At 46.2% G+C, this 72,089-nt stretch overlaps 1 protein-coding gene and 1 long non-coding RNA gene across 2 annotated transcripts in view; both read left to right on the top strand.

Annotated features, from left to right (window-relative positions):
- The window catches only part of tshz3b (teashirt zinc finger homeobox 3b), a 48,891-nt gene extending 42,153 nt beyond the window's left edge, over positions 1–6,738 (top strand). The window contains exon 3 of the mRNA XM_086190455.1: positions 1,042–6,738. Within this exon, the coding sequence (XP_086046581.1) occupies positions 1,042–4,661 (3,620 nt within the window). The 3' untranslated portion in view covers positions 4,662–6,738. The remainder of the gene's footprint in view (positions 1–1,041) is intronic.
- Positions 6,739–25,633: 18,895 nt separating this feature from the next.
- Positions 25,634–33,439, top strand: LOC147269758 (uncharacterized). Its single transcript, XR_015111587.1, has 4 exons — positions 25,634–25,701; positions 26,677–26,792; positions 27,474–27,645; positions 31,434–33,439. It is a non-coding gene; the product is annotated as an uncharacterized LOC147269758 (long non-coding RNA).
- Positions 33,440–72,089: the final 38,650 nt, after the last annotated feature.

Raw genomic sequence — 72,089 nt, 5'->3', positions numbered from 1 at the left:
CACATCCCCGAAGCTAAACTGTAAATAATAACTCTAAACTTTTTCTAATCTTTGGTAATTGAAGCAAATGGGTTTTGCGGGGAGAGATTTGTCGCAGGCAAACGTACATACATTCATTTTTATTTACGAGGAGGCGAGGGCTGAGCAGTGTAATGAGTGAAAATGCATACTTAATTTAAATGGTGAGTGTGTCTGTTTGGGAATGCATTAGAGTCTGCAGAAGAAGCGTGAGACATATTAATTGACAGACAGGAACTGCTGTCTCCGAGGTTGATACAAGTAATTTATTACTTCAGAAACGAATGCCACCGCCAGAATGTGCTTCATTAATTTCAAATTTAGTTTTAATTTCAAGCTGTTGCCCCTTGAGAAGAATAAGGTGGCAAGTTCTGTTTGAAGAGTCATTTTTCCGCTGTCCCTCCCTCCATCTATCTCTTTCCATCCTCCATCTCTCTCTCTCTCTCTCTCTCTCTGACTGTCTCTAATTTTATGCAGTATAGAACAAAGACTGGGGGTGGAGTGGGGGGGTCGGTTGGGGGAGACTTCAATTTGAAGACAATCTCAGTGTAAAAGAAAAAAAGGAAGTTAGCGACAGAATTACTGCAAGAGTTTATAGGAAAGACTGGCTGTGAATGACACTGGGAATTTAGATTCTTCCCACTCAGAAATGGAGGTACAAGACAAGAACACGTCCAGATTTATTTACCTGGATAACGGCACAGCTGAGAACCTCCAGGTGATCCTGGACAACCAACTGTTGTGTGCAGCTCGTATTGCAGCAGCTGTCCACTCTTATTGGTTCTCAATCTACAACATCTGCAAAATTCAACTATGGTTCACGAAGGAAGCACATTCGGCTCTGGTCCAAGTGTAATGTCCCTCTGACATACAGTATTACAGTATTACTGTAGTACAGTAATACTGTAGGACAGTATTGGTCTTCAGGGAGCCAGAAGTAAACTTTTTGTCGTTGCCCGTTTGCCTGTGGGACAGATTGTGTTCTAACAAACTTTCTCCTTTTGTGTTTTCTTTTCTGGTCAGCGTACGTCCCTGAAGATGAGAAGGAGGCAGCCCTGTTGGATGAAGACCTGGATGGAGATGACTCCGCCCAGGAAGGAGAGGAGCCTGCTGCCAAGTTCCTGTGTCAGGACAAGGAGAGACCAGGATCCACCGACTTTCATGACTCCCCCAATGCAGCAGACTTTTCTGGTCAGGAGATGGACAGTGAGTCTCACTTGAGTGAATCCAGTGACCGGATGTCTGATTTTGAGAGCTCCTCACTTAAAACCGAGGAGGACATTCTCCTCTTTAAAGACCCTGCAAATGCCCTTTCACTGTCTTCCTCCTCCGCCATGATGGCTGCCGTCAATGCCAGCACCCCAGTAAGTGGAGATGAGGCGATGTTAGCCACTACAGGGTCTGTGGCTGACAGCCTGGAGAAGATGAAGGCCATCTACACCTCCTTCCTGACCAACTCTTATTGGTCCACACTGAATCTGAACCTGAGCCAGCCCCCAGCAGAAAAACCTCCTCGTAGTCACAGCAGTAGCAGTAGCAGCAGCAGTAGCAGTAGCTGTGGAAGTGGAGGCTATGATTGGCATCAGACAGCTATCGCTAAAACCCTCCAGCAGGCCTCTCAGAACCACCACAACCGATTAGGCATGATTCATCATCCCACAGTAGCCGTATCCACAGCATCCACAGAACCCAACCTCTTTAGCACTGTCCAGCTGTACCGCCAGAGCTCCAAGTTGTACGGCTCCATATTCACTGGCGCCAGCAAGTTCCGCTGCAAGGACTGCAGTGCCGCTTATGATACACTAGTGGAGCTGACGGTGCACATGAACGAGACCGGCCACTACCGTGATGATAACCATGAGACAGACAGTGAGGGTGCTAAACGGTGGTCAAAACCAAGAAAGCGTTCCCTGCTAGAAATGGAAGGGAAGGAGGATGCACAGAAAGTTCTGAAGTGTATGTACTGTGGGCATTCCTTCGAATCCCTCCAGGACCTTAGCGTCCACATGATCAAGACAAAACACTACCAGAAAGTGCCTCTGAAAGAGCCCGTTACACCAGTGGCAGCTAAGATTATCTCCTCTGCTCGAAAAAGAGCCCCTATTGACCTAGACATCCCCAGCTCACCGGACTCTAACGGAGGAACCACCCCTAAACCCATGTCCCTCAATGACACTAACGACATACTCCAGAAGGCCGCCAACCCTTACATCACGCCCAACAACCGCTATGGACACCAGAATGGTGCCAGCTATGCCTGGCAGTTCGAATCCAGGAAGTCACAAATTCTCAAATGCATGGAGTGTGGCAGCTCCCATGATACACTGCAAGAGCTGACTGCTCACATGATGGTGACAGGACATTTTATTAAAGTCACCAACTCTGCTATTAAGAAAGGCAAACCCATCATAGAGTCATCGACGCCAGCTCCCACGTCTAATTCCACAGGTGAAGAAAAGGTCCAGTCGGTTCCTCTGGCTGCGACAACCTTTTCACCTCCACCTGCTCCGGTACCTCCTCCAACCAGCATCTCCCCCACTGCCATGGTTGTGGAGATAAAAAAGGAGGAGAAGGAGGAGGAATGTACAAAAGAGTCCATCATCAACAATGGCAACAAGGACAGGAGGGCAGGGGTTGAGGAGGAGGCCGAAGAGAAGTTTGATATTTCCTCCAAATACACATATCTGACTGAGGAGGATCTGGATGAGAGTCCTAAAGGAGGCTTAGACATCCTCAAGTCCCTGGAGAACACAGTGACCTCAGCCATCAATAAAGCCCAAAATGGAGCCCCAAGCTGGGGTGGCTATCCCAGCATCCATGCTGCCTACCAGCTCCCAAACATAATGAAGCTCTCACTAGGAAACTCTGGCAAAAGCTCCCCCCTTAAATACATGTTCCCTGGAGGAGAGATACTCTCTCCCACTGGCAAGAGCCAACCTCTGATCTCGCCTCCAAGCCGCCAGACCTCTCCTCTCTCCAAGAACAACTTCCATGCTATGGAGGAACTGGTAAAGAAAGTGACTGAAAAAGTGGCCAAGGTCGAGGAAAAAATGAGAGACCCCGGTGGCATCGTGAGAGCATCTCCTCTGAGATGTACCACACCGTCGCCTTGCAACAGTGAAGCCGGGGACTCGGCCAGAGGAGAATCCCCCAAAGACACTAGAGGCTGTAAAACCCCTGACAATATGGCCGGACTGGAGAAAGCAGTTGGGGATGGAACAAATCACAGAGGTTCAAATGGTGATATCACCATAAAGGAGTCTGTGGAGAATGGCGTGGAGAGCAACACTGTGACCTCCCCCCTACCAGGGTCCCTGTGTGGCAGCACAGCCATTATCACAGACCATCCCCCCCCAGAGCAGCCGTTCGTCAACCCGCTCAGTGCGCTGCAGTCGGTAATGAACGTCCACTTGGGGAAGGCCGCTAAGCCCGCCCTGCCATCCCTTGACCCCATGAGCATGTTGTTCAAAATGAGCAACAGCCTGGCAGAGAAGGCAGCAGTGGCTGCCTCCACCCCTCCAGCACAGACCAAAAAGCCCAACCACGACCACTTAGACCGCTACTTCTACCAGCAACATCTAAACAATGACCAACCTATAGATCTCACCAAAGGCAAGCATGCTGACAAAAATGGCAGTGGTGGTTCTTTGGGTTCTGCGGCACTCTCTTCCACTACATCCACCCCTTCCTCGATTTCTCCCTCCTGCACCGTCACTATGACCAAAGCCTCAGCTGCTGTAGCCTCCTTTATGTCCACTTCACCTCTGAGAGAAAACGCTCTTTCAGACATCTCCGACATGTTGAGGAACCTGACAGAGAGCCAAGCTGTCTCAAAGTCGTCCACGCCCACCAGCTTGTCAGAGCGGTCTGACATCGAAGGCGCGACGCAGGAGGAGACGGAAGACATTTCACCTGCTCAGAAGCGCAAGGGCCGACAGTCCAACTGGAATCCTCAGCACCTCCTCATTCTCCAAGCCCAGTTTGCTTCCAGTCTGAGACAAACAAGCGACGGCAAGTACATGATGTCAGACCTGAGCCCACAGGAGAGAATGCACATCTCTCGCTTCACAGGCCTCTCCATGACCACAATATCCCACTGGTTGGCTAACGTCAAGTACCAGCTGAGGAGAACCGGTGGCACCAAGTTCTTGAAGAACTTGGATTCGGGCCACCCGGTGTTCTTCTGTGGTGACTGCGCTTCGCAGATCCGCTCACCATCTACCTATGTTAGCCACCTGGAGTCCCACTTGGGCTTCCGTCTGCGAGACCTGGCCAAGCTGTCCGGGGAGCAGCTGCTCAGTCAGATAACACAGCACCATCAACACCGCCACACCAAAGGACTGTCTGAAAAACTGCTCTCAAATCTCCACCCGTCCAGCCACCCACTTCCCTCCTCCCTACCCACGTCCCTCGCCTCCTCCTTACCCATCTCCTTGCCCTCGTCCTTAACAACCCCAATGCCCTCCGTCGACTCCCCATCCCCCTCCCCGGACGACGACGACAACAGCGGGGCTGTGTACCAGTGCAAGCTTTGCAACCGGACTTTTGCAAGCAAGCACGCGGTCAAGCTCCATCTGAGCAAGACTCACGGGAAGTCCCCCGAGGACCACCTCATGTACGTGTGTGAGCTGGAGAAACAGTAGCACTGGCTGGAGGCGACGCTGCACTCTTTCGTAATATCTCACTCTCTTTACGGACATTTCTTCCATAGAAAAGAAAGGACCGTTATGGTGATGGAACTGCACAAAGATGCCATACAACTACTGCTTTGAGTTTTGGCACATGGTTTTACTTTTTGTCTGTAGCAGTTGATTTGTTTTTTCTTTTGTTGCTGTGTAAGGTTGACTCACTCCAGCCTGAGACACTTGATTTTTTTTTTTTTTTTTTAAATTCCTTTGACAATAACGGAGGGACTTCCTCAGAATGTGCAGATGGGAGCTGTTGTCATTGAGAAGATACAATATATGAAGGTTTAAAAAAAAAAAAAAGATATTCTAAAATGAAGTGGTGTGTATTTTGAAACTTGTGTAAATGAAATTAAGTTCCTTTCTATTTTGACATCACTGGGGTGTGAAAAGCTGCATGCATAAACAAAACCGTTAAGTTGAACATTTTATAATGACATCTGGTGGACTTTCCATGATTTGTATTTTTCTGTTTTTTTACCCCCTTGCTTGCTGTCTCTTTCTTTTCCCCTCTTAACATCACTCGCGCTGGAGACAGCATTTAAAATTTAACCCTCTGAGTACGTCAAAGCACTTCTACACCTAAGATCCAACACTGATGCACAGAGCCCCGCGGCGGCCGCAGAGAGAATGTTTTTGTGGGCATTGAGAGAAATTAAATATTTTGAGGCCGCAAGATATCATTTTGTTTCCGTGCTTCAGTTCGTTTGAAGCCACGTGGTGTCAAGTTATTTCCTCACCGGAGTTTGAGCAAAAAAATAACTTATTCATTCAAATCAATAAATCCGTGACCACAAGATAGAAATTCTTCTCCCAGTTCAGTTATTTTATGTAGTTTTTGAACGAGTTACATCTTGTAGCCACAAATTCAATTTGATCAAGGGAACACATGGAACAAACTTTAAGGGAAAGCGTCTCACTTTGTGAATCTAAAGTGTCGGGAAAAGTTGCGTCTTTCAGCCTCAAAATAACGAACTAACGAGTGAGATTGCATCGTATCTCCTTTTTTATTTCTCTCTCTCCTGGTAGAGAAAAAAAAAAATCTCTCTGTGACCTCTCCGGGGCTTTGTGTTATTGACACTATTTCAGATTGAAAGCTTTTCTAAAAAAGGATATTCAGAGTAAGGTTTTCATCCTAGGCTTGAAAAAAAAAAAAAGGACTAAAAAGAAATATTTTATTTGTTTGATCAGGGACCTTTATTAATTCAGGTCTGTGTAAAATATGTATATAAAAACATATCAACTACTTCCTGTCTAAATTATGCATCATTTCTATATTTTTAATTTAAAAGAATTATGACTGCTGGTGCACAGTATATGAAGACATTAATAAAATTGTTTTTTTGCACAATAGTTTTATAAATGTGTTATTTAATCAAACGATACAAAAAAAGGGAGACAGACAAAAGGAAGACGACAGGTGAATCTTTTTATTCCCAACTCGTGCTCAAAGGGTTAAAGATTCTTTTTACCAGACTCTACACGTGCCGCTGTATGAACACTAAAGATATTCAAGGTTGTACAAAAAAAAAGGTGTTACTTTATGAAGAGATTTCACATGTAATCTGTTATTTATAAGCACTCTTGGTTGTTTCATATTGTTGAATGCCTTTTTGATCGGTCCTGTTTTTTTTGTTTGTTTTTTTTTTAATTTAGTTTTATTTCCTCTGTCTAATTAATCTGCCATGATTCCACACTGCAGCTTTATCTTTTTAGGGGATATGAAAGGTAACCATGGTTACGCTATTCTCTCGAGTGACAAGTTCTTCTACATTTTTGGCAGTCAATTTGCTGAACTAACTGACAGCTGCCAGTGTAGAGAAGTAAAAAAAAAAAAAAAAAGAAAGAAAAAAAAAAAAGAAGATCCTTATGTGTAAAATATCAGCATGTAAACAGCACAGATACTGTTATGAATTCTGTGCCGTTCGTCTTTTCATTTCGTTCTTTTTGTTTTCTGTTGTTGTTGTTCTTGACAATGAACCCCCATTATATGACTTCATATAACCTTGTTTTCTACTGCAGCATTAAAAAAAGGAACCTGTTTTTTGCAATAACGCCTGCATCGTGTGTGCGTGTGTGTGTGTGTGTGTGTGTGAGTGAGTGTGTGTGTGTCGTGGCTATCAATTACATGTGTGTGTGTGCTGTGCAGTCCCTAATGAGCACATTAGACCAGGAGTGTGTCAGTGTCTGTCTGTGACGAGCTGCAGGCTGGTTTACAATGAGTGGCAGCAGCAGCAGGGCCGTGAGGGAGACAGACAGACACACACACACACACACACATCATTGCTAGGCTTTCCCTGTTGCCTTTTCTTTTGTCCTCATGGCTCAGACGAAAGCAAATATGACTTGAATTTGCAGCATAAGAAATAACCTTTCAAAAAGTTTAACGTTGGTCTCCACGAAAGCATAAAGCCTGACATTTATACACAAAAAAAAAAAAAACTCTCAACGGGTAAAAGTACACACATTCTTCATGTACAAATAGGACACTTGAGTGTTGAAGTTACTGGTAAAATTTGGGGTGGAGCTTAACTGATGACTGGATCCATCAAGTCGAACAGTTGAGAAGCTCTGACGCCTCGTGCAGGACCTCACATCTATGACATCATCTCACTTTTAACCACACCAGCCAGTGTCGCCGAGGCCTGATTCCCTCAGGTGAGGCTGTTCTCCAAGGTGGACCATCGAGGACGTCCGGCCGGCGGGCAGCAGGACGAGTTATAGCATGCTAGCTTCTGTCTGCAGCACCCACGGCCCCCAGCTGACAACACACACCAAGTCACAGTCCGACCAGCGCACTGAGCAGACTGACAAGTCGACTCGGGAGATCCTGAGTCACGTTCTACTGCCCTAGTAAAAGAAGAGGTTCTGGTTCTTGACTCGAGTGACTCTGACATGAATTCAATACGTAAAAGCAGCTCATTGAAAGAGTGACCGTCGAGTGACCGTCGCTGGTCTTCCTCGTGTCAGTTGTAACCAGTACGTCTAGATCCACAGTCCCGTCCCTCTGTTCTCAGTAACCAAATAACCAGAAAGCAGCCAAACGGTAGTTTCCTCACTTAAGACGTGAGGTCAAAAGATACACGCACCCACGTGGCTCTGGCACTGCTGCCACCTCTGACATATTTGGCATTCTGGCCTCTTGTCACACGACAGCGACGCTGGCGAGACGAGCAGGTTCCTCCAAGTGTATTTATTCACATTCTTCCTGTCTGGAACCCCGACGAGGACTTGGGACCTGGGTACCGATAAGAGAGGAGAGAGTCAGTGTCGTGACTGCTAGCGAGCGAAAGAACCGAGTCCATCAGATAGCAGCTTCCTCAACTGCCTCGAGGTTTCCCTGCTACCTTAAATACATACACATTCAAGTACAAGTACACCACACAACTCCTCACTGGCCAGTATCCAGACCTGTTTCTTTTACACGTGATGATTCACTAACACACACACACACACACACACACACACACTCCAGCCAGGTAGAGGGACTTCATTCGCAAGTTGCTACAGTGTGTGAAAATGTCAGCCTGATGTTCTCATTAGCCTCAAAGAAAATATGCGTGAAATGTAAGTGTAGGAACCCCCCCCCCACACACACACACACACACACACACACACACCCTTTCCATCCAGGGCGAACGACTTAAGTAATTCACGGTGTCTCAAACTTGTTCCTCCGTTTCAGTTATTTTATATTTTAATCACATTCTATCTTGTGGGTAAGAACAAAAGTTAAATCTCGTGACCTCAAAATAACGAACGTGCCCAAATCAATTAAATCTCATTGCCTCATTTTTAAAAGGAGGAGAAATACAACCCCCCTCCAGCACTCTGTAATTTCCTTGAGGGCCCAATACAACGTCAGCACACACGTCAGTGAGCGCAGCCTTGACTCAGACCTGTACGAGCATTCAAGAGCTGGTCAACGAACATTTATGGACAGTTCTGCTGTTGTTAGCTGTCAGTCGCCATTAGCTTCAAGCTAAATATATGTGCTTGGCTCTTCCTGCATTCTGGAGTCACAGGGAAGTGAAACAGGAGGGAAAAACATCTTCGTGAGCTCATAACAGCTACTGGTGAGTTCTGGAATGGTAAAATACACTTTGTGGGGGGGGGGGGGGGGGGGTGCCGTAACAGCTAAAGCTGGGATGCTTGCTGCAGAATTTTGTCCCGCTCTTCATTCTTAGTGTTTCTGGCTTGTTTTAAGAGATTTTTGAAAAAAAAAAATTCATCAGTTTCCAGGAGATTTATTAGTACATGAACTGACTCATCAAAAAAAAACCATTCCCAAGTTGAATGGCCAGATTAGTCCTCGGATTAACTGACCAACAATCCTAGAAATAATCACTTGCGCCACCCTCAGTTGGACGTTAGTTGCCTGCTAGGCTCTATGTAAGGTTTGAAATGGGAAGTCTCCATCATAAAGGACTGTAGCGCCTGAAGCCAGCGATGCCAGTGAAGATTAACATCTTAATAGTCGTTTTGGAGATGGTGCTATGTGCCAACGTTCCACACCCCCATTGTGGCCGGCACAATGCAACGCTCAGAAAGCCCCGAGAACATGGAGAGAGCCGCCACAGTAAACTGCTCTCATGCATTTGAGGAAGGTGTGCTCCAGATACAGATAGCTTTATCGGAGGCGGGCGGGCGGGCGGGGGCTGATGGGAGGGTGGGAATACAAGCTCAGTGGATCTACTCTGCACAATGGAATCACACGGCATAACACAAATAAAGCCAGGGAACAAGCGAGCACGCTCCTTACATAAAGACACAAAGAGAAAGCACCCTGTCCATCTCGCTTCCTCCTGATTTCTTTTTCTGTTCCCATTTCTTCTTCCTTTCACTGGCACACACACACACACACACACACACACACACACACACACGGTGCTACCTATAGATGAACATGCAGCTGCTTTTCAGAGTTGGAAATAAAATAGTTCTTTACAGTACAAGCCTGCAAGAATAGAAGCCAGTCGATACATGTTAGGGAGGCGTCTCATGTTTCTGGTTCGGTTGGAGCTCGTGTGCTGATGCACTCCAGAATAACCCCTCAGGTGTGAACCACACTCCACTGATAAGGATAGAACTGATTGAACGGCTGTGGTGAATTTGTCCAAAATCCAAAGGTCCACTGCTGCACGTTCCGTTTTTAGATGTGGATCCGGACGGGAGCTGGTTGAGATCAAGCAAGTAAACCCAGGTATAGGAAACCCAGTGGGACCCTTCTGGTGCTCCTGGTGGTCCCCGGTGGTCCATCCTCCTTGTGGCTATACGTTGCCTATTTGGGCTTTCAGAACTCTGGTTTATTAAAGTGATACTCCCCCCCCCCCCCCCCCCAAAAAAAAATTGGCTTTTTCCTCTCAAATACCCAGAAATAAGTTTCTTGACCTCACAACGATGTGTTCCCCTCCTGAATCACTTGCTAGTGTCTCCAAAATGCAGAGGGAATCAGCCACATAAATGTAGCTTCAAGCTAATGGCAAATGATGGCCAACAAAAACATCTGTTTACATCTCTCCAGTATAATCCAGTTGCTCGTTAGTCCACAAACACTTTGAGTTGAGCTAGGAAACTGACGAGAACACATTTCACAGGCTTTTGTCAGTTGAGCTAATTTTTGGTGTCTGTGCTGCCTTGTTGCTAACATCTCTTGAGACTAGGATGGTTCAATTTAGAGCTTTGGTGCTGTTTCTGATGCCAAACTGAGAGACGCTAGTGGCTAACCTGGTTAGCTTCGGGAAGAGAAGTTGAAACCAGCACACCCCAGAGTTTGTAGTTGGAAACAGGTGATCCAGTCTCGTTCACAGCGCCTCACTTCACGACCGCTGACCCAAACCACCATATTTCTGAACTGAACTCTCACCCTTTTTCCATTGCAGACGGATGAGGAGTTGGTTTTGTTTCTGGTACATTTGATGTCATGAAGAGAGTCACCGAAGTGTAACAGAAGTGACGTTACAAGCAGCGCCAGGGTGCAGCACAAGGGCCTGTGCGCACTCTTCCAGCTCCAGGCCTCATTCTTTACCTTCTGTCTTTGCCTTCTCTGTGTTCCATTAGTTTTGATAGCGGAGCCCCAAACGCTGCCGGTCAGAGACACGTCGGTAAGAACCCCTACCTGCTGCAGGACCGTTTGGCCGGCAGATGGAAGCTGTTCCCACGTGTTAGCAGGTGCTTTTCGCCAGTGGGTTTTAATTATTCAGCTATCGTTGCAGAAGCCTAACCACAACCATACTGCCGCGTCATAAAACCTTATTTCCGCAAGTACATTTAACTTCAGGTGGACCCGTGAGCAGCTCCAGCTCTTGCTTTGGTTAATGGCAGGTTGAGTTGAGGTGTGAGTAATAATCCAGAGAACTGTGAAAGAGGGAGACGAAGAAGCGTCACCGGCGGCTCAGAACAAGAGTATTTATGACCTTTAGTTTCGCCGGCCTACGATACTTCCACGGTGAAAATGCAACATAGTGACAGCCCCTCTTACTTTATCAGCTCTTATTCTGTATGTCAGTAAACAAAATGCAAAGCTTCAACTGCCTTGTTTACTCAGTGGGTATTGATTGACTGGGGTTTCAACTCAAAAAGGGCCTCCGAACAAATATCTGCCAAGAGCCTCTAAAAGGGTGCACAGCTTTGCTTCATCATTGTCAGATACAAGCAGTCGACTTGCTGACCTGAAACATTTCAGATTGATTTTCAGACAGATCTTACAGCAACGCTTTCGCCTTGTTATTTTAAGGCATTATTCCTGCGCTGGTGTGGATGGACTCCTGCTACTGTCCAAACACGCTCAAGCTAATTCTCCGACTGAATCACCAAGACTTTTCTGTGGATTCCCTGACAGCACAAACTAATTATATGGAGATATCCACTTGGTCAATACACGCTGCAGATATTCCACTGTTGCTGACAGACGAATTTAAGACCATAACTGACTGCTTGGTGTTGATGTGCCCTCGGCGCATCAAGGGGGCTGAATGTGGCCGCCGTGAGTTTCAACCCGGCTAAAAATGACCACACGATATATTCAAGGACATAAACAGAGCATGCTCACCTTTCCCAGATACCAGAGGAAATATGAAGCAGTACAGTTCGAGTGGAACTGTCCGTGTATGTGTACAGGTACTCTAACTGTTGTAGTGTAAAGAGTGGATCTTGTGTGGGATCAATAAGGTTTTGGTAATCACTATTGTTATTATTATTTGATCAGCGTGACACGCAGCAGGACGCCAGCGTGGCGCGAGTCAGGTGAACATATACGTCATCACGCGGACAAACGTTTACGTCACAACGCTACACTGTGTGCTTGCTTCGGCTCGCCGACCTCCGTTCATCCTGAGGTCTGGACATCTGAGGGAGTCAGCTCGGGCATCCCTGTTGCAGCCGGTGGTTCAAAAATTTCAGCTAATCTGGCGCTCCTCAACCGGAGGTCGCGGTATCATAACCCTCCAAGTCGTGCTTGTATGAAGTAAACTCAGAGGAACAAACCGTATTGATCCCATGAGAAACATCAAAGAATCCTTCCACGAAACCTGAAGATTGCTCTCTGATTCCCAGCCGTTAATTCACCAGAGCAGCTCCTCTCGCTTACATTACCGGAGCCTTGATTCACTAATGTCTTGCTTCGGGAGAGACGTATTCATTTTTGCAGATCATAGCGATGGCATATGTTAATTCCGTCTGAGCAGGTTCTTGGGCTAGATTCTCTCAGAAGAATGTGGAGCCTGCCAAGAGACGGGCAAGTTGCACATCAAAGTCAAACATCAGAAGCTGCTGGAAGGTAGAATCCTGACATTTACTTGCTTTTCTAATAAATGGCTTCAAGAATTCTTACATGGGTTAACTTTAGGGTTCCCATAATGCTCTCAAATGTCTTTTGGGTACGTACAGATGAGAGCAAAGCACTTTTATGTTTTAAAGTTGCTGTGAAATGAAAAGTAAACGTTCCCGGTTTTAATCGTGTGTCCCTGAGTTAATTGTTCATAGACGTCAAATGTATGTCAGAAAATCATTATCAGAGGGTTTTTTTGTGTTTTTTTTTTAACACCACATTCCCCCGTCGATCGCCTTCCTGTAAAATAATTAAAACCTTCGAGGACTCATCTGCACTCGGGATCCTGCACTACTTTTGCATGCCGTGAAAACGATTTCTCCAAAATCTTCTCAGTTCTTCCTTGAATCCCAGGAGGCGTTTTGTGTCAGATTTGAAAGAAAATTCCCGCAAGGATTTCCTGAGGTACGCCATTAAGGAGAATGGGCGTGTGTGTGTGTGTGTGTGTGTGTGTGTAGCGTCGGTGCAGACAACAGCAGAGCCGCGTGATGCCTCTGGTCGTCTCAAGAGAGCCGCTGCATGGACACCAGCCCAAAGACCTCCAGCAGTAGATCCCTATAATGTTCCCCCGTCTGCAAATGAAAGTGTTTTCCGGTGACAGAACATGTTTCCATCCATCATAAGTACATCTGAACTGTTTTCCCTGAGATTGCGTAACACTCGTCCTTGAGTTTTATGTCAGCGCTGTCCAAGTGTGTTATGATTTGATGGATGCTTCCCTCCCAGCTCTTACAAAGAGTCACTCATTGTTTGTTACCTGCAAGACCATATAGATCTTCTCTGTCGCCGCACGTTTCCAAAGCATCTTCAAATAACACATGTGATGAATGTGCAATTTCCCTAATTTACAGCTGGCGGCCGCTCTCAGGGCTGCGGGCTGGATGGAAATCTTAAATGGGGCTTGAACAGCACTCCTCACAACAAGAAATCAATATGCCACGCAGCCTGGAGAGGCGACCTGCTATCTGCTGTGGCCGAGGCAACGCTTGCAGGGTAATTTCCTCTAAATGCTACAAACACAGCTCAGCCACTTCACCGCAACACAAATAGAATCCCAGTAACATGCTCTGACACACACACACACACACACACACACACACATACATACGCTGGTACTTGTTCCTGTCCATCAACGCTTGTCTTTACTGTTGAGTTTCATGAGTGTAAATGTTGAAGTAACCTATGCAGTGTGTACATTACAATGTGTGAGTTTCTTTTTGGGCCTGGAACAAGTCACGTGTCAGACCATCCTCTCGGGAGAAGATCTGACAGGTAAATACCTGCGAGTGCAGGAGGTCCGACACGTAAGTGGCACCTCACCCCAGTGAAACTGCGCCATCTCTGATCAGATGTGGTGATAGGAGGGTGTTTGACATCAACACAGAGTAGAATGTCAAGAAAAAAAAGCTGCTGCATGATTCCCATCAGCGAAGGCCACAAAACACCAAGCTGATGTCAGAGACCTAGTGGTGATGAAAGCCACTCACGCCGCCTCACGCCGCCTCACGCCGCCTCACGCCGCCTCACGCCACCTCACGCCACCTCACCAATCAAAAACAGCGTGGAGACGACAGCTGAGGCTCAGCTAGCGCCAGTGTTCCGCATGTGTGTTTCAAAACCAGCAGGTGGCGGTAGGCGGCATGTGCAGCTGAAAAAGGGAAGAAGAGTCAGAATTGTTGGTGTACAAGCTGTTTCCTTAATGAAACACACGTTTGACACAGGCTGGTGAGTACAGAATCACAACGCCATCTTCTTCCTTTTCGTCGAAAAACTGAGCCGCTTGAGCCTCTTGACTCATAGTTTGCTGTCTTTCCTTTCTCTTCTTGTGCTCTGGTTGGCTCATCGTAACAGCCAATCAGAGCACGTTCTCTCAACGGAGGGCTCAGCATGCTAAATCAGCTGCAGACGACAAAGACAGGAGTCTAACTTAATGACCTAATCAGGTCATAATTAGAGCTCAACAACAATAGTGCACGTCAACCCCTCGCCCAGGGCCACGCCTTTTCCTCTCAGATCTCCCAAAGCTGATCTTGAGTTATCAACTAAAAGTTGTATGATTGTTTTGTTTTGTTTTGTTTTAATTTTATCATTTCTGACCTTTAACAGACTCCCAGATACACCTGAAAACAGGACTCATAACTGGAAACACACAAAAAACGTCAGAATTTAGATGCTGAGATCTGCAAAAGATTAGTGGGCCACAGGTTTCCTTGATTCAGACCTGCGCCGCGGCGGATGCGGCGTAATCAGAAGTGGAACTCTCCTGGGAGAGGAAGAGTTGCAGATAGACCGTATCCATGACCAAATATAATCTATTCTCCTGCGTGGAGATGATATCTGCTCTGGTCCTACAGAAACAATAAAGAGGATGCTGGGGCTGTTGTTCTTGGCCTGCTTTGTTTGGTCGTCATCAGATAAAACAGGACGCTCCCCGCAGGGTCACATGTTCCTCATTAACTCTACCTTTCTGAGCATGTGATTACTTTGCAAATAGTTCTGTGGCAAGAAGTTCACTCCCAATGTTTCCTGTTAATTTAATGTCATACACTGACTTTCATTTCAAACTCACTCAGAGGAAAATCTCAATGTTGCATTTAAATCGTATTACAGCTGTTAGTTTTCCATCTTCTGAGCAGATGCAGCTTATTTTCATGCCATGTTTTGATGACATCATAACAGCAGAGGCACCAGTCAATGCTGTGAACATGTAAGTCAAAATCCGGCTTCTGACTGCTCGCACCACATCCACAACCCCTCCAGATAAAGAACTAAGTATTACCCATAAGCCAGTTTTGAGCCTCGATGAGCGATCGCAACAGCAGCAGTGGAGCGGCGGTCATGGAAAGGTGCAGCAGAGGGACAGTCAAGCCCCCCCCCCCCCCCCCCGTGTCCTTCTCTATACATTTGCCTACATGATGCATTTTTGCGTGTTTAAGCAGCGGAGAGGAAGAAAGGTCAAATTCATTTGTGGTTGATTGCAGTTTACAACTTAACTATCTGCAGCCTTTTATGAGGAAAACTGTTCCCGAGTATCACAGGGACAGTAAATCCCGCCTCCCCGGGTCCTTAAGGAGGGATGCACTTCTGTTGTACCTTCTGTGTAATTGTGTGTAATTGCATCCAAATCAGTTTATGTGATGTAACACACAGATTTACTGATACTCCTGGTGCGTTCACGGTGCGACGGAGAGGCCGGCTCATCCCCAGTTACTCCCAGCAGCTTGGTGGATACTAGCTGGCACTGAAGTACAAGTACCACTTGTCCGACTGAAGGCAATTCCTCAAGACTCCTCGCCGCGTTTTACTGACTGATAGCTTGTTTCAGTCACGCGTAACGCTGCCTGTACTGCGTAGCCTCTCCTAACTCCCAACTCCAAACCAGGTCATGGAACGAGGAGTGAGCCCTGACGCAGTAGTTAATATACTGTTAATGATAATATAGTGGGATTACATCTCCTGAGAGTCTCACATGAAGTGAGCTGTCCAGGCTGGAGGTCTCCATGTGGTCTCCATCACTGGCGTGACGAGGATGTAAACAAACATGGTGGCAACTGCGTCAAACATCAGCCCCTACAGATAAGAACCCCACGTGCCCCCTTCTCTGTCCCACGGTGATGAGCTCATCACCTCCTCCGTTAGCCTGGACGCCTCCACCCTCCTTCCATGAGAGGAACAACCTGTTTATTTCACATTCACGGCTGACGTCATCTATTGTCCGTTTGCGCCTCTTCCCAGGAGGACGGTTGGGAGCGAAACATCTATGCATTATCAGCTGTTGATGAGGGAGGATCTCATGAGGTCAAAGGTGAGACACGCTGACCCTGGCGATAAGAGAAAGTACTCAGTGTCATTATAAGCCTCTCTCAATAGCATCCCCTCGGTGTTCACATTGTGCCTCCAGTGATTCATGTATGGTCTTGTGCGTGTGTGCGTGTGTGTGTGTGTATGTGCACGCCCACGTGCAAATTTGTGTGTGGTTACATCTGCCCTCCAGGACCTTGACCTCCCCCAGCGGAGCATCTGGGCCCCGATAGTAAAGCTGCGTTATGAGGTCAAGTGTGTGATCCCATTCAGAGCGACGGGCGGTGACGGACACCGCCGAGAGTGGCCGTCTGCAGAGTCAGCTAATTAGTGGTAATCAGATTTTATTCTAATTCTGGAGTTTAAGGAAATTCACCCGGTAGGATTGATACAGAGGATCTGAAATGCTGTTATAGCAGATCATTTGATGAAGATTGGAGCAGCTATTGATTAGCCTATAATCACTCTATTAATGGGTGGCCCTGAGGTGAAAAAACATAAAAACACACAGGTTTGATGTGGTTTGGTGTGATCAGCAAATAATCAGAGTAAAGTGCTGCAGCTCAACTGTGGGAGGGAGAGGCTTGCTTCCCTGATCACACCAGAACTAAAAAACAAAGCCAATGTGGCCTCCAAGGAACGCCATTTTTGGGGGGAAATGCTCTGACTGTCCATTCTCCTCAGAGCCAGAGAAGAAGATGGAAATCTAACACTCCTAAGTTCGCGTTAGGGAGCTCACACCCATGCCAGCTAGCTTAGCAGAGCACATGGCGGTGGGCGGGAAGTGTTAGCATCCCTCTGCCAAAGGTCATGATGGACAACACCAGACATTCCCCAAAGCTGGCAACGAAAGCCTGTTAGCGCGTTTGTAAAATGTCAGCTTGTCCTTGCACCGCGTCCACGATCTGAACTCTGACACAAAAGTTCAACGAATTCTGGGCTTTTCAAAAACATCGCAGATCCCGGAGGTTTCTGGAAAGAATGAGTGAACTTCCGAGTGTACAAGCAGGGTTACAGGCCCCGGACGTCTGCACTCCGGTTGTACAACTCATCCCCGTCTGCTCCCTGCACTCACCTTCCGAGTTCTCCGGGACCAGCTGGAGTCAGGAGAGGAGGGGTTACGGCGCTCCCGCTCTGCCTGAGATCACACCCCTCTCACTGCTCCTCTTCAAGCTCATTATCGCGGTTAAATGATTTCCTCCCATAAGAATGTTAATTAACACACACGTCCAGACCATGTCTGGCCGCACAAATTGATTACAACATCAGAGCCTTTGTGTGTGCGTCTCCGGCCTCTGCAGGAACAAAGGGAGAATTGGCCCTCCGTGGGGCCTGTAGGTCTAATGGCTGCAGAAACATATTACATGTGCCGCGCCACATATAGAATACTACCCACTGTGTTGTGTTAGTCTTTTATACACATGCTAATGAGAGAGGGAGGTGTTGCATATTGCTGCTGCAAGTAGCTTGAACAAAAGGAGAGTGGTAATCAGGAGGTGTTGCAAAGGGACACACCAGCGCATGCACAGGGACACACTTGATACTGACGCAGATTTTGTCATTCCGACAGAGCAGGATGGGTAATTTCAGGCTTGGCCTCAATCACCAGTCTTAAGCATAATTTCAGTCCTGAAGGGGTTAATTAAGGGCTATGAGGAGAGGCCTGAATTAATTGGCTTGTGCCTGAAAAGACAGAGAAAATAATGGAGGGAGAGAGAGAGAAGGGAGGGAGAGAGAGCAGTCGTAACGTTGCTGTGCATCAGAATCGGTTGACAGTGTTGACTTGATGAGGCCACGAGTCAACGCGATCTCAAGGGACAGTGATTCTAAAAAAACCTGCCGCTTTTAACTCTTTCCCTGCCAGCATTTATTTAAAAAAAAAGAGTTGCCAGCCACTTTCACCCATCATCAAAGAATGCCAGAACATTTCTTTGTCTTATGATTACAGAAGGGGCGGTGCAGTTGCGCAGTGGTCAGCACTGACGCTGCCCAGCAAGAAGGTTCCAGGTTCGAGCCCCGGCTGCAGCACAGGGTCTTTCTGTGTGAGTCTGCATGTTCTCCCTGTTCCTGCTGGGTTCTCTCTGGTACTCCAGCTTCCTCCACAGTCCAAAGACATCAAGAGGGACCAGGTTAATCCAGACTCTAAATTGACCGTAGGTGTGGGCTGTGAGAGCCAATGGTTGTCTGTCTCTATGTGTTGGCCCTGCCATGGACTGGTGACCCGTCCAGGGTGAATCCCGCCTCTCAGCTGAAGGCTGCTGGGATAGGCTCCACCCCCCATGACCCTTAGCCGAATAAGAGGTAGAAAATGGATTGATGATTATAAAAAGAAATGAAGCCATCAAAAACAGAACCTCTATTTAAAAACCAGAGTTGAGGACATTTTGCTCACATGCACTGATCGCTGTCTGCCTGCTATTTAATGCCTGTAGACTCCTGCTGTGATGTGACGCCGTGTTGCTGGCGTCAATGCTGACGTTCCACATAGTTTGGCGTGTTGCTCGACGGATTCAAACACAGCGGCCTAGTGAGAAACAATTTCCTATTTAGAGAAATAGGTAACGCAGCAACTCAAACAGTTGGGTAAATGCACCAGAGCCCTGCTGCTCTGGTTTTGGTGTTGGACGTGCCACGAGATGCGTGCCGGTGACAGATGAGGACGCACAATGATCACGAGATGGAGGCCAGCGCAGGTCCCAGCGGTGTCGATGCCATGAGAACTTCAAACAAACTACTGGACGTTCATTTTCTTTTCAGTGGAAAATATAATATTTCCCAATAGCCTGGACAGTGCTGTGGTTAAGGCCTGGTTAGGTTATAAAAATAAATGATCAATAATGGCTGAAAATGGCAGAACGTCTCGTTAAGTCGCAAGAAACAAACCAAAAAACCAAACATCTGGTTTCTTTCCTCTGTTAAATGTCAGCGTAAAATGATATGCTATGAATAATAGAAGTCCACGGAGAAAGAATGGAGTAAAACGACACGTGAAGTGACTGAAGAAATTGGCACGTTATTCATTCGCCTTCTGACGAGGCCAGGCGGCACAGCTGGATGCATCATACTTACCTGCTGATGACGGATGTTAAGCTCTGGTGGCACAGGAAAAGCATTTGTGAATTTCTGATCTGAGAGAACTTCCGACAGACCCGTCCAGGGTGAACCCCGCCTCTTGCCTGAAGGCTCCACCCCCCTGCCACCCTTAACAGGATAAGAGGTACAAGATGGATGGATTTTTTTTTTAAAAAACAGGCGTAGAAGGAATGAAGAATAATTCAAATGTTTTTAACTGAGCAAAATTGTTACTTTTTGCCAGTCAGCATCGAGATCTTCCCCCATCATTCTAGATATGAGTTTGTCCAAGCAGCTGTAGGCGGGGCCAAACGCTAAAAGTAGAGTGCGTCTGATGCCCAATGCCCAGCTTCCTTCAAACAGATACACAGAGCCGATCACCTTCCCTGTCACATGTCCTTTAACAACCAGAGAGAGCGACGTGTTGGGGTCTGCGGCGCTAAGAGATGTGCTAGCAGGGTGCTACTAGCGCTGTTGAGTGGTGACGCACTCAGAGACAAACCTCAGTGACTACAACTGTTGTCATGGCTGTTGGGGATGGACCAGGATGTGCAGCCCCCTGCGCCCCCTTCCCCATCACCTGTCGTGATGTACAGATTCAAAGTTCGAGTTCCACGTTGTTGCCGGATCCTTCGGCTCGTGCAGAGGTCAGCAGCAGCAGGAGCCACGACGAGCAATCCAATCAAATGTAGAGAATTCCTGCTCTAACGCTGCTTCTCCACATTCCTGAGAACCTGCTTCATGCTCCAGGGTTTGCAGCAACAGAACTCACAAAGACAGCAAGACAATGAGGCGCGGAATCCGAGGCTGGGAGGCAGTGCAGCGGCCTGTACAGGTGAGTGTATCTCACTGCATCATGGCTATTTTTTTGTCTACTTGTGGAGGTGCGTTGACGGGCGCGACGCCTGAGCGCCCATGAAACAGAGTTGGCAAAAAGCTGACAGGGGGGAAAAAAAAGAAGAGTTCTCCATCCCCTCACGTTGTCCCTCTCTCTCGCTCTCTCTCCCTCTCCTCCTCTCTGCAGCACTGAGAGGCTCATCAGGACTTGTCATCGCTCTAATGAATATCATTTAAATTGCTTTGTGTATGGGAGTGAGTTTGGATGTCGATTTAATTTGCGCATGTGTTTGAGCTCTTGTGCTTGGCGGGGCGGACGGACAGAGAGCGGCAGCCCTAATGAAACGCCGGCGCCGGTGACAGGCTGACGAGGCCCGACCTGATCATACGGCTTTGAAAGGAAATTCTGACAGGGCGGCGGAGGTAGGCAGCACGCACACACTGGAGTGGAGGATGCAGGAACACACAAACATAAACACACACACACTCACACACATCGAGAGATTAGGACACAACATACACACACATGCAGGAATATTAATGTGTACCCATTTGCATACAAACTAAACACATGTACAGTATGGAGACAAATATCAGCGCTCATCAAATCTGCATTTCAGGATATAAACTCATGGTTTGTGTTATCACACCATCCCAGTGTGTTGTGTTAGCAGGCTAACGGAGCACCTGCCCTAATTTGCAGATCCTATCCCCTCTTAGCGCAGCGCCGCTAATGATGGCGCCTCAGTGTCCCTGCGCTGGGGGAATATGTAAAATAACACCCGCTCCTTCACCAAGAGCCATACCAGCCTATAAGCATGGCCTTATCAAAATGAAATTACAATATATGCTGATACTGTATTTCCACCACCCACCCCAATGCACCAACCCCCCCCACTCCAAATCCTCGTGTGTGCGCTCTCACTGCTGCACGCCCGGTGAAATATTACAACCTTTCCTAAAGCAAAAGATATAAATCCGCATTGAGGAATTGCAAAAACAGCACAAAGCATTCCCAGGCTGGCCTCTATCTAGCGAGTCGCTTATGATTTAGCGTTGCAGGTGTATCGAGAGCTCTCCCTCCTCCGTCTCAGACAGACGAGCGCGGCCGTGGTCGCAGCCACGGCGCCCTGTTTCATTACTATCACCCAGAGGTTTTTTAATTGAGTCGGATCCAATTATGAGCCAGCAATTAGCTATTAATGTAATCAATTACTCCTCCACGCTTGTCACATCAGAATGTGATGCAGATGTAGAATGTGTGTACGGCGCATTCATCGCATTATCACAGTCATGGTGAGGAAGGAGGAAACCGGCCAGGTTCAAAGAAGAAGGAGCCAGATATCCTGGGGTTGGTGGTGACGGGTGGTGGTGACGGGTGGTGGTGACGGGTGGTGGTGAAGGGTGTGTGACACCCAGAATATTTCACGCTCTTCAGAAGAGAACCTGGAAAAGAAGAGCTGGAGCACAAAGCGGAGACATTATCAGCTGATTCCTGCCTGGTGCGTCCTACAGGATCCTCACAACCCGGCTGATTTTGGCAACAACACCAGATTAAAATCCTCTATGTAATGGGATGTATATCCATACATACATATATATTTAGATATAGTCTATATCGTGACATATTTTACTCCCTCTAGGCTCACTTTTCCTCTCTCGTCGGTCCCTCCAGGGCTCCGTTACAAACACTTTCATGCACTGGAAAACAGACACTTCTCAGAAAAAGCGAGACAAAGAAAGAAAGCAGGACAGTACGGTCTGACAGTCCAGGCAAGTTAAACAGACACACATAATAGGATATTAAACTTTAACTACCCCATATTCATTCCAATCATCCAGGAGAGAAACGGTCCAAACTTCAGGCTCCGAATTTCATTTGTGTCTCATTGGAAAGGTTGAATTTACGAGGCCTCTTTGTTAACAGAGAGGTATGTGCCGGATTAAAAAGTTCTCCAGGCCTCTTTACTCCAGTCTCTCTCTCTCTTAGTGACATATGTCTTCATTTGTGAAGACTCAGCTCGTGCCAGGGTGGAACTTTTATTGGCAAGAGCTTGTTTCCCCAGGAGGACTGTTAAGCAGTGCACAGGAAATAAAAAGGAATGCCAAGTTACTTCCCTAATGTTGTGAGTGATTTCATTACCTCAGACCCCGGACTAATTTAAGCCGAGCGAAGGAATTGGATTTCAACATGCAAAGCAGCAGAGAGCAAAGCAGCAGAATTCATACAAAACTGCATCCAGAAATTGTGGCGATTTGAAGCCGCTGTAGCGTACGGTGGGAAGTACGTGTGAACGCCTCACGTCCTGCAGGCCTGCTAAGAGGGCCATCAGTTAAAAACCACGCCATTAAGAAGGGCCAGAGCAGAGAAGGAGGTGAAATGAGATCTCATTGCGGGGCGGGCGCAAAGCACAGATGATCCGAGCTGATCGCTTGTCAGGACGGCGAGGTCGTCGCCGGCCGAGATCTCCCTCTCTCTCTCCTCTTAACTAACCTGCATCTTGACAAGGCAATCAAGTCCCTCCCCAAGTGTAATTAAATGATAAGTTCATATTTGAGGGACAATTGTAGCCGGGTTGGAGAGCGCTGTCATGGTGAGCCGCTGGCGTGACGAATACCCTTATTAGCAGCTACACTGCACCCTGTCAAGAGGAGGGCTAACCGGGAGTGTGTCAGCGAGGGGCTGAAGGTAACACACACAAACCCTCCATCAGGAGTACACACTGATGCACAACCCTGGGATGGACACACAGCAGCGCCGGTGATCGTTGAAGATACGGCCGCAAAGGGCAGATGGAGGTAAAAGGGACGTGCACTCCGGCGTGTCAGCGCAACATGGATGTGCCTGTAAATCAGTGAGAGATGATGCGAGCGCGGCGTCCCAGCTGTTTGATATGCAAACAGATTTTTTATGCAAATTTGTCCCAGGACACAGAGAGCGGGAGAGTGTCTTCAAGGCCCAGGTGAGCTGAGGGCGCAAATACATACAAATTTTGGACACAAGGGTTGTTGGAGTGGCGCTGTGTACCACGCCCCCCCCCCCCCCCCCCCCCGCTAATGCTGGATCATCCCTCAAAAGGTGCTTGGCAGACACAATGCACCTACTGCTATTATGAAAGAGCAAGCAAACATTACACTATTCACAGAATCAAAAGGAAACAGGCCCACCAGATAGTTTGTGTGTGATTTTCTCTGTGTGTGTGTGTGTGTGTGTGTGAGTTTAAGATATCTCCCCTCCTTCCCCTTTCGTGCGTAGATGTTGAAGTGTGTGCTCGCTTTAATCCCGTGTGAGCGGCTCAGTAGTAGCGCCGGCCTGCTCTCGGCAGGACTCCCTTTGTGGCGTTTGCTCATTGTGTCTGCGGAATAAAGCTGCTTCTGTTGTCTCGCCAGCTTCCTGCTTCAAACGCCGCCCGGCTGCTCTGCCCAGATCTCCCTCCTCCCATCCGCTCTTTTTCCACCATGTTTCTCTCTCTCTGTCGTTCAGTGTGTCATCTCAGTTGTTTACCTCTGTCCCCTCTCACCCTCACTTGTGATGAGCGCCGTACGATTTTAGAAATGTTTGATTCCGGCTCTCAGAGCGGGAGTGGATCAGCCAGCGCTTGCCGTTCGTGCCGCCGTACAGCTGCGAGCACCTGTGACTGCGCTGACTGAAGACAACTGCCGATAAAGATTTGTTTGAAAGCTCAGAGGAAGTTTCTGAAGTGAAATGAGCTTTTTAAAGCATTTCTCAGCCCAAAATATGCAAATTTGCCCTTCAGGTACTTGCAAACAGGTGTCTTGAGTTCAAGAAGACATTTTGTTTTCCCTTCTGCGTGGCTTCTTTCTGACCCCTGAGGTTAGAAAGAGCCAGTCACGTACATTTAACTTGAAGCTAACAGTGACAACCTCAAGTGATGCGGCTTGGGGGAAGAGAACTCGATGCGATGGCGACAGGAGGGCTGGTTGCTGGCTGGAGCGGCTGATGGGCCGTCCTTCCTCTAAACAACAACCCCTGCAGCTGGAATCAGTGCCAACTTTGAAATGCGGCTAAAAAAAACAAACAAGGTCCTGAAACCCTGGTCGAATCACAAAGTGCATATCCAGCTTTACCTGGTTCTACAACTGACCCTCCTCTCCTCTAGTGACAGGGACAGGGACGGGGAAGGGGGGGGGGGCACGGGAGGGGAGCGCCCTGACATGAAGGGGATGAAATGACAGCAGCAGCCAAAGCAAACCAAGACTACGGAGTGGGAAATTTACTGACACACAAGCATGACTCACTTTTCATGATTGCTTTTCAATGCTCGAGTCATTTTTCAGCTGCTACTTGAGCTAATATACAAGTTCTGAGGGGGAATAACTGAGAAAGAACAGAGAGGGAGTGTAAGTACACCAGAGCTGGAAACTTTCCACAGGTGATCTCTGTGCCCGTGACTTGTTGCCGCTAACCAAGTGGCATAGCAGTAAAGAAATAGGCTCCACTTCAGATTTCAGGTTAATAAATCAGAGCGAGGAAAGGCTTGTTAAATTGAACTTTATATAACTTCTGTGTAAAGGTCAGCTCTCTCTTTTTCAGAGCTAATTTAAAGATTAGAAGAGTCAGTGTTTCCATCACACCCGCACACATTCGAGGTGCACACACACACACTCTCACATAAAGCAGCAGGCCTGAGGTGAGGAGCCTGAGGTGAGACTTTTTAATCATTTCTTCGTCCACGCAAACTAATCTGAGTGCCGTTTGCACATACCTGTCTAAAGTCCAACTCTAATTCCTGCAGCGGTTAATGATAACATTTTCATTCTTGTTTTTGTGAGTCGAGTTCTTGGCTGACAGGTTAGGATGTCATCAAAAGCTGCTCGCGCTGGGAAGCTCCAGATGTTGTCACTGATTGTTGTGGAGGATTGTTGCAACCGTTGCTAACCTGAGAGAAAATATGACCTGCTTAAATCTCCACGCCCTCATTTGATGTTGCACGCAGCAGTAAAACATCTCAAAACAAATAAATGCTCCTTGTCGATTACGCGCTCCTCAACACAAATAGAAAGCCAACAAAGTCTGTAGATATTAATACAGATTTCAAAATGATTTGGGGCAGCACGGTGGAGCAGTGGTCATCACTGTCGCCTCCCAGCAAGAAGGTTCCTGGTTGGAGCCCCGGCTGGAGCACGAGGTCTTTCTGGGTGATGTTCTCCCTGTTCCTGCTGGGTTCTCTCTGGTACTCCAGCTTCCTCCACAGTCCAAAGACATCAAGAGGGACCAGGTTAATCCAGACTCTAAATTGACCGTAGGTATGGCTGGGAGAGCCAATGGTTGTCTGTCTATATGTGTTGGCCCTGCCATGGACTGGTGACCCGTCCAGGGGGAAGGCTGCTGGGATAGGCTCCACCCCCACCACCCTGAACAGGACAAGAGGTAGAAGTTGGATGGAAAATGACTTGCCATCCGGAGGCTGTTCCACCGTAAGTGACCACATGCTCAACGTAAGCGTTTTCACGTTCGCTCTCAACTCCGATGTCTGAACTTTAGCAGTAAATCAGAGCTCTCAAACTCTCAGTGCAAAGATCAACATGTGTTCAGCTTTTATCAAAAAACGTAATGGCAATGAGAAAAATGCAGCACATAGGTGTTGCGTAGTGTAGCGCAGGCAGACGTGGTTGAGGCAGGAACAAAGTTCTCAATGATTATTTCATGCCAGCTGGAACCAAACTCACAAAACTGATGCGACTTCCAGAACAAATGACTGGCACAGAAAAACAAACAAACTGCAGGAGGACAGGTGAGCTGACTGGATAAGAAACACCTGGAACGCAGAGCTGTGGCTGATGACTGATGAAGAAAACGAGATCGCTCAAAAAAAGGCGGGAAAGTAGACAAAGACAGGAAGTCCAGCAAACAGAAACAGGGAAGTGATTTTCAAAATAAAATGGGACTGACTAGAAATACTGACATTAAGATACGAGTGTGACTTGAGTGTGACGGTCACGTACGTCTCGACCACCAATGAGAACCAAACCCGGTGATTAATGGTTAGTTTGTTTACAACTCCAATCCAAGTGTTTGTGGATTACGTGGATTAACCCGAATGATGCACTTGTCAGTTTGGAAACAGACATTTTGGGACAGTTTTGCTGTTGTTAGCATCAGTCACCATTTGTGAGTACTGGAAAGGCAAAATAATTTTTGGGTTAATATCACTTTAAGACATTCATACCAAACAGAAACAAAGGGCAAGCATGACACGAAGATATTATAATAATTCACAACCATATAGTGTTGTTTTGGGAGGAGATAGGGTGGGTTAACAACCCTTTTTGGTTCATTTGTGAGCCCTTGAAAGGCAAAATGTACTTTTTTAGGATAAGTATCCCTCGAAGCTCTCAAATTGTAACTCAAGACCAGTCAACTGTATGTAACTGTAACAGAGACCTGAAGTTTGGACCTGGTTTTCTGTCCAGATTAGTGCATTCCTGTGGCGTTCCAGGTGTGAATCGGCCCCTGCAGGCTGGAGGACTTCTGGACGACTACAAAGCAAAGCAGAGAGTGGAGAGTTAGAGCTCAGATGTCCATCAGGGTAATACTGTTAAAAAAAAAAAAAGCACCTCCCTCCTCCCCCTTCCTCCTCTCTCCTCTTCCTCCTCTCAGAGAGGCCTGTCACATGCACTTTGCACTGATGCCTGACGGATCGGGCCAAGACACTCGTCTCAGGGCACTCCTCTATATATCGTTAATTTAATGCATGATGACGTGGCCAATTACAGCGGGACTGCACGCTCAAATAGCATGTCAAAACCTGTGTATCAATCTATTAGGTCCTGTCTCCTTGCACATTACAAGGCACCTTAAAGCCCATTCCTGGCGCTGTAGGAAAGTGCTGACCTCATGGCAAACAGGCCTCTGATCCTCTCACCGGCATTTTAAAGTATATAAAGAAACATAACAGGGTTTAAACTGGCATTGAAAGTGAAATCAAGTGTAGGTGTAAGAAATATATATGCATATGGATTTATATGCATTTATTCAGAAGAGGCTTTTTACCTTTTAGTGTCTCTAAGTTGCTGTGGTCGGTGGTAATGGGAAGGCGTTGGTTGATCCGCTGCATTGATGTTGCCTCTGAAAACCTTTGTCTCCCTCCCTCCTTCCCTCTCTCTTTTCCTTGCCTCCCTCCTCATGGGAGTTCCAGGCTGACAGGAGGTGCTGTGAAGTTTGATTGGCTCAGCTCAGGCTTTGATGCTGTCACTTCCCATCCACTCAGAGAGTTCAAGGCCATCAAACCCTTGCAAATGAGCAGACACCGGCGCGCGGAGAAGGACCGAGTGGTGAAGCCAGGGGCATCTTGTCCATCCCAGAGTCCAACGCAATGCTGCTATGTTCTCCAGCGACGGAGGGACAGTGGCCTTGACTAATTTGAAGCGCTCAGCAAGAGGGTAGGTGGACACACGCTACCGGCCTCTAGGTGGCTTTTAATGAACATGCATGATATCGACTTAAAAAAAAACAACAAAAAAAAACAAATTGATCACATTTTTCAATTAAAAAAAATGAAGCCGGACTGGTTTCATGCACCGTCGTTAGGAGGTCACGTTTTAGTTCTGTTTGTATGCAAAAACCATGAGGCCAAACATGGTGGATGGGTGGACCCTGGCTGAGGAGGAGGATCCAGGGCACATCAGCCGAACCTAAGAAATAAGGAACCTTGTGTTTTTACATTTGAGTTTGGCTGAGGTCGCCTCGCTAAGGGGGACCTTCCCCTCCTCGCTGGCCAAGAGTGTTACAGGATTGAATAATGTCACAAACGTGACATTTTCACATTCCAGTTCATGGTCCTACAAGGTTACATGCTTACTCAGACAAGGTGTTTCAGCAGCAACATTCTGGAAATGTTAATTATTTGATTAGCAAATATTCTATCGTCTGAAGAACAATTTTTAGAATATTTTGGACAGAATTTTATCCCACCTGTTGGAGGAACGTTCTTAGATCATATTTAAATATTGCTCCCAAAAACCTTTGTAAAACATTGCATGTCTTCCCACTATGTCCTCAACTGACCTACAAACAGACATGAACAGACGCTTAAGTATTGTTGTTGTAAGTGGACGTTTTTTTGACAGTTTGGTTGATGTGAACCGTTAGCTTCGTTAGCTTTAAGCTAAGTATACCTTACTGCCTCTCTCTGCATTCTGGAAAAATGTATTCTTGAGCTTAACACATCTGCTAGTGAGTACTTGGAAGACTAAATACAGTTCATGGTTTGGTGCTCTCTTTGTAAACTTCCATCAGAATACTCTGGTGTCGAGAGAACGCACCTGCAGGGGTGGTTTCAGGGATGAAATGCATGTCGACTAACTCGTACCACTGTGCTGTACAAACAGAGTACAGCGCACTCACTCCACCGCTCCAGTATCGTCTTGACCGGGTATCATCGTGACTCTTGTGCAGTTTGCAGCGGCGTTATGTAAATGATCCCTGGTGCTGTGGAAGTTGTGTTCGACCTTGTCGTCGGATCTACACAGCTGATAAGAGGAGACTGTGTGGCCGTGTGATCTACAAATAACAATGAATGTCTTTATCTCAGCATGCGCATGGGAATCAAACCGTGGTGTGTGTGTGTGTGTGTGTGTGTTTCAAAAAGCCGAATACTGAGTGTGTGCCCATGTGAGTGACAGAGACGGGCGCTGATCTCTGGAGTGACAGGGCTAATCTCCCCAGTTACTGTCCTGCTCTCCTCGTCCTGTCGTGCTCCAAGTGGCGCTCTGATCAGCTCGCATTAAAGCTAAACACTCTGACTGATTTGGAGGAAAATCAAAATCAATTTGCACCAGGGCCCTCTATTCGGAGCCGTCCCCTCGGGCCCTGGAGCTTGTCACATCCCCTCGGTGTGGAATTGACGGTTTGACATGCAAAGTTAGATTAAAAAAGAGGGAGAGAGGGAATGAAGTTGACTTTTTCTTCCCACCCACTTCCATCATTTCCCAAACCGGCTCTGAGATCAAGGTAGCCTGGCACACATCACCGCCGAGCAGCTTCAATCACTGACAATCAGCGCTCGCAGCTACCTGGGCGCCGCTTACGTAAGACTGGTGGTTTTGCAGCAAGTCCCAAAAGAAATGGACTCACAAACTGATGAACAAATTAAATTAGTGTCTTGACAGACGTGCAGACCAAAAGAGGGCTCGGGGACAAGTTGAGTGACAGGCGTGATTGAAAGCGGGGCAGCGGAGGAGCGACAGGCCGACAGACAGATGGAGGGTGACAAGCTAAAGCTGCTGTGTGACACCGAACACATCAGGCAGAACTCCACGCCGATGCCAACTATTGTGGCATTTGACGGACAGGAGGCTGTCGAGGCGAGCAAAAGTAGCGAAGGGTGATTGACACGGGGAGTTTTATCCAGGAGTTTCTCTCTGTTTTAGCATTTGCATGTGTGTGACCGTTGGCGGCGGAGGGGAGGAGGGACGGGGCTCTGAATTAAAGAGACAAAAAGTGAGACGTAGAATGAGGGAGAGAGAGAGAGAGAGGTCAGGTCATGAGTGGCCCTCTCTCTCTCTCTCTCTCTGTCTCACACGCACACACACGCTCGTAGGATGTGGTCCATTTCAAGTGACACACTAGTGACATCTCAGCTGGCATGGACGAGGAGACAGGCTGTTTGTTGGCCCTGACAGTTTTGGGTGGGCTCGCCGCATCACACCAGCTTCTCCACTGTGAACTCGGCCGAACAAACGTCAATCTCCCTTCGTCTTCTGGGGATTTCGAACTTAAACAGAACAGGAGGGCAGGACGGAGCGCTGCAGCAGAGAGAGGGAAAGAGAGAGGGAGTGGATATTGTGAGACTATAAGATACAACTTGAAGCTACGAGATATGCCTTGGTCTCTTGATGGAGTTTTAAAAAAGTTATATCTCGTGACCACAAATGAATCAAAGCATGGGAGTTAGTTACTTTCTCAGTAATATATATATATTTTTTTTCTTTTATCTGTCTGCCCCGGTCATTCTGGCTGCTCCAGGACTCTGCAGGGCAGAAATAGAAACTGAGATGGAGAGCGATGCCTAGCCACTTCCGTGGTCCTCGTTAGTTTGGTTTTTGAGCGTTTTTTTTTTTTTTTTTCCACAGTGTAATCTGCGCTTGTAATAAATGGAGATCCTGTCGTGACTTGTTTGTAAAACAAGCTCCTCTATGTGTTTTTGCATAAACACATGGATCAACTTCACTTGATTTTCAGGCATCATCGGCTCTTGATAACTGCAGGGTTTCAGACCACCCCCATTTAATTAGCTTGATTATATTGTTAGTTTTTTTTTTTTTTTTTTTTACTTGCTGACATAACCATAGCCGCTCTTTTAATTAGAATTAATTGCACTCTAAGTGGAGGTCTTTCACTGAACATTAATATAAATTGTTAACTAATTAATCATCCTGTTCCTCGTTCTTAACACTCATCCTGACCTCACGTCTCCGCGGAGAATGTAAAACCTCCACCGGCTATTTCAAAACTGACCAGCCGACAGGAAAGCATGTGTCTTCCAACTTCCCATTGGTATTCATTAGGGTCGTTCCTCCTTGACCCCTCGGCTGATATGATATCATGGTCGGTGTGTAAGTGAGTGAATCAGGTGTGTCACGGCGCTGACACTACGGGCTAGTCACAGTCCTTTAATGGATAACAGCTCTGACGTCCAGCGCTGTCACGTGGTTCAACCCCGCAATGTCACCGCGCTGACAGGCCTATTAGCCGGGGTAGATGGGGGGGGGGGCTTTGACACAGATAGCCTCTGACAGCGGGAGATGTAGAGGAGAGTAGCGTCTGTTGACACAGATAGCCCCCGATAGGAACAGACCGGCGAGGATGGGGGGGTTAAAGTAAATATAAGAGAAGCAACATACTGTAGGGTGAAGCGTTGTCTGTCATGGCTTTTGAGAGAATTTCACTTACAAAATAAATGCTCAGCGCCGATCTTCAAATATTGGTTTGCTAAAGTTACTTCCAAACACCCTCTGGTCAAAACAATAGAAGCCGTTTGGTTTCCAGAAGAGGAAAGCTAATTTATGACTGCAGTAGAGCCGTATTTATCATATCATAGCAGCATTGTTAGCAAAAAATTGATTTATACAACTTTTTTATACTACTTGCATTATTGTCTTACAGAAAAGAACTTAGTGTTTGCTGATCAGTTTTCTAAAGCGCTGAGTGGTTTCTTTTGCGTGGTCAGTCTTTACCTCAGCTGGAGCCCCAGAGAAGATGCTGTTGAGGAGGGAACCTGAGCCGGCAGATTTCACATCGATGACTCAACCGTCCGCTGTCCAGCTGATCACGGGACCCGGGATCCAACCCGCCGCCTGGTGATTCTGGCAAATGCAAGATGAACCAGAACCAACCCCTTGCAATGGTTGATTCCATTAAGAGTCCTCGCACCTACACGGCTTCATAAAAGCCCTGTAGTATTACTAGAAGAAGTAGTAGTAGTAATAGTAGTAGTAGTAGTAGTAGTAGTAGTAGTAGTAGTAGTGAGGCTCAGATTGTTTTGGTCTTTATGAACCTTGCGACTCTGCTGATCGCTGCTTCAGTGTCTTTGTTTCTTTTGTTGTCATTCTAACAAAATGTTCAGGGATTGAAACCTAAGATTCTGATAAGCAAACCCATTCTCCTTCTTTATGAAATTTAAATCTCAGCTTGGGGTGTGACAACCAAAGTAAACCCAGGAAGCTAGACTTCTACTACCAGCAAACGCCGACTCTACGTAAAGAAAAACATTAGACCTTAGTTGTGCACCAGGTGGTCCACCTTTGATAGGTCATCATGGCGACTCACACCAATCTGTAGCTCCGCCCAGCGTAACACAAAACAAAAACACAATTCCTGAGTGTCCTGAGAATATGGAATAAAAACGAATAAATAAACAGACTCAGGTTTGAAACCGCTCCAACAGTCAGGTGCTGGGTTCAGATCTTCTGAATTTTCATTTTCATCCGAACCCTAGTAGCGCGCGTGAGGTACCCTGGACCAGCACTGGGACCCAGACTCGTCCTTGATGTGCTGCATGTGCAGTATTAAGACTCTTCAGTTAATGATGCAGCAACAGAAAAGATTTAAAAACAACTGGTTAGAAGTACATTCCAATAAAAAGTTCATATTTATTAACACATTATGAATTGAGGGAACTCGGGTCAGAAAGGAACCGTTTTAGAGAAGACGGGAATAGACAGTTTAAAGCTCGAAGCTCCGTGGTTCAACGGCTGCATTTGTAGTGTGAAAAGACTACTGGACAGTTCAGCTGCTCAGACGGAGAGGAAATCGAGTCACACATCAAACAATAGAAGAAGAAAAATAACCAGAAGAAAAGTTCAAATTAGCTGCAGTAGAACACGATGAGAGGAGGAGACAAAGTACCGTCACCATCTCCAGACCAATCAGCAGGAGGTGATGACAGCATTGTGTTCGTGCGCTCCAACCCACTCCAAGAATTTCAAAGTCCAACTGAAATTTATCAAGTCAAATATTTTCTATATAACAAAAAATTAACCCTGAACCTCTTAAAATAAACGGTTTCTATATTTTAAGGGAACATGAATGGGTCACAACCGCTAGTAAACAACAGAAAATACTCCACAAACTTCCTCTGAGTGATCCGGGCTGGGATTTGAGCTAAAATCCAACTACTAGAACACTTGTTGTAGGGGCCGTTAGCCGGCTGTCTCTTTAGCTTCAAGCTAAATTTACGTGGCTGACTCTTTCTGCACCCGGGAATCATCGAGAAGGGGGAGGAAAATTCCTTTGTGATTGGAAGTAAATTGAATATTCCCTTTAATACATGTATTTATGGGTTCAAAAATAAAGAAAAGATTTGTATATTATGTTCAAAACTAACATCATATAAATTAAAACTTGCTTTTAAATGATTTTAAGATGATTCTAGTAATTCAAACCAATTATATATAAATATTGTTATTATTATTATTATTATTATCATCATCCAGACTTGCGGGCTAGCAAACCTTCGTCTCTGGTGTTTTTAAATATTGATTTATGTCCATTTTGATGATTTTTCTCGTCTGAGGATGCCTGAGTTGGATGTTTTCACTTAAGTTTTTTTTTTCTTTTTGTCCAGCAAGTGCAAAAGTGACTGACAGTTGAAATATGATGCTCTTCTATCTCCTGTGTTACTCATTACTTGCAGAATAAATCACATTATTGTAACAAACATGTCACCATCCAGCAGTGAAGAGAGATGGGGGCAGGGGGAGGCAATATGCTGCGCTGTAGTTTTCTCGGGCGATGAGGTACAAGAGGGATCAGAAGTGCAGCCGTAAGCTAGAGGCTGGTGATTTAAGGAAGAGACGGCTATGTTGAAACAGAGAGCTCTCAAGCAATAACATATGAACTGTTCAGTCGAGGAGGGGGAGGGGGGGAGAAATGGAGAGGAGGCAGTATTCCTTTGCAGATATGCCAAATGTCTAGCATAATGGTGTGACATACCCGTAATGCACTCGGGGCTTGAGGCTAGGCGAGATGACACTATCTCAATCATGCTTCACCGACACAAACACTCTGCTGTTCCCCAGCTGTCCCAGGAAAACAGCAAGGTTAGGGTACACACACACACACACACACACACACACACACACAGACATGCACGCGCGCACACACGCACTGAGTTGATGGTTATGGCACACACTCCATCCCCTCCCCCTCCTGTTCAATTGGGATGCGTTGCACAGCAGGTAATAGTGATGATCGAAAACGACCAGGACCTAATAAGAGCAGCAGCTAAATGACACACTTCATCTCTGTTGCTCATCTCAACATTGCCTTCCGCCCGCGTGTGAGTGTGCAACTGCATTATAGTCGCAGCAACCGACTGTGTGTGTGTGTGTGTGTGTGTGTGTGTGTGTGTGTGTGTGTGTGCTGAGAGCAGTTTATATCAGGTCTTTGAAGGCGATTTTGGCTGTTGATGCATTCAGAAAAGGTGGTGTCTTGCTATGTGTGTGTGTGTGTGTGTATATATATATATATTTATATATATACACACACACACGTACATATGAGAGCATCTTCTAAAACGTTGGTTTGAAAAACCGCTGAGTTAATTTGTGATGTCCACGTGCCAACAATGTCAGCGAGGCAGCAAACAGATAGTTTATAGATGCCTTAATTTTTAGAAAATATTATTTTGCAAAATGTTTGCAAATGAGGGGCAGCATGGCTCAGAGGTAGAGCGGCCGTCTAGCAACCGAAGGGTCGCTGGTTCGATCCCCACTTCCTCCGGTGACCATGTTCAAGCATGCTTGAGCAAGATACTGAGCCCCTACATGATCCTGACGGCCCTGCGATGGACTGGTGACCCGTCCGGGGTGAACCAAGCCTCTCACCCAATGTCAGCTGGGATAGGCTCCACCCCCCCAACCCTTAACGGATAAGCGGTATAGAAAACAGATGGATGGAATGTCCAAGTGATCAGTCTGCTCTGGCGTCTATGATTTCCACAATGTGAAATCAGTGTGTGGTTCCATCTGTGGAGACGACGCTCCTTCAGCTCTGTTCAAAGCTACACTGCAATGTCAAGCAGTTGTTTGACGTGCAAAGTCAGAAGAACAACAGAAAAGAGTAAAAGACACGTTCTGTAAAGTAAAATGTATTTATACCTGATGAAAGTTACAAAGGGTTTTCCAGTAAAACACATTAACATTTGATAAGAGCGACAAAACACAGCGCCGCGTCGAATCAAGTCTAACCAATTTTGGGCATTTTTGCTTGTTTTCTGCTGATGCTGTCCAACAGACGAATGAGTAATACTACACATTACTGCAGTACAACCTTTGCATATTACTGCAAGCTCCACTTTCCTCATCTCTCGTTGGTAATTCTCAGATTAAGGGTCAAGCCCCTATTGAGTATTTGTCTTTTAATACTGCAGCGCTTGTTGTTTGGCTTCTGAATTGTCCAAAAGTTTGCAGGAGGAAAATTCCTCTTCCTGAGAACAGCGTCTAGCAGGCTGCAGTGGAGCGCCAGACGCTCTCTCCAGACGTCGGCGCGAGCTGTGGCTGCTGTGTCAGAGGGCGTTTCCACTTTCTTGCCTGGTATGTTTGACAGCTGCTTGACTCTGATTGGCGCTTCGTGCTACCTGCTATGTGAAGCTGCTGTCATTCGTTCCCATTTAGCAGATCTGACACTGCATCTTTTGGTTGGTGGTCGGAGCTCCGCCGTCTACCAGTGAGGACGTTTTGCTAATCGTTCAGGAGAACGTCAGTTCGGTCGTGTCGCTGACCCGCAGAGCTGCGTTGAGTCCTGCGGTCTTTGACGCAGTCCTCTCCGTGATCGTGTCGAGGCCTCTCAGCAGGTTTGTGGTGCTACGCTAGAGGCACAGCTTTCACGTCACGTAACCCTTAATTACATCTCAAAAAAGTCATTCTCGGAAGCCTGTGAAGGCCATCCCTGAGCCGAGGGGACAGAGCAATAAAGTATTCTGTACAACTGTCATTCTAAAATTAGAAGGTAAGCGAAAATGTCAACATAGAACATGGAAACGTAATGTAGGCGAGGGCCATCAGTCGGGCTTTGTTCTGTACTGGAATGGGAGCAAATGCAAACACCTTAATGACAGTGTTGTGTTAGATTGAGGTCAACAACCAGATTACTGCACCGTCGCCGGGGAGATTAGAGATTACCACCAACAAGAACCCAATGAAAGAAATACTGGAAAATACTAAATGAGGTAAATGTGGCAACTGCTCAGCTGGATCCTAAGTTTCAGTCAGAACTACCCAGAGTCAGATGAAGCGCAATATCACGGAAAACACGTTCAATGACCGCATCGTGGCACATGGAGACGCCACAGAAAAAAAGAGTAATATGGCTTCTCCAACATTGTGATGTAATGCGAATACAAAAATTGTGAAGTGGTAATCAGACACATCGGCAAACAGTCGAGCTTGAATTTTTCCCACTAAAAAGGCGGATCTGTGTGTGTATTGTGTGTTAACTGTTCTTCACCGTGCAGTATTTGGTATCTGAGTGAGTTTGTCTACCTGCTCTCTATTCCTCCCTCTCATTGTTTTTTCCCTTCTGCTGCAACCACCCATCGTCGGTCTCTCCTATCAATGCTGGGAGCACACAGGCAGACTCCTTCCCCTCACCAGGGTGTAATCTCTCTTTGTTTACACTGCCAAGGGGTTATTTGGCTGTCTGTTAGAGTGTAACACAGACAGTGCTACACTGTCAAAGACAGCCTCGGCACACCGCAGACAAGCCAATTCTGTATTCAGTGTGTCTAACACGTCAGCCTGCACTGACACTGTGTGATGGCCTACAATCACACAATGCGCCCTGAAAGACAGCCTCCGTCAAATGCCAGGAAGAAAAGGCTGGAGGCGAGCCAGCAGTTGTGGTTACCCTGAGACAGCGAGTTAAGGGGGCTTCTACTCACATTGATTGGAAATTGGCTGTCATGTGACTCCTGATGATTTGGTTTCATTTTAGTCTGCCCCTTTTCTACCTGTATTTATATCCTGTATTTATGTATAAGACGCATCAACAGTGTCACACCGTGCAGCAGCAAGTACGAATGAATAAAACATTCCTTAATTCGTCCGGTTTTGAAGATCTGAGACCATTGCAGCAAGAATAGAAAATGTTCTGGGAATTTTTTGCCTCCATCCAGTAGACCGTCCTTCCTGGATCCGTCTGTTTTTTGTTTTTTGTTTTGCATGCGTGACCACAACAGCCGTGAACTGTTCGAGGGACAATGTTTTCAGGTTGTCCATTTGTCTTTCATGAGCACAGTTACTCAGGAACACCTTGAGGGAAATTTCTCCAAATTGTCCCCAAACTGGGACTGAAGGATGAACTGAAAAGATTTTGAAGGTCAAATTCAGGAACGCCTTGTGAAAATTTCTTCAAATTTAGCGCAGACATCCACCGGGACTCGGGGACGACCTGAAAACATTTCAACAGTCAAAGGTCAAGGTCGCTATTAGAGACACCGATGGCACAGGTACACAACATGATCCCATGCTAGTAAATGACACTTCAGTCAAGCTAGTTTTATATCGCTGTTCTGTAGCATACTATGACCTAGTGTGTGTGTGTGTGTGTGTGTGTGTGTGTGTGTGTGTTCCTTCTGCAGGCATCTCCTTGCAGTGCGCATATGAGTGTGTTTGTTGTGTAACAGGAGATTTGCTATTCATTAAGGTTTCTGGTACACAGTGTGTATTTCCATTATTCACACAAAGGTGTTCACCAACTAATCAGACTGAAATCACCAAGGGTGTGTGTGTCTTAAAAAGCCCAGAGACAGATTTCTTCCATTACGTCAATTATGAATTAGCACCTCTCCGCCATCTCTCTCTTTCTCTCTCTCCGTCGACTGCTGTCTTAATTAGCCCAACGAAAGGCATCAACTCATTCTTCCTGCAGCAGTAGATGTCCTCACATGTGCAAACACACACACACTCACACAAACAGAGACAAAGGAAGGTGTTCAGCTTTGTGCAGACACAAATGCACACACTTGCAAGATGCAAATTTGCATGAGCAAACATGCTAACAGCGTGCACACAGAAACACACACCGAGTGAGAGTGGAAACGAGGGGTTTTAAATGGAGTGTGGGGACACATAATGAGACAGTCCTTCACATGGTGTCATGGTGTGACGATCTGTTACCAGCCTCCTATCTGGCCTGTTTCAAGTGTAATATGAATCAGGGCCCTGACAGGCCCTTAGCACATAGATCTGTCACGTCTCAAAATGCAGTCTACTAAAAAGGAAGTGGAGTTGAAACATGGCCTCCTCAGTCCGCTGAGGCTTCAACGTGACTGACAAATCAAACAGGGCGTAATAGACGCCACCAGCGTGTGTGTAAATGGTGATTTTATCACTCAAATTCAGATTTTATGTCAGTTGATATGCTACAATTGTGACTTCAGACCATAGGGTGCTGCAGGGATGAGGTATTTTTGGAGGCAAATCTTGAACCCTTGGTTCCCTGGACTACAACCCAGCGGGATTATTAGCCTGGATTTGGGATTATGACAAGAGAAAAAAAAAAATTTGTTGAGGTGAACAAAAATGTATGTGAAAGTTTTGTTCAGCAAGACAATCGTCACAAATTAAGTTATGATTCATGAATGTTTTATGACTTATTTTAATAGCACAACGTTCAAAGCTAACATTATGCTATTAACCAACCACAGCTAAGCCTCAGACTTCCTGTTTTCAGCATGATGCTAACAAGTGGCTACGTAGAACTACAAACATTCTCAGGGACATTAAAGTGGTACCCCCCCCCCCCCATTCAGTGTACTTTGAAGTACTCCAAATAGGTGTCTTGAGCTGATATTAATGTTTCCCCTTCTGTAGTACTTCTCCGGGAAGAACCCACAACCACATATATTTAGCTAGAAGCAGAACTGTTCAAAAATGTAAGTCTACATGTTCTTTTCCGCCCTTAATTTTATGCTCGATAATCCACAAACACTTTGATTTAAGCTAAAAACAACAACTATAATCCTTACGGTTTGGTGCTGCCAGTGCCGAGTGTGCCATGCAAAGGACCTTCTAAGCGTAGTTGTGGTTCTTCACGGGTTCTCTGGGTGGCTGAGGTGCTCTACCCGGGTAAAGCCCTTGTATGGTTCGTCCCTGCTTGTCTGGTTCTTTAAAAGCCTTCTCATTATCTCAGTTACTAAAACATTGTCATCACGAAGCCTTTAGTTATAATGTCCAGCCAGGATGAGCGGGTGAACTCGGTGGTTCCTTGGTATAAACATTGGTATCCAGATACATGGAACCCTAAAATCAAATCTGTGTCTGGACCAAAAGGGAATTCTGCAGGTGGCAGTGACATTTCAGGGAATTTTATCCATGATATCTGGTAGAATTTTGATTGACAAATGGACAAGATGGACCCAGAGTGTGGGCGGGGATGCCGCCTGCAGCAAGGTGTGTGTTGAGTAGCAGGCAGTCTGACAGGAGCAGTCAGGCCACTGAGCAGAGCCTCCTGCACACTTGGCTAAGTGAGTTAGCATGGGGCTGCTGGCTCTGTAATAAAGCCTTTAATGGACACACAGCTTCTCCCTGCCTTCCTGGGGCGACCACTAAATCCCTCTTTACTATTGCTCACCCAGATGTTAGTGACTTATCCATTTCTCCCATCACTCTGGAGGCTGCTGCATCCATCTCCATGATGAAACACACAAAGATGCTTGGAGGTAACGTGGTTTCACGCACACAAGCAACCCTGAAGTGCATGTACGGATGCACGTTTGTGTCTTGCTAACAACCATATAGAAATGGAAGCAGCCACCGTGACGTCACTCGTCGGTATCACATTTTGAATTCTTGATTTGGACACTTTATCTGTCACCGTCTCCACCCCCTCCTCCATATGTGGTGGAGCTGTGATGCTCTGATCCAGTTGTCAATCGCAGGTTAGCCACACCCCCTAGCCTGCCTTGATAGTGTCCCTTTAACCCGAACCGAGCCATCATTTACAAAACATTCCGAACTGGACTTGGAACGCTGAGTTGAGGTCATGTTCTCCTGCGAACTAAATCAAGTGAAAATGAGGGTCTTTTTCTCACTGTCTGACTTTTGCAACTGATCGTCATGTTACTTAGATCTACGTGTCCGATTACTTCACTCTTTCAGTGCTAGCAGCATGTCAGCAGCCTCAGTGTCTTTACTGCCTGGTGGCAGAAATGAATGAAACTAAGAGCAGAGAAATGGAAGGTCTGCAGATCTCGACCTTGAATAAACAAATGTAGTGTACTCTATAAGGGGGGTGGGGTGGGGGTGGGGGTGAGGAAAGTGAGCCAAAAGCCACATGTTTTACATATTAAGGTCTTCTAAATTTGTTGTGTGGGATTAGTGTGGCTTTGCCCTGCCCACACTCCGCCCAGCAGAAAGGAAGGAAACGGAGTTTGTTCTCATCCTCTGAGCCAGAAATCTCCACTTAAGTAGCACTTAGAGACACCAGAGTTTCCAGTTTTAGTCCTGTCTTTATTCTGAAGGTTTTACTGAGCGCTCCGTCAAAATATCCCTCATAGGCTGATGTAAATAACATTTTATTCTGACAAAAAAAAAGGAAAAGAAAAGTATGTTGAAAATAGATGTGCCCCTCTGGCCACTCGAGATCAGATCTCACAGGATCAACGCTGCTGCTTGAAGCTGTAAACACAAACCCGTCTTCTGATTGTGTTTTGGTTTTCAGTCTTTCGGATTCTTCTGGTTTCCAGAAGATTCCTGATGCTGTGGGAAAGGTTCCTCACTGCCACGGTGCTCCAACCAAAAGACCTACAGCTCCTTATGGCCCGTTATCCTCTGTGAATGACTTTTTTTTGGCCATGATGATGATGATGTCATATCTGACTTCCTGCTGGGAAATACTTGAATTTCCAAATAATGTAGCCGACCGTGCAGTCTTAGGCTTCATGATCACCAGTACTTTTCCTCTACTTCTGTCTTGGATGTTGATAACAACAGTCTGGTGCTGCATTTCTCTCTCTTCTTGACTCAGTTGGTTTCCATCAGTCGGTCCTTGAACCCACGCACCGTCACAACCACACCCTCCACCTCGTCCTAACATATGGAATTGAAGCTGAACATCTATTATGTTTCCACAGAACGCTTCTTTCTGACCATCAATTAATCACTTTTGAATTTGCACTAATTGACTACACTCCACGAAGGAAAACTGTAGTTTCCAGATGTTTGTCTGATGAGGCCGTAGCCAGATTTAAGGAGGTGCTTCTATTGGTGCTAAACTCAGTGTCATGTCCCACTGTAACAGAGGACACTGTTGTCAACCTTAGTCCCTCCCAAATTGATCATTTTATGGACAGTGCAGCAGGCACCTCAAGAACACCTTTGGACTCTACTGCCCCACCAAAAAAGAAAACCCAGAAACAAAGGAAACAAGCACCTCGGTACAATTCTGAAACCTGACAGCTTAAACAAAGCTGGTCCCTGCTTTTGTCACTTCCAGGCTGGATTACTGCAACCCCCTCCCACCAGCCTGCACCAGTAGGTCCCTAAAGACTCTCCAGCTGGTCCAGAACGCTGCTGCCCGCGTGTTGACTAGAACTGGTAGAAGAGACCATGTCTCTCCTGTACTGCTTCTCTGCATGGCTCCCTGTCAAATTCAGAACAGAATTCAAAATTCTCCTTCTAACATACAAAGTCCTCAACAGTCAGGCTCCTTCATCCCTGACAGAGCTCCTAGTCCCCTATCATCTTCTCTTATCTTATCCCTGACTGGTGCTGCTGGAGGAGGAGGCTGCAGACCTGAAGAGGCTCAAGCTGCCACCCGTAGCTCCACCTGCTCACGTCCCCGTCTGTCCATCAGTCTCTTCCCTTTCTCTCTCTCTTTATCTCTGCCCCTCTCTTTCCTTCTGTATCTCTGTTGTCCTCCATTATCTGTCTTTGTCTCTGCCCCGCCCTCCTGGTCTCTCTCTCCCCCCCCCCCCCCCCCCAACCAATCAAAGCAGAAGACCGTCCCCACTGATCCTGGATCTGCTCCACCTTCCTGCCTGTGGCTGCTGTTGCAGGATGTGCTTGCTGATGGAGAATTGTTGGGTGGAGGTTCATTGGAGGAGTGAGGTGCTGCTCTACTTGGAAAGAGTCAGGAGAGAACTTTGGTTGGGATTTGGTGCCGTACGAATAAAACTGGCTTGACTTCAACGATACAAAAATATTGATGTGTGCGGTTGTAACAAAGAGACGGATGCACAGTGACTCCAGTTATACAAGAGTAATTCTGTGATGGTATATTATTGATCCGTGACAAAGCCATGCAGAAAGCTACAGACGATGATCACATGATCAAGTTCCAGGGCTAACCTGGATTCAGGACTCGGCTCCACTCGCTACATTTGCATGGATAATGATTCTAATTTAACTGCCAACATGCGCGCAAAATAAAGGATCTGATGTGATGCGCATTTCCATGCCGCCGAGCGTTTAATCGGAACGGTTTTGACTTGCGCAAAGAGTTTCCAGCCGCTGTAGCCACGGTAACACCTTTATAGCTAGAAATGTAACTGAATAAGCAGCGTTGTTCACTGAGAACGATAATCCTGTTTATTTAAGCTGCAATCTCAGCTGCATTTATCGTATTTTATACGCTTGATGGTTCCGTGGATTCAATCTTTTAAACATCTCCTTGAACAACTTGTTATTTTCAGCCTTTGGACCATCAGAGCCTTCAACATTTTCTAAATCTTTTCGGGTCTCCAGGTAAAATGCGTCTGCCACGGATCAGTTTTGTTTGGGCTCTGCCGTGTTGTCGCGTCCCGCCGTGTTGTCTCGTGTCTCCTGGGAACTCGGTCACGCCACCTGCTGGGCAGACACGTGCAGAAAGAACATTATCAGATTACATGGTGTTTGATGGATAAATTTCACGATTTGACAGATTATCAAAGATTAGGACCACTTTTCCCAATGTGATTGACAAGTCCTGGCCGCCAGATCAGTCTCCTCTGATCGAGGCGGCCACAGGAGGCATTTTTACTCAAACCGGGCCGGTTCCCTGCTCATACTCCGGTCCACCTGAACTCAGCTGCACATCCAAAATGTACAGGATTCAGGATCTGTCAGAAAACTGACACACACTGACTTGTGGGATTCCTTTTTTGACTGTGCATTGTTTTATGGCCCTCAGACCCCACGTGTGATATCGACAAGCGCTGATGTGTTTTGGAAAATGAAGAAGCGTGAGTAAAAAACCAAACAGAACTTGTGCTTTCTTCTGCATTCAGAGATCCTGGAATCGTTCAACTCAGACATGAGCCTGGAAGTCTTTGCTTCAGGGAATCTCAAGGGCAATGTTTTGTGTTTACTTATCTTCTATTTTTTTATGTATTTTTGGTCTTTATTTCAACCAGCATAAAAAGGTGTCTGGACAGCTGTGATGAGCAGCGGCGTCCGCGGTATTAAACTACTGAGCAGGACACAGATAGAGGAGGAATGGGACTGAGTGGGAGGGAGGAGAGAGAGAGCGAGAGCAAGCCGGTGTTCAGTTCAAAGCAGACGCATCGAATCTGGAAGCGTGACAAAAATGTGTCCGGCCTAATGATGTCAACTAGTGTTTCTACCACCCCTCTGCAGTGTGTGTGCGTATGTGTGTGTGTGCGTGTACATGTATGTGTGTGAGTATCTCATCGATTTGAGCCCTCTGTGTGTTTCCTCTGCACCGTCTGACAATCTGGTCGTCAGGGAGAAACTGCAGGATGAGACGTTCCACTGCCCCACACACCGAAACACAACTACTGATGAAACTGCTTACGCTCAGATGAGGACGGAGCCCAGTATGGGCTTGTGTCTGCGTCTTTAAGGCTAACTAGGTCCGGAGGAGTGTAAGTTGGTGAGGAGGCTCTGGAAAAGGTCACGCAGAGTTCAGAGCCTGCCGGGAGATGAGTGATGGCCGTGGAGAGGGGGCTCTGTTGCTGGGCCTTGTTCTTTTCTGTGCTGCCTGTCGGGCCACACGGCAGTAGACTGAGCCTTGATGGATTGGCAGTCAGTGAAAGGAAATGTAACCCCCCCCACACACACACACACACACCATCACCACCTCCCCTTCACGGCTGAGGCTCCACACATGCTTTGTGATGATACAAACGAACAGCAACACGTACTGAAAGACACATGACAACAGCGTTCATGCCAAAAGAAGTCTCGTTTTGAGCGGCTCGTGATTGTAACGCGTCTGCCATCTCAAACAAACACGAAAGCAGAAGAACAAATCCGAGGCAGAACTTCCAGCACCCTCAGGAAGAGTTAACCGTCTGCGCTTGAAATCAGTTACAAAATCTGCTCATCTTCAGAGACGGGATGTGTTGAAAGTAATTTTAAATGACTTGGAGGCACCTAAATCTGGTTGTAAATGCTTTGACTAATTTGGTCCTGCTTCATCCCTCAAGCTGGAGGTACGGGAGACCTCCACAGAGGACTCACCTTCATGTGGACAAGAAAAAAAATGTCAAGAAAAAAAAAAACCGCGACCGCTGAACGAGGATAGAAGCAGGGACGGGGAATACTGGTGCGAACACTGAGATATACAGTAGACGGGGGGGGGGCGGTTACTGTATATCGACGTGTGCTCATTGATGGGCTGTCTTTGTGTACAAGATTCATGTCCACATAGTTTGGGTTGTGCGCAAACGTGCTCTTGGGTTCACGATAACATAAACATCACATGACCAATGCAGACCCCAGGAGACTCATGGAAACAGAAACTGTGATGCAACCTTTAGGCTGATGCCTTGCGACGGATGCGTTTTTTCTATCTGACGTAATGTTTTCTTGTGTAGTCTCATATGTGCTTGTCTGGAAGCCTTTGAGATTCGTTCGTCTTAGCTGAGCTAAATGTGACATTTCCTGCTTAAATAAAGGTTGAGAAAACTGTTAGCAGAACTCTGAACATTCCCTCAGTGTATAACCAGGCTGGAGGTCGCTGTCGGAGGTGTGTGTGTGTGTGTGTGTGTGTGTGTGCGTGTGTGTCTGGGGAGGTGACTATAAGCTGGAGAAGGGAGGCGTCCAGCTTGAGAGGGAGGAAGACGGGAGGTGTGGTGGGTTAAGGGTTTAAGTGCAGGACATGCCCTGACCCAGGGTCAAGCGCAGAGGACGCCTCGGGCGGGTTGTTTTCAGGGAGGGAGGTGCTGTGAGCTTGTTGTACCTGGACGGACACAAAAGAAGGCCACACAGCGGGGAGGCGGGGAGGTGGGGTGGGGGGTTGCTAAAATAAACATCAAAGCCTGCTGGCCATGTCCCGCTTTTGTTGCCTGGAAATGGTGATCTCCCCCTCAGGGGTTGACGAGGTGAGAGGGAAGGGGGAGGAGGGGGACGGGGCTAAATGAAACATGCCTCCCGTTCTGCCGAGCTTCCTCACATGGCCCTTTGTACCTATTAAATAGTTCTTCCCTTCCTACTTTCACTCATTTCTCAAGCTATTTTTGGTCGTGCGGCTGCGGGAAACTCTGGCGAAGAATCATTTTCAGGCGCAGCCGTGATGAAGTCTGATCCATCGCACGATGAAAGGTTTCGTCGTATACAAATCAAAAAACGGAAAGAACCCGGAGGGAGCCTTTGTTTAATAACCAAAAGATAAGAGACATGGCGCTCTTCAGAGTCGAGGTCACGAGAGCTCCCAGCAAGAAAAATCCAGGAAACCTGTTTAAACCAATGGCCTTGAATATGACATCAATCATATGTGTATATATTGGAGTGCCCGGGACTAATTAGCCCTGGTCAAGTCTTGCCTTTCATCAACTCATCGTCAGATCATCTCAGTTGTTTTTTTTGTTGTTGTTGTTTTTGCTCAGGAGTCCATTTTCTCATTTACAAACACTCTCATTCGTCATTGTAAAATAAAAATAAAACTCGTTCAAAGTGGTTACAGAACGCCTCAGTGCCGTCTTTACTGCTGTGGCTGTTGTTTGGATGCAGGTGCCGCCATATTTGTTTACACCCCGAGAGTACTTGTCACGTACTCTGCCCCCCACTCCTTCTTGTCCACCATCTCCCTCCTCCTCCTCCTCCTCCTCTATTGGGTTGTCCATCTGTGTGGATTCCAGTTTATTCACAGAAGCTAAAGCTAAACTAGCCTCTACCAGGGGTGCGCACAGGATTATCTCTGCGTGATGTTTCAGGGGCACGGCGGTGGATTTAAAGCCGCGGCGAAGCTTCAACAGGGAGGTTGAGGAATCCTCCAATGCTTCACACCAGGGTTTTCATATATAATGTGTCTTCTGTCTTTAGTGGCTTTCTCTAATCAGGGTGCTGTATGAGCAAAGCATACATGTGTGAGTACCTAACATGGATGAGGGGGCAGCAGGGCGTATACGTTGGGGGTGGGGTGGGGGTAGTGAGGGAGATGATTATGCCCATCTGTGGTGGATGCCAGGTGTGCGGCCCTCCTCCCTCTGTTCCCTCATCCGCCTCTTCCTGATGATCTCTGTTCATCTTTACATTCACATGGAAAATGCAGCACTCGCGTACACTCACGCTGCATAAGCGTCATCCAGCTGGCATGAGAAGCAACAGTCTCAGTCACTGCTGAAGCAGCAGTGAGCAGCAACAGTGTGAGCTCAGACGGAGTGTGAGTGTGTGTGTGTGTGTGTGTGTCTACAGGTATGTTTGGTTGGCTAATATGCGGAGATAATTAGCTTGCAGGGAGCTTTTCCTTAAATGTGTAAAGTTTAAGTTGATAAGAAGCTAGCAGCAGCCCATCCAACCTCCTAATGTAGAGGCGATAGGGAGTCTCCGTCGTGTGCGACAGTGCACATCTCTGATCCTGAGCTCCTCTAAGGAGAAACAAGTGCATCCACCCAGGAGTCATGGTTCCATCACAGGCAAAGACAGGAAGGGGTATCAGCTGTAGACAAAAGCCAGCAGGTACGCTCAGGCCAGGAACCAGCAGGGTCTTGAAAGAGAATATACTTTTATAAATTCATCGAAAAGAGTTCGACTAAATTAAGAACTCAACCGATCACACTGCAAGAAACAGGTTCAGAAAATGGACAAATGAGTGGCAGGGAGGAAGAAAGTTTTAAAACAAACAAAGATTAATGAAGTAAGAAACATAATAGACAAAATAGTGGAGGGAAAAAGCAGAAAGCAACACAAAAATGGTGCTCAGGAGACAAACTCCGAGTAAAACGGGTAACGGTTCGACACAAAAACCCTGACACAGCAGGACTGGCCTGCACTACACTCACTTGAGAAATCAAGAACAATCAAGTCCAAAACAGCTCAAAAAAAACAACAACTGCGAATTCAACAGTCCAACCAGTCCTGTGTTGCATAGACAACTGAGTCTGTGTGGTTTTATTTTTGACGTTCCAGCTGAAACAGAAAATGCAGCCGTTGGTTTCATAAGTCTTCGCCAGCCTCGTTGCTAACGTGGGTCACAGCTGTAACTTGTCCCTTCACTGGCTGCTGGGTGTCAATCGTGAATGTAAAACAATACGTGGGCACGAAAGTGAGCCGCCTGTAATCCCTCCAACCTGATGTAGTAGCTTAGCAACACCATGTGCAAATCCTGTGTTTTACACCGTTTTCAAGGTGAATCACTTTACATTTGTTCTCTGTATTTCATCCGAGTGACAAACTGCTGTTTGTCTTACATCTGCTTCATTTAGTGCGTCAGTTTTCCTTAAATACTCATTTTGTTGAGAGACGTGTGGATTCTAAATGTGAATTTTTAACGTTTTACGGGACAAAAGTGCTGTGGATGTGCTGTGCGTCCACCATACACTGTACGGCGGCTCACTTGTCTCAAGTATTTAGAGGAAATCTGAAGCTTTCATCTTCTGTGCTTAACCTGAATTACCTCTATGTAATATATCCAATTCCATAATTGAATTATAAACCGGCCACTAAGCCCCTCAGATAAGGCAGGCAGCTAACCAAATGGAAAAATGATTTGCTCAGGTTTGCTCTGAATTATGATATGCAGATGGTTTTTGGTGGACGCTGCGACTCCAGGCAGGGCTGTGAGAGAGACGTTACACCTCACGCTGGGGGAGAATCTGTGTGCAGGAGCAGCCTGGTATTAACCTTCTTTTCATTGCGCTGAACACACGTCTGCCGGCGAACTCAAGTATAAACACTTCCCAACGTGATGCTTGTTCATTAGTTACCTGGCAGGTAATTTACCACATTAACAGACACAAACAAGTTTCACTCCACATGTATTTATGTAATATACGCGTAAGTCTTGACAGATTTCGACAATTAAGCGAATCATTGCGCGCGTGACGGCCGAGAGTCAACTCATCAGTTTTGATCTGCGAGCCATGTTGCCTCCGTGCCACACATCTGTAGAAGATGTTTTCCTAGACGTGCGCAGATGTAATCGACGCAGGTTCCCACAGCAGTCCTCCAGGAACGAGATGTGCTACCGAGAGCGTGCCGGTGACCTTGACCTCTCACCGCCCTATCTTTCACTTCCTCTTTGAGACCCAGTGGATATTTGCTGGACGTGAATGGTAACAAACTGCCAAATATTTTTTTGTGAAAAAAAACACACAAAAAGGCATAAAATAGCCTCATACTGCTCATCTGAGGTAATCCAAGTGTCCTGAAGCCATGATATGTGAAGTTCTTTTAAAAGATATGACTGAGGGCACGTTTTTGGCCTCGCTAACAACATGGCGTCCTGACTGGCAGCTGCAGGCTTCAGTGAGCCTACAGACGTGGTCAAATATCCACTGTGACTCGAGAATGAACGGAAAATTATTGTGGTTGTCAGAGGTCAAAGGGCAAGGTCACTGTCGCTTCACGTAGACAAATTCGTACCAAGCGTCCAGTGAGGCTGAGGGATGAAATGTTTTGGTTGTCAGAGCTGACTGTGACAGTCACGCGTCGCGTCGCGGAAGAATACGACAACAATCTGGTATTTCTTTTTTTTTTTTTTATGTTCCCAGAAGTCTGAAATTATCAGTTTGTTTTCCCAAAATCACCAGACGTCAGCAGTTAAAGACTTATTCTTCAACGTTCCTTTCTTTGGTATTTATATTTCATTCTCTGTGTCAACAACAGAGCCTCATAAATTCACAGACTATTCAGAAATGTGTCGTGCCTCCAGGCTTTTGTGTGTGTGTGTGTGTGTGTGTGTGTGTGTGTGTGTGTGTGTGCGTGTGTTCGGAATAAAGCGTGGGGCCGCTAGAAAATGAAATGTTAGGTTTGTGCTTGATGATCATGTTTAGCAGTTTCCAGCGCCATCTGGCCCGTTGTTACTGTGGAATAATGAGCGGAAAGAAAAAAAAATGCGGATAATTCATAAGGATGTGAAGTGAGAAGAGAGTCTCTGCGTTTTGGTGAAATAGCGGCGCTACTTAACCTCCTATCTGTCTATCTATACCTCAGTGTGGGTTCCTCCATCTCATGGACGCAAGCAAAGACACACAGACTGACAGCCACGCACACACACACACAGACACACACCCTTGCTTGGACCCACAAGCAAGAGAGGCTGCACCTCGTAAAGCAAGCGGTGACGGGCTGATTGATCCCCTGGTGAAAATGGGCGATATTCCCCCAACATCGATATCAATAAAGCCTCTTAGGCTGGAGGCTTCCATGGGCCCGCCTTTGTTTCTCTTCCGAGGAGAGCGAAGAAAAATCTATAGACAATTGATGGTGTCTGGAAGAAAGGCTCTATTGGAGTATATCAAATCAACGTATCGGAGAAGGGAAAGTTTGCCCTGTGAATTAGACTGTTTTTGCTCCAAGTTCAGCGGCAGAGTGATAAGGACAGACGTGTGTTTTGTAGCCGTATGAACAAAAGCAGAGACGAGCGAATGTCTTTTTGGGGGTTGATGGATGAACATGATGCCAGGGAAATCTCTCCTCATCGGCTCATTGGTGTCGTAGTATCGGTAAAAAACAAATATGGATATCGGCAACATCTTCCTCGAGTTCTGCTCATTAGATAGAAGGAAATTATTTGATTTTCATTGCCAGTCTTTTTTTATTTCTTCTTTCCTAATAACAGTTTTCCCGTCTGACAAGGAGGTCACCTTAGGGGGTGTTTGTCTGTCAGCTAGACTACATAGAAACTATAAAACTGATTTTCACCAAACTCAGGCGTGCAGAAAGGGCTGCGGAAGAACTCGTTGTAGGTTAGCCATAGCGCCACCTGCTGGCACCCCAAAATGACTTAAAAAAAAAAACCAGTAAGTAATAAAAAAGAAGCTGAACGATACCAATTAAATCCCATGAATATTGGAAGCCAGCAAGTACTTAAATTTCTCTGGAGGTGCAATAACAATTGGCGAAAGAATGTGATGTTTGTAATTCATAAATATTTCCAGTGTTGGTCAAAAAGTGTCACATGTTTATCTATTTTTTCTGTGTGCTGCTCTTCCTTCTCTTCATCTTCAGTGGCTGAGTGGTTAAAGAGGCCCTAAGCAGGCCAGAATCTAGATAATTATTCTTTTCCAATCACTCTGACTGTCTAATTGCAGTCCTCGCTGTTAATTTATTCACGCCTTTGTTTTCTTCAAGGAACACATTTAAAAAAAAACACATCAAACGTTTTCTGATATGTAAAGGATATAGCAAAGCAACACGGGCTGCCGCCGCTTTAAAAATAAATTCCTGATTATTTTCATATGATAATAAGTCAGAGAAATGAGGAAATCAAAAGGGAAGTCATATAATGATGTATCGGCACAAATATGGCATTTATTGTTTTTTTTTCCCTCCCCCGGCCTTGAATACATTACCATTTTTTGAGTGTTTTTATTTTCCTTAAGCTGGAGTTATGTAGGACAGCTTGCTGACCATCATTCACAAGCTGCCGGCGTCTCTGCACGCAGTCCGTCATGCAGTGAAACGCCATTGTTTTTAATGTAAATGATGCTGCTGTGATGAGGAGCCATTAAATGTTTGCACGTAAACACACGCACCAAAACATAAATACGTAGTGTGTCTGTGCGTTAACCACCCCCTCAAACACACACACTCTGACTCTGGTGCACATGGGAACGCCGGTGTTTACTTTATGCATGAGGACAGGTAAAAACACACAAATCCACAGTGGACGCCAGCAGTAATTGAATGTGACTCCCTCTGTATACTATCCATAGCTCCAGGATGTTGGCAGCTAATTGGAATATACTGCTCGCCTAAATCGCGGATGGTCTCTGCAGAGAGGCGGGGTTGTCAGACGCCAACGGCCCGCTGTGGGTTTAGCTACATTGAGGTGGCATGGGACGCTCATACCGCCAACATTGAAGATGAGGGCTAGAATGAGATGCAAATTCGAAGCGCCAATGCAGAATGACAAGATACAAATGTTCTAGTGTGTGTGTGTGTGTGTGTGTGTGGACGTGTGTGTTTCTATATGAGGGTGTGTGTGTGTGTGTGCACGCGGGCTTGTGCACAGGCAGGTGTGTTTGCGTCTCCACCTGTTCACTTGCTTGAGAGGGTGAACTTTGTGTTTATTCGGAACAGCAAGAATGAAAAGCAAAATCAGAGAAGTAGGAGGTAAAAAAAGACCTCCATCCATCATTCTACTGAAGTTAAAGTGGAGAAGTATTTGATACTGAGTTCACCTAAGTATTGAGAGTAGAAGTACACATTCTACTTGATCTTTGTGTATGTCGTGAGAGTGTTTAAACGTTGAACCATTGACCTCTGAAGGTCAAGTTGAAGTGATCTTTCATGCCGTGGTTATCCAGGGGTCAGTACTAACAAGCAGGTTCAGTACTAACAAGCAGGTTCAGAGGGTTAGTGAGGTAACTTCAGGGTCAACTTGCGGTTTTTCTGTACAACAAAGGGGGTTCAGTTTTCAGCAGTGTATATCACCATGGCAACATACAGTGTATAGAAGAAACCAAACTTCCGCTGGGGCAGACTAGGAGCAGGGATAGCCGGTCAGACATCCATGAGCATCGCCGACTGACCGGTCACGTCTCCTAGACGCGCCATCACCATTCAGCGCTTGGATCCTTGAAGAGTCTCAGGCGTGACGCTGCCCTCTGAAACCTGAGTCAACTGAGACGCTTCAGGTTGAGCTCAGACTTGCCACCGTTGGCGAGTGTATTCTCTTCCAGAAAAGAGGAAAGAAAAACTGCCACTGTACGACTGTTTTTGAACATGTGAAGCATCTTTAGGTGTAATCTGGGATTATTTTATCTAAATAAAGCCTAGAACATGCCAACCTACCTGTTATGGTTGTGGAGTTTTCATGGCTGCCGGCGGGTTGCGAGGCATGCTTAGTGAACATGTTACACCACTACAGAGACATTCAAGCCAGCGGCAAACCTACACATGAGCCATTGGTCAGCGGCCACTGGCCCGAACAGCTAACGTGGCATGTAGTCAGGAATGCTAACTGCAGTTAGCGCCACAGCTCCATGTTGCCAAATCAAAATACAAAGTCAAAATCTGCTGCTAGTTCAGATGGCTTTGTTGAAGATAATTATGATATAAAACAATTGCTTTTTGGATAAACCAAAACCTCACTGAGCTAGCACTCCCCTCTAGCGGAGACTGCTAGCAGTAGCATGTCTCGCTGCTGACAATACCTGGGATTATGACTCCAAATGAAAGAACAGTTTGTTTTCAGTTCAGCTACGGTTTCAAAGTCGAGGGTTGTAACCAAAGAGCAGCCGCATGGTCCTTGAACCTGATAATACTAAATATGATGAGATGAGAACCGACAGCGCCTCAGACATTTTAGATTACTGGAGGAAAAAACCTGTTTTTACTGGGTTGTGCAGGACCGGTGCTCTGCACAGTCAAGTGACACCTGCAACATCCTTTGAAAAGCTGATGATCTCTGTGGAAGCAGAGTTCTCCCTCATGCCTTCCTCCGCTGTAATCACTAAACTGTTCATCTGCTCGGCCTCGTCTCACTTCTCAGTCTCCTCACCTGCATTTCCAGCCAGGAGCCTGCAGCCTCACATCTATCCCACGTAAATAATGAAACACATAATTATCATATCATAATTGCTGTAAAGATGGCTTTGACAGAAATCATTTCCCGTATCTAATACAGCGCTAATCGAATCTGTTCCCCCACTCACTAACACAAGCTCTGGTGATTGAGTTTTGGACATTTGTTTGTGTGTGTGTGTGTGTGTGTGTGTGTGTGTGTATACATGTAGATGGGCATGTGTTTGCTTCATTGTTCATGAATGTGGGAAAATAATTTGTATATTTGGGTGTTGTGGTTTGTTTTCCCTCTTATCTACAGGATTATGCAAGGTTTAAATATCCATTTCAGAATATTCAAGTCATCTGTCAAATCTGCTAAACTATTCTCTCTATAACTTCAAAAAGATTTACACTTTTATCTCGCCGCCGCAGCAGAGTTGTCGGCGCTGCATGTCACCTTCTGCATTTATGATAATGCACATGCATGCTGATTAATTACGGTGTGTGGATTCTATCTCTTTCTCTCCCCAGATCCCTCTGTCGGCTGGTCGTCGGTTTGATTGATTGACATCTCATCAGATGTAGCAGAGCTGGCGCGGTCACGTGACCCGGCAGATGGCTGTGGAGACAGCTGACAGCCCTAAGTGCGTATGGGAGCATGTAAATGAGTGTGTTTGCATTATTTTATGTTTTAAGGCAGATGCATAGATGGATGTTCAGATGTATAGATGGAATGGATAGAACAGATAGTGTAAGAACAGTGTTAAAGGGCAGATTGAGATAAGCCTGAGGAGAGGTCCCTAACAATGAGTGATTACTGCACTAACAAGGCTGCCGGCTGCAGGGGATGCGTGTAATGTGATCGGCGCGAGCTGCTATTTATCTTGACCAATAGACAACTGACCTGGCTGCGCCCCCCCCCCCCCCCCACAGGTCAGCCAGAGTTCACCAGGCTGAGGATGAACACAAGTCAACACATGCAAACCTCTGGGAAACATGAGAACAAAAGAGTGACGGCTCGCTCAAAGAAACGTTAAGAATAAACGCCGCGTCCCAGGCTATGATGTCATGTTTTAGCAGCGATGCAGAACACAGGGTGGGAGTGCTCCACCCATTGCTACCACCATCATTTCACTGCTGAACACTCAGGACTGCGTTGGCTTTGATACAGGAACTGATAGGCAGATGTACGTCCATGGGGGGGTGCCGGCAGTAGCGTTTGGATTTAGTGAACAGCGACTCAGCGGAGAGTGTAAAAGTGTCATTTTATGTGCTGAGCCATCAGCTGGTCATGTGATCCAACAGTGAGTGACCATAATTCACAGACGCAATGATGCAACTATGTAACTGAAATGAAAGGAAACAGTTTAGTGATTCTTCTGTCTACCATTTCACATGAACTCACGCAACTTGATGGAAACTTTCCCACAACGCGTCCAGAAATGCCGTTTGTAGCTACGTCCTGCCAACGGCCCAGATCTGCCTTCAGGATCTGGTTTGATCGAGAGTGAAAGAGAGGAACGTTCACTTGCTTTACCCTGTCATACGTCTCCACCAGATTTCATCAAATCCATCCAGTGATTTTTAATTTTTTTTCTTTTTTAGAGACATCCTGCGAACAAACCAAACAACCAACTGACCAACAGCTGGTGATCACATGACCTCTTTGGCAGGGGTGAAAATAATAACCGGAAAGTGTGTGACAGCAGCTAGCGACAGTAGATACCCGACCCGAACCTGACAGAAGCTGACGGAACACACGTGAGTAAACCACGTAGAAATGAAGGTCACTCTCGACTGAGTGCAACTCAGCATTCTCAGCTCCTGTGGTAGCAGGATGCGTTTATGCGGCGTTCGTCCCATGCCATGTTTTGGGGGTGTCTATCGCACCGACATAACACCTAAAACAGGTGTTTGTACATCTGCCTCCGAGAGAGGAGGTTAAGATTGAAATGTATTTTTTTTTATAAAAAGAACTGAGACAAGACAGGGTGATGAAAAAGAAAGGGAGGCTGGCGTGTGGTGAGGGAGGGCGAGGCATGTTGAGTAATGAGCGCTGTTTCTCCCAGAACAATCAGGGTCTCCATTTTGCCGAGTGTTCCTACCTGATGTATAGGACTGGCTGTGGGAGCGGCTGTAATAAGAGCAGTTGGGCCTCTCGTTGGTGAGCAGAAGCTGCAAACGCGTTCTGCAGGCCTTCAAGACGCCACGTTACCTGAGCTGCTGGCTGGATGACGGGAGCCAACAGAAGTTACAGTCTGGAGCCATCCTGACATGACATTCTTTACACTTCAGAAGACAGAATCTTTTTGTATGCTTTGACCCAAGTCTGGCTCACATCGGGTGCTGCAACAGAGCCAAAAAACTGTCCCGGGTAAGAACCAAACATGCCTGCTGGTGGCTTTGGATGGGTTTTCAGTAGATGTTGATAAAATGGTATTGAAAGGTGCGATCACTTTGACGTAATCTGATACAGGAGATATGTCGCTGCAGTGTGGATGGAGACCAGGTTTTTTCTGACAGTAATTAGTTGCACCATGCTAACAAAAGTGAAAAGTGAATACTGGCCCCTCGACTGGAATCCACACTAAGAATTAATTGGTTCCTGCAGTTTTTGTGCAAGGGGTTTGCACAGGTGGAAGTCATTGAAAGTGCTTGAATTGGATAAAGCATTTCAAGGTTTAAGTAAAGGGCTTAAAACTGTAATTACATTTTTTTCCGTAAACATAGGATGTTGACACATTTTTAAACTTTATTGTGGTTTGCTTTTACCCCTCAGAGGCCCACCACAGAGCCGTGTTTGTCTTTATTGGGCTCTGTTGGCTGTCTCATAATAACCCTGCACAAACATTTTGTTTTGGCATCCAGTTTGTGTTGATTCTGATGGAAGTATGAGCTCGCTCCCATGCACGACCATGTCAAACCCCACCAGACTACCATTTCAAGTCACAGAGGAACACCTAAGAAAAATTCATGCTGGGATTATTAAAAAAAAACCTAAATTTTGTCATTTGGAGATTATTTTGTAGACCATTGCTGTAAAGTGCTTGAAAAACTTGAAAATGTACCTTGAAAACTTTTTTTTTTTAAAGCGCTTGAATTTGACTCCAGAAAAGATGTGGGAGCCCTGGTAAACAGAATAACAAACAGCGTCAGAAGCCTCCATGGCAGAGATAAATATACTAGACGACTAATTGCAGCAACAAATATCATTCTCCATTAAACTGATATTTACCCAGTTACAGTGTGATGTGAAAACAGCAACTTTTCCCTCCAAATCTAACATTTTTATGAAGGAAGCCATCAGGAAATCCTGTTCTGCTTCTTCCTGCACAGCATCCAACTATTTGATGCAAATGAAGGGCAACTTGCTTTGTGTTTCATAATACAAAACCTGTCATGGAAACCAGACGGGAGGAAAAAAGAGAGATTTCCTCCAAAATTGAATTCCAAAGAAAACACATGCTACCATTCTATTTACAGACCAATCAAAGCCCAGACATTTGAATACATGTAGAAACATGGCGCACACTTGACTCATGTGACAAGTGATGAGCTTTTATCGGGCCTATTTTAAGTGTCAGGACAAATAATTCATGTGCAACTTCAAAAATTTGAAAAGATATTTAAATATACACCATACACTGGCCAGAGCAGCATCTCAAAGCGTGTGCGATTGCGCGACAAGCCCAGGCAGAGAAAATGAATCAACAAATTGCAGTTTCTTCCAAAACACAAAGGCAGAGAGGCAGACAGAACTGTAAACGGAAAAGTAATCAGTAAGATTGTTGAAGGATTATGCTGATGGCAGGAAAAATATATCAACAACATCGTCATAAACACACACACACACACACACACACACACTTGCGTGCTCAATGTATAGAAGTGTGTGCGTGCATGTATGTGTGTTGGGGCGTGGGAGGTACTGCAGAGCCAGAGTGGAGGACGATAAAGACTCGGTGAGTGGCAAGTGTACATGGATAGCTTCACATCAACTGCCAATATGTTGTGCGGCGGCGGTAACAGGCGCAGGTCTCCAGGGAGGGCTGCGGCAGAGCGGGCCGGCAGCAGACAGAGAGGAAAACAATTTCTGGTGCCAATAACCCCGAGCAGCGCAGATGAAAAATGTTTTAATATTTGCAGCTGCTTTATGGCAGTCAGGGTGACAGTGATGGAGTCAATGTCAGCTTTTTCCTTTTAAATGTCATGCTCTGTCTCGGGCTGTCACACAGCCTGCGTGTATGTGTGTGTGCGCGGAATTGATCTTTCCCCCTTGTAAATGCCCAAATGTGAACGCGCCCCACCCCTTATTCCCTCCATCATTTTGCCCCTAAACCACCCCTTTGTGCCTGCGCTCCTCCTCCACCTCCCCCTCCCTCCCTCCCTCCCTCCCTCTATCCTCCAGTTGTCCATAAAGACAATGCGCTCAGCTGTCAGATGAAACTCCCGAAACCCAGCAGCCGTCATTTAGATAATCACTTCCTCCTCTTTGCATTTTATTTGGATTTGATTATTTTTCATCTGCGGCAAGATGGAAACCATAAATTACATTGTGTCCCCCACGTCTTCACTGAAATCAGACGTGCAGCCAGAATCAGCAAATGAAGAGATGTTGTTACTAGATGCTCAAATATCTATCTGTCCATGGAGAGAGAGAGGCACTAGATGTGTACAGATGTACATCTATAAAGTTTTAAAAGAATCTCACCCCTTAGTATTACTCTGGGCCCTGAGGCTAGGGAACCTCCTATCATGGCACAAATAATCAGGTCATAGAAATAAATAAAAACGACTTGGACTCGCTAACGAACAAGAATTAAAAAAACAACAACTCTACAATTATACTAAAATAGAATGTAGATCGCTCATTAAACATAATTCTAGAGGAATTACACGTAGCTCCGCGGTTACCCGCAGTGTTGACTCAACACCAAAGTATAAATCAGGTTTGATGCTTTCAAGTTCTTTCTCAAAACAAAAAGCACCGTCACCCACACCTTTCTGTGCGTGCAATCAACTGATTAGCTTCTGCAATTTGCGACATATATATATATATATATATATATATATACTGTATATATATATATATGTATATATGTATATATGTATGTATATGTATGTATATATGTATATATGTATGTATATATGTATATATGTATGTATATGTATGTATATATGTATATATGTATGTATATGTATGTATATATGTATATATATGTATATATGTATGTATATATGTATATATATGTATATGTGTATTTATATATATATGTGTGTGTGTGTGTGTGTGTGTGTGTAATAAAGTAACTCATGTCTTGATGGGCCCCTGGGTCATGGGGCCCTGATAGAGCCGGTGCATCCAAGCACCACGGAACCCAAGTAGCTACATGCTAACACTGGTGTTAACGCCCACTAGCCATGAGGAGTTCCGTCCCTCTATCCTGCCACTGTGTTATCCTGACTGGTGATTAAATATAAAGCAAACTAGAACGAGCTTGGTTGATTTAGTAGTGAATTATGTAGCGGAGCTGTTAAAAAATCATTGACCCCAGCAATGAAACATGTATAAAGGTCATCCTGCGTCAAAGCTAGCTGATAATGGACGTCGGTGAATAGCTGTTTGAATGTAGGCAAAGCCGCCGTCTGAACTTGAATACAAGTGCGTGTTGTGTTTCAAGCAAACACGTTAATATATTCTGATTAACATGATTAAATGTCTTAATAATGACTGCCTGAAAACAACAGTGCTATTAGTGGTAAAGCTTTCATCATTTCTGAATATGGCGTACCTTAATTGGACACTAAAATAACCCCACACATCATTTTGTGTCGTTGGTTATGGGCGGCCTGAGTGTTTGGTATTGTTCCCTGACCTACCGTGGATCCTCTTGACCCAGACTTGCTCCCACTTAGAAGGTCAGAGGTTAGACCAGCTACTATTGCCGGGGCCCCCCGAGTGATGCTGTCACGACATTGGGGTCTCTTTATGCAGCAAACAAGATCATTAGGATCATAGCAGCAGAGCGTTTCCCACTGTTTTCATACTGCCACTTGACACAAGTAGACAGAGCACCAGTAGTAGCAGGCCTGTATTTCTTTTCACATTCAAGAGAGAAAATATACTGAACTTTAAAGTATCAGATGTCATCTTATCCAAAAAAAAAAAAAAAAAAGCCGGAAAAGGGTGGCCTGCCCGCTCCAGATCGGGAGGGAGGGAGCCTCAGGTGGAAGAGTTTAAATATCTCAGGGTCTTGTTCAAGAGTCAGGGTAGGATGGAGCGGGAGATTGACAGGCGGATTGGGACGGCGTCCGCAGTGATGTGGGTGCTAAACCAGTCCATTGTGGTGAAGAGGGACCTCAACCCAAAGGCGAGGCTCTCGATTTACCGGTCAATCTACGTTCCAACCCTCACCTTCGGTCATGAGCTTTGGGTAATGACCGAAAGAACAAGAACGCGAATACAAGCGGCCGAAACGAGTTTCCTCCACAGGGTGGCTGGGCTCTCCCTTGGAGATAGGATGAGGAGCTCAGTCATTCTGGATGGACTCAGAGTCCCTGAGCCGCTGCTCCTCCATGTCAGTTGAGGTGGTTTGGGCTTCTGGTGAGGACGCCTCCTGGACACCTCCCTCGGGAGGTATTCCAGGCATGTCTGACCGGGAGGAAGCCTCGGGGCCGACCCAGGACACGCTGGAGGGATTGTGTTTCTTGGCTGGCCTGGGAACGGCTCAGGATTCCCTCGGAAGACCTGGTAGAAGTGGCTGGGGAGAGGACAGTCTGGGCTTCCTTGATGAGGCTGCTGCCCCCGTGACCAGGACTTGGATAAGCGGAAGACAACGAGACCAGATGAGATCTCATCTTATTGATTTTATAGTTAGGATAGTTTCTGGATTTACCGGTCAAGTCTGGTTTATGTCATCACACTGCTTGGTTTTTATGTGAACTGGTTAAACACTGAAAAGAAGCCTACACCGTGGCAGAGGTGACAAGTTTTCTGGAATGGGAGGGACAAGATGGCTGCACCCAGGGGGATCCGCTAGTTCTAGACAGTTCATGAATGTTCTGCAGGAGAACAACAAGTAAAGATATGACAGAATTAGTTAAAAAGAAAGATGTAGGGGTGTAAACCTGCTGGTGACATGAGCTGAAACACTGATGAGGTCATATAGTGCGTGCCTCTGACTGTCTGGGCTAACACTTAGCTACATTTGAAACAGTACTCAACTAGCTCTCGATTTAATAGCCACTTTTGTTGACGTACAAAATATTTGCCTGGGATTTCAGTTCTGTAATTTTGGCAGTTGTTAAATGATGCTACTTAGTATCTCTCTGAAGTGCTGCTCTCATCTGTGTGGTGGCTGTGTTAGTGTTAGCTTGCTGCTCTGGGCCTCGCCGTCATAAATTGGGTGGATGGAGCGAGAAGCTCGCTGAGAGTGCTGTCTTCTCACTAAACTCATTTAAGTTCCTCCGTAAAGCTGTGAAATTGACAGCAGGGTTGTGAGTGACTGAATGCACAAGACTAGCTTACAGTGTTAGCCTTCCTCTCTTGGTCTTTTCCTCTTTTGTAAGCATTGTGTGAGGTGTGACAGTAGAGGTATGATGTCATTGCCGTTCAGCTTTGAAGCCGTTCTCTTCATCACCCTGGACAGGTCACCAGTCCATGGCAGGGCCAACACATAGAGACAGACAACCATTGGCTCTCCCAGCCACGCCTACGGTCAATTTAGAGTCTGGATTAACCTGGTCCCTCTTGATGTCTTTGGACTGTGGAGGAAGCTGGAGTACCAGAGAGAACCCAGCAGGAACAGGGAGAACATGCAGACTCACACAGAACCCACAACCTTCTTGCTGTGAGTCAATGGTGCTAACCACTGCACCACCGTGCCACAAACTTTACTCCAGGCAATGCAAACAAGATTCATCTGGGGGATGAATAAAGTATTCTGATTCTGATTCGTTAAATGGGTTGAGCACTGCTCAATTTGGAAAAGAGTAGAATTTACACTTCTGTTGCATCCAGGTCCTTTAAACTTGTTTTTGTGCAGCACAAACACTGCTACTGTGTGTGTGTGTGTGTGTGCGTGCGCGCGCGCGCGTGTGCGTGCACACACGCCATGTTTTCTTGCATGAAAAGCACTGTTTCAATTAAAGTTGTTTGATCCAGCATCACAGCGGGACAGGCCTGCATGCAGGTTAGCTGGAGGGAGACAGCGTTGCTTATTTGCCCCCCTGCCAGGTGTCTCGGTAGGGGGCTGATGTGTAATCTGGTTCCAGGTTTGCGGTGCCGTACAGGATATCTCACCTATAATGGCCGCCTGTTCCCTGAGGTCAGACGCCTGCTGGGGGTGTGAGAGGGCCAGCATCCAGGCTGTCGTAGATTTTGTATGGTGGAAAACAGCCACCAGTAGTCAGCGTGGTTCAGGATTGTTGAAAGCAGCATAGTTGTGCCGGATGTTTTGTTCTTAAATTAACCTCCGCCAATACGGAGCTACACAGGAAAACAACAACAAGGCTGGTTTTCCCCAAACCTGGAAGAACAGTTGAGCATGAGCCAGGGATGGAATCTGTAAAATCTATTCAACATCGTGCAAGATGGCGTGATTTTACATTGGCGTTTTTTGTCAGCAAGGTTCCTTGGTGGAGGTTCCTTGGTGTGATATAAGCTCCATGGTATTTTATTTTATTATTAGGGTTTATTGTTTTAAGTTTAACTTTTTACTCATGTAGAGCCCTTGGTGAGTGCTACCTCTGTTAATTATGTTTTATGATGTAAACAATATTTCTTACTATATATACAACATGTGATAAAACTGTGGCTGCGAGAGCTACGTCCCTGAACATGAGCAGCCGGCAGCTAAAGTCAGGGAGTTGAAGTTGCCTCGGCCAGGAGTGGGCGGGGCTAACCAGAAGTTAATGTGAGTGTTAAGTTGAAGAGGGTTGATCATAGTTGTTTATTATTTATTGTAGAAAATATTTACAGCACCATGTACAAAACGAGGTTTTACATCCATATAAAAATGTTTTTTATCAGAGGACTAATGAGCTTTTTTCATTTTACTAGCTAATAAATTCATTGACAGCGTTCTTTATGATCCCGTGTCAGTCAGAGCTGGTGACCAGAGCGCTGGTGTGGTTGGGTTTCTGTCCATCCGTTTGCAGCACTGTGGCGGTTTGGGGGCGGGACTTACGTGTAGCTGGCTGATTACTGACAGCCTCTTATGAGGATTTTCATCCATCATGTATTGACGTAGTTCACTGGGATGGTTATCATGGTGCTAACAGACCGTTGTCGGTACCGGTTACTTATTTTCAGCTTCACCCAGAATGTGTGACTCATCCCTTTTTCTCCAGTATTCAGTCGAGAAGAACGTCCCTGCGCACACAGACGGGAAAGGAAGGAAGATGTCATTAAGAGAACTTAAGACAGGAAGTGACTCATAACACTGCCTAGACATCTGAGATGGGACCTGGCCCCCCGTCTTGACTCTGCTTTCTTGACAGGGGCCCCCTGCTTTCCTTCCTAGTGTTGAGAGGCCTTATTCCAGACGTCTCTGATCTGCAGCTCTGGATGCAGGGTTACTGGTGGTTCCTAGAGTTCTAACAGTAGAATGGAGCCAGAGTCTTCAGCTACCAGGCTCCCCTCCTGTGGAACCGTCTCCCAGTTTCAGTCCAGGACCCAGACCCCCTCTCTATGTTTAAGACCAGACCTAAGACCTTCCTTGTTGATCAGGCTTATAGTCAGGACTGCTTAGGCTGGCCCTGAGATCTGCTGCTATAGGCTCAGACTGCTGGGGCTCTCCCATGATGCACTGGGCTTCTCTCTCCTCCCCTGTACTCATTCGTGTTACTAACTTATCGTCTTCTCTGGAGCCTTCAGGCTCCCTCATCCCAGATCCCTGACTGGTGCTGCTGGAGGAGGCTTCAGACCTGAAGAGGCTCAAGCTGCCGCCCGTAGCTCCACCTGCTCACGTCCCCGTCTGTCCATCAGTCTCTTCCCTTTCTCTCCCTCTTTATCTCTGTCCCTCTCTTTCCTTCTGTCTTCCTCCATTATCTGTCTTTATTATCCTGCTCTCATCCATCCCCACTGATCCTGGATCTGCTCCACCTTCCTGCCTGTGGATGCTGTTGCAGGATGTGCTTGCTGATGGAGAATTGGTGGGTGGAGGTTCATTGAAGGAGTGAGGTGCTGCTCTACTTGGAAAGAGTCAGGAGAGAACTTTGGTTGGGATTTGTCGCCATGCGAATAAAACTGACTTGACTTATTAACTCGCATTTCTTTTCATTGTTTTCCAAGTTCTTTTCTCAGTTTGGTCATTTCATTACACTTTTATTTTGTAGTCTCCATGGCTGTGTCTTCAATGTGTCTCCACTGCGTGGCCTAATTAAACTGCTTAATCAGTTAACGACTCCAGCGAACACAGTTAAAGGGGAATTAAGCGCAAAGAGATGGAGGAGAAGAGCGGCGGAAATGCTGAGGAGACGTTTCGTCTGTCTCCTGTGTGAAATAAAAGTGGGGATGGAGTTGAGGAGAGGAGGCCATTAAAAGCGAGCAGAGGGTGCCGAACTGTTTGCTGCCGTTCTGCTGAGGGCGAGCAAGCCAATCGAGACGCTTGTTTAAATGGGAAACGGGACGTCTTCACAAAGAGGCAAATTAAAAGCACTTTGCTCTGTTAAGCAGAGGGGAGACGAGGGAACACAGGAGGACGAAAACAATCGTGAAATGCATCTTAGAGGAACTGTACTCCTTCACTGCAACTTTATAGTTCTCAGGTGATTTGAGAGTTACACTTAATAGACTTCAGCAATGAATTTATTGGCATGCTTTCCTGGAAGAAATAATACATTTTAAAAAATCAGCTGTACTGTGTTTTATTGTCTCTGAAAATGGCTGTTTTTTTTCATTGATGTCATCGTCTCAGTGCGTCCGCAATCTCGTCATCAAATCACTTTTTTTTTTTTTTTTGTTCTGTGAAAGTTCAGCCATTTAGTCGAGGTGTCATCGCTGTGATTCCACGGCCTCTGGCGTATCCTCTTCTGTACTCAGACTCTGTCCCGGCTTCAAAACCTGCGCCCCCAGAGTAAATACACACATACAAAGGTAAAATGGAGATGCCTTGTGATGAATATGGTGATGTAAATCTGAACCATCGACGATCACAGCTGCGCTTCTAATACGTCAGGGGCGCACGCTGAGGGCTAAATTTGTCAATAAGTAAAGGCGAAAAAAATGCAGCATTTAAAGTCACACTGTTAACGATCTTCATGCTGGTTTCTTTTTTGTTGCGAGGCAAAAATGCTCCTAATAGTCTTTGTCATGGTTTGATCAGGTGGCAGAGTGACCCTTTGTACGCGATATCCATTTGGTGAAGTGAGAGAAAATGGAGCGGCAGCTCCGACAGCAGGCCCAGGCAGGGATGCTGGGTCTGGAGCCACCATGGCATCCCAAAAATCTACCGCTAGCTTGTGTATGAGATGTTAGCTCTGCCTGCACAACCACTGGACTGTGTGGAGCGAGCAGCACTCACCAGGATGTCATTCACAGGAAGGGTGCTTGATATCAGGGCTTGAACAGGCCTCAGTGCCGGGCCTCGCAGGCACAGGCACTTGTTTGGTTTCCAACATGATTGTGTGCCTACATTCCATCATTTAAGCCCAGCAATGCTGCCCTGTGTCTCCTCTCTCCTTCCTGTCCTCAACTCCTCCGTGTCTTTCTCATAATCTCGTCTCCCCTCCTCTCCAGCCATTTCCTCCTCCACCGTTGTTCTCATCTCCTCTCGCCCCTCCTCTCCACGCGTCTACTCTCCTCCTCATCCCCCACTTCTCCACTCAGCAGCTCCACATGTCTCCCTGACTTCCTGGATGCAGCCCAGAATGATTCAGGCTCATTATGCAGGACACCGTATGGGGGGAGAAAACTGGAAAGCAGAGAAGAGAATGAGCGGGAGTGATAAAAAGAGGAGGGATGGAGGGAGAGAGAGAGCTTTAGAGCATCTGTTGGCCTCCAAGGTATGGTAGTGAGCATCACACACACACACACACACACACATGCACACGCACACACACACACATTCTGCATCACCTAGCTACTGTAAAAGTATTCTGCAAATTTGACATCAGCAAAATTCTGATTTGTGCTGATTAACAAAATATCATCCCACATTAAACATTTATTTGCATGTGTATGTGCCTGAATGTAGATGTGAGCCTATGCTTACCTAGTCGTGTGTGTGTGTGTGTGTGTGTGTGTGTGTTTATATGTGTGTGTGTTTGTCTCAGGTGTTTGCGGACGCTGAAGGGGACTGAGTGTTTTCTGACGCCTGTCTTGCTGAGCCTGTCTCTCTGGGTCATGGAGGTGTCACCTGCCCAGGCCTTAGCATACGCACACGCACATACACACACACACACACACACACACACACACACACACACACACACACATGCACATACACATACACACACACACACACACACACACACACACCTATACATGTGTGTTTACACACACAGTCTCTCACTGTGTCTCTCACAGCAGTGAGAAACAGAGACAGCCGACAGCAGGCTGTCATCTCATCACACTGTGCAGGTCCAGCCATGTGTGTGTGTGTGTTTGTGTCTGTCTGTGTGTATGTGTGTGTGTGTGTGTGTGTGTGTGTGTGTTAGGGATCGAGTGCATTTCATTCCCGTTAAAAAGCCATTCTGCTGTCAAGTCAAACTTCAGCAATTCAGGACTTTAGAGGAATGGATCCTCTCTGAATCCATTAATAACATCACAGTTATGGCAGAAATGCCTGACACACAGACATGTGCCCTCCCAGTGACATCCCCCTGTGTTGTCTGTGAATTTGTCTTCATTACAATTATGAAAATGCTCTGAAAATTACTGCATTGTGTGATTTCCAGCAAAAAGCCTTTTTGTGCCTCTACCATGTCTACTCATTACCACCGGAGCTAGTGTATTCTAATGGAAACCCCTATTAGCTCGTACGGAGGAAGAATGCTAATGGGGTTTGCAAAATTCCTGAGTGCTTAACGGCGAGCGTTTATGCGGTGGTTGGCTGCACAGTTCATTTGGCAACCATTAGAGAGTAATCAGAGCAAAGGTGAGACCAGACCTGGTCTGTTCCAAAACGGTCCCCTCACCTTCATGGATCCGTTTGGTTTTTTGAAACTGAGTACTGTGAAACATTTGGAGAGATAAGAGGCATTAGCTCAAAGCTAATGTGGGTTTCTGTTGTGTCGTGGTTGGTTGGTTGGTGCCTGTCTGTTAGTTCATGTTTCCATTAGCTAACGATGAAAGTGTGACACTTAAAGTCCAGTATAGGGGATAAAATCAGACATGTTTACGTTTGTTTTTTGTAGCGTAGGTATTTCTCTGAACAGACTGGATTTGTGTGTGGATGCCAGTGATCAAACTCTCAATTTGTCAGATGTACGTTTTTTTTTTTGTTTGTTTTTTAAAAGATCAATTATTTTTAGAAACTCAGGAGTTAAAACTTGAGCGAGTGACTGGCAGGATGGAGCGCATTCCTTGTTGGTGTAAAAGGCCGGTGACCTCCCTGAATAAATAAAGTTTAAAGAAAAAAAACAACATGCGGGAGGAGAGACACCATCTGGGATTCTTCAATGATGAAGATCAGGACGTCGCCTGTGGGGGGAAAAAAAACCCTCACTTTTGATATCTTTTTTTTGCTTCCTTAATTACACGAGAGAAAAAAGGCAAAGATATTCCAGACTCATTTTACTCTCACTTGTACATAAGAACAAAACATGATTAGAATGTACTTTATTTTATTTTAGGACGACAACAGAGAGATAGAGGGGCCGACCTGGAGGCTGCGGACTGGACAGGGGTTGAACCACCGCAGTCGCTCACAGTTTTTTGGACTTGAGCGGGTGAGCTAGAGAGGAACTGCAAAGATGAAGAGTTGATCTCACCTTCTCACCTCCTCCAGAGGTCAGCCTGCATCTCCTCCTTTATTGGAAGTGAAGGTCACGAACATCCCTTCCCTGGGTTTTTAGGTTCGGCGTGAGTGAGGAAGATTAAGAGAAGCCTCCAATATCAAGTGATTAAAAACACATGTTTTTATTAAAGTGCACATCATTTGAAAGATTTATCCCAAAAAAACAACAACATTGAATTTAACATATTTGACTGCATTTTTATTCCTCTCCCCCTCATCAGGAGGGACCTGCTTCCTGTGGGCTCTGGTTTCCACATTTCTTTTCAAGCACTAAATAAATGATGGCGTTAAGATGGAGGAGAAGACAAGGGCCTGCGCTTCCCGTCATCTGTCCTTGTCAGGTAAAACCTCCACAGGTGAAAGGTTAGGGAGAGATGTGTGCCAATAAATCTGATTTTTTAATTATCGGACATATGACAAGACACACATGATGACCCCTCTTCTCTGTCGCTCACTTTATGTCTCGACATTCCTTCGTCCGTCCGTTCCTTTCCTCTCCATTAGTCTCCCCTTTCCGTCTCCTGTCTTTTTTTAATCACTCGTCTCTGTCTCCTCCACCACCAGCCAGACCTCCAGGACAGGAGCAGCCGTCGAGTGACGCTAACAGCCTTGTACTGAGCTAATAACAGCAGATCAAATGCAGACATGCCCAGGCTGTTGTGTGATTAGCTGACAGCAGCAGACATGCTAGTTCTTCTTCGCGTACAGACACATTTGACAGACAAGTGGACAACAAGACCGCAAAGCAGCAGATGGTGTTTGTCTGAGAAGCGTCAGGCGGAGAGAGGCGGCGTAGATGTGGGGTCAGTTGCTTCAAAGCAATAACCTGCAATATTTGTACTTATTTTCATGGCTTAGTTGGAATAGATTAAAGAAACAAACGCCCCAAAAATGAATAATATTTAAAGTGATGTCACGTTTAAAACCTAAAAAAAAAGAAATGTGCATTTTGCCTTTCAAGTGCTGGCAAATCGATTTCCTGAGCACACAAGTAGTTTTTTCCCCCTCCTGTGCTGTTTGTTTGTGACTCCAGATGCAGAAAGAGCCAGCCACGTATATTTAGCTTGAAGCTAAACGGTAGCTGACAGCTAGCAGAGGTGTGCAACCACAACGACGTAATTCTAGCTGGCTCTCCAGGTTCAGGACTCCACCTACTTCCTGTTTGCATATTACCAGCGACATCATCACCCCGGCTGCGTTGTGGTTGGTGGAAGCAGGAGTTGTGTACCAGCAGCAGCTCCTCACAGCAGCGTCTGTGGAGGTGTTTTCTCTCTTTACGTCTCTCTGAACTCTCTGAGACGCTCTAGGTCAGCCGCAGGAGATTTACAGCCACATCTTTCCTCACACCCCCATACACCCTCCCTCCTTCCCTCCTTCCCTCCCTCCCTCCCTCTCCCCTACATACCAACTTGACCCCCACCTACACTTCCCCCACCCATGTCTCTGTCTGTCTGTCCCCAGGAAGTAGAAAGATCCGCAGGCCTGCTGATTTATGAGTACTTAGTTCTCTAATTCTGTGTGTGTGTGAGTGTGTGTGCGCGCACGTGTGTGTGTGTGTGTGTGTGTGTTGGGGTAAAAAGAGGGCTTTGTGGTGGAGACTGTGGGATATCAAGAGGCAAAGAGGCCTGTGTTGACGTAAGTGATATGTTGCTCATGTACTAGGTGGGTTTCACTTCACCACACACACACACACACACACACACACACACACAAACGTTGGAATGGTGAGATTTGTTAGACTCGTAAATCCACGTCTGTAATTATAAAGAACTAAACATTACTTTGTAAGAAATCAAAAAAAAATATCATGTCATGTTAATTTCAAATATGGAGCCTGCAGCAAACATACAGAGAGGAAATAATTCATAATTTGGGGTTTAGAGGGAAATATATGTATGTGTGTGTGTGTGTGTGTGTGTGTGTACACACACATAGGTATATGTGTATGTGTATATATTAACATTATATATGACATATATACTTTACATATATATAAACACACACACACTTTTGACTCTCTCTCCATGGCGACTCCAGGATCCATTGTGCTACTTCCACTTTTCCCCGTTTTTCCTCCAAACTTTCTCCCTAACAGTTCATCGCCGGCTCAACCAGTTAAGCCTGGTTTATGCCTCTGCGTCGCGGTGATGGCGTAGCAACAGCGTAGACCCTACGCCGTCATTGAGCATTCAAAGTTCTGCTTCGAGGGAACGCGTTGCTCTGCAGTTCACCGCCAAGTGGGGGTGTGGCTGTGTCTTTCTATGGTTTCGGGGGCTCTTGTCGGATTCCAAAACAAAACTATTTACGACAGAGAGTCCAGTGCTTTTCTTTGAACGACTGTTTGCTTTCATGAATCAAACTGTAAACTTTGAACATGACAATCATGACTTCTTGTGGCCATTTTCTTCCGGAGATGCACATATTTGTTGCGGAGGTTCTTCCATCTCTTCATGCATTCGGCGACCTTTTCTGAGCGGACCAATCACAGTCCTTGACGTTCACGTCACGACGCGTTGATGCGCCCGTAGTCAGGATTTTTTGGAGGTGCACGTCAGGCTACGGCGTAGGGTCCGCGTAGGGGTGTGCGTCGACAGCGTAGGTACGGCGTCGCCGCAACGCAGTCCACAGGATTCACCCAGTACAGCGTAGCCTCGGTTCCCCTCCACCCTGAACGGATCTCCCGACTGACCAGAGGAGGTAGCGACCAGGACACACAACCTGTAAACAAGGTACCAACACAGACTGGATTACTGGGCAACGGCGGTGTTGATGAGTGTGTTTCCTTCGTATTCCATGATATTCCATTCCCTGATTCATCTCTCCACCCCAGACATGTTCTTTCCTTGCTTTCTTTGGAGGGGGGGGGGGGATATGATAAACTAACAAGATAGAGGTCAGTGTGACTCCGGCAGAAAACAGTTACTCCACCTCCTTTGGAAAAAACATGATATTTATACTGAGAATGAAATGAAACGAGTGGTGCATATTGACATTTATTGCCGTGTGGAAACAATTACGACATACAGTAAATGATCTAAATGCAAATACGGCTCTTGACACATCAGAGAATCAATCCCACTGCAACCGATTTGTGAGACAGGGAAGCGAGCACGTCAAGCGGTGTTTTGCTCAGCACTTAGGATGAGTGAGTGGATAAAAAAAAAACCCTCTCTCAAAGAGCCGCAGCTCTCACAAACTACAAAGAAGACAACAAAAACAGGAAGCCAGTGTCCTCTAGATTTCCTCAGTGGGGCTACAGGGGCAGAAAGGGAGACCCAGAGACCTGAATGGAGAGGCCTCACCCTCTTTGCTCCGTGGCCCAGCTCTGATGCTCATCAGGGGTCAGCACGGGCACTCCGTCTGGTCTACAGCTGCACGGCAAGTCCCACTCACTATACGGCATCCCTCCTCCCAGTGGTGACTACAGATCTACCATGAACACCGTCGGACCTGTGCAGAGGTGCGGTTCAACTCTACTTGCAGCTTCAACTCAACTTGCTCTCTCTCATCATAGGGATGTTTAATGTTTTTGCTAAAATATCGCTCTCACCTTGCTGAGCTGCATACATCTCCCTGCTAACAGCTTTATTTTGCACATCATCATCATCATCAGCGTCATCAACATCACCCAAACTCCTGAGTTTGCAGTTGACTTCTGGATCTCAGCAAGTCTGCCTATATGTCACTTTTACGCTCCCTCTCTTCCCCTCGCTCCTCCTCAGCCCTCGATGAAGGGCTGTAATAGTAGCGCTCGGCCCTGGGTGGCGATGCAGTGTTCTCTCCGAGGATTTGAACAGACCTGGAAATATGGCTGCTGGGAGAGGAGGTGGCAGATGGCTGACAAGGCATTTTTACCCATAACGCCCCAGTAAAACTTTAACTCCCAGGATTTAGTGCTAGCGCTCTGCACTTAGCAAGCTGCAGCCGCTGGCATATTTTTTCAAAATTCCCAAACTGATGGTTTTGCAAGCTGCGCATAAACATGCTTTATTGATTGCGCTGTTAAAAGATTCAAAGGGTCAGTATCATTTAGCAAAAGACAGTTTTAGAGGACAAATAAAAGCTCAAATTTGCTCAAACGTTGTGGCAGGCATCATTGATTTTTAGAGGAAAAACACAGAATACAGAATTAAATTATTCATTGTGTCATAATATTGACTGATGAGGATGATAGGCAATAATTTAGAAATTTAAAGGTTCCTAGGCAACAATGGCAATTAAGGCATTTAATTCACCCGGTACAATCTCTAAGGGCCCGGCTCCGGTCATATCTCTCAATTTGTCCCGGACAAAAGCACCATGAAAGTCATCCTCACTTGCAAAATTGTCCAAAGAGAAAGCTTTATGCTCATAAAGCATTCTGAGTTTGGCTATCTTATTTATACTGAATGGCATTTTATGTTAACCCTAACCAGTAGAAGAAGAAGAGGAGGAAGAAGAAAGCATCCATCGCAGTGTTTTGTCCAACATATCATCTTAATCAATAGAAAATTCTCCACAGAACATAAAGCTTCCCCCATCACTCCTCGGGCCATATGAAAGCATCACAATGTCGCCTACATTACCGGAGCAGAGTTCTGCATGGTGTGCTGACTGCAGGGTGTTTGAAGGGCTAATTGGACCCAAGGTGCATGTAAGGAGGGCAGGAGGACTGGAGGAGCTTCAAATTGCCAGAGAGGCTCAAGAGAGACAGACAGAACGGGAGAGACGGAGGGGACAGGCCTGGGCCTTCCAAGCCGTATGGTGGTACTGAACGAGGTGACGTTATTGGACTCGGGTGAGACATGCACACATCTGTGCCCACTTGCCAGACTGGTGTGTGTGTGTGTGTGTGTGTGTGAGTGTGAGAGGAGAGTGTGTAGGTGAGCGGATGTGTACAGTGATGTGCATATCCCTACATGTTGGATATATAGATATAATTTCTTTTTACTGCACACATCTGCCAGGGTCTCTACCTGGGACCCGTAAAAGGGCAGTGTAGCACTCATAACTGCAGACGGAGATAAAAAATTCAAACTCCACTGACTGACTCCATACATACTTACCTCCTCCCCATACTCCCCTTTTTTTTTTTATTTGGAATGAAAAAAAAATACCTAAAACTTGCAATTTTCTGCTGGAAGAGAAGTTGTGTGACTGTCAAAAATGAAAAGACATAAAAGGTACAATTCAGAGCTCCATAAGCTGGTGCTTCACGTGTCACACTCCACACCAATAGAGGGCAGCGTATGACGAGAGTTGGGTGTCCGCGCGCTCACGCACAAGCTGAAGCAGATATTTAGCAGGTAGGATTACATGGGAAGTCATGTATAATGACCAGCTGAAACGACCACCGGTTACAGGTTTAATCAACCGCATTTTCCCACTAAAAGATGCTTCAAAAGCACACAAGCAGCACAACAGGAGCAGAATTCCGTGGAAGAGAGTACTCGAGGATTCCTGCTCTTGAGGGGCGGATGAACACAAATGACCCAGCTTCTTTAGTCCGGGCCTAACTGGAGGTAAGACTGTCTCTCTGCGTTCCAGTCT

This window comes from Aulostomus chinensis, chromosome 2, assembly GCF_037954235.1.
Source record: "Aulostomus chinensis isolate RoL2024-O1b breed Wild chromosome 2, RoL_Achi_v1.0, whole genome shotgun sequence".
NCBI lineage: Eukaryota > Metazoa > Chordata > Actinopteri > Syngnathiformes > Aulostomidae > Aulostomus > Aulostomus chinensis.
Note: the sequence above shows the minus strand (reverse complement) of the source record. Positions and strands in the feature narration are given on the sequence as shown.